Genomic DNA, 72089 nt, shown 5'->3' on the forward strand with positions numbered 1-72089 from the left:
GTCTATTTTCTCTAGGGTTAAAAAAACAAACAAACAAAAAAACGACATCTCATGCTTTTAGCTACTGTTGTTTGTCCTGTAGCTCAAGTAATAGAAGTCTGTGCTACGGGGCTCAAAGTTCAAACACTACTGTTGATGCACGAATCCTAGGAAGTAGAGTTACAGTTACATAATAGAATTTGGTTTTACCCTTTTCCCTCCAAAAAACCCTAGGAAATTACAAAAACACAATCCTGTTAGAAATGTTATTTAGATTTCAAATTCAAGCACTGGAAAATTAATAAACATTAAATGTATTACTGTTACTTTAACTCTGTCACTTGTGCATATGCAATGCCAGTCTTTAATTAGATTATCATGGTTTTTTCAAGGTACTCCTGCCTCATTACATGCACAGAATAGATCCACAAAGGGACTGCACAGGCAACTGTAAAAATGGTATTCCTAACTCTCCAGTGTTTAGCCTTGCTCTGTGCAAATTCCAAAGCTGGTCTCTCTCATCAAAAGAAGTTGCTCCAATAAAAGAGATCACCTCACCCATCTTGTCTCTCTTCTTTTAACAGCTTTTTTGCTATGTGATAAATATATATACACATTAGAATGTCCCCAGTGTCTCCTTCTCCTTTCTATTCCCCTTTATTTTTCAGCTCTGGAAGGTTTTGAGGACTAAGAATAAAACAAAACAACGGAGAAGCAAGAAACTATTCTTAAGTCCAACAAAACTGAGAACTAGGGTCCTCCCATCATTGTTTTTCCTTCTCTGACCTTTGGCACACCTCAGATGTCGGGGGGGGGGAAGGAATGAAATATAAGAGGGCGCTGTGCCAAGAAAATTCTTGGGATTAAACAGCAGAGCACAGTACCCATCCCCCTCTGCTCCTCGAGTTGCCCCTTACTTCTTCCTCCCTCCTTTTGGTGATTGGCGTATTCTCAACCCAATCAGAACTCGAGATGGAGGCTGTCGGAGGGCTGCTGACCAATGAGGCAGTGAGGGGCGGGCATAGCTGAAAGGCGGACCTGGCAGCTGAAGCAGCGCCTAGCTCTCCGGCTGCGCGTCGGGGTCGAAGCTCAGCGCAGGGAGAGGGGAGCCGGGCGGCGTTAGCCCTTTATTAACGAACCGCTTCCACCGCAGGGGGTCGCCTAGCTACGAAATGGCCGGCAGGCGGAATCACGCCGAGGACCAGCTGAAGCAGTGGCAGGATCAGCGAGGCTTACAGGTACCCCAGGGGTTCCGTGCCTCGGGTCCCCGCGGCTCAGGGAGCTCCTTAAGCGGGCCAACGAGGGACCCGTGAGGCTGGGTCTTCGCTTTCCGAGGGGCCTCGCTCCGCGCCTGGCGCTGTCCCGTCCCGCCCCGCCCCGGGGCAGCCCAGAGCGTCCCCTGCCCCAGCCTGTGCGCTTTGCAGGCTAACGGTCACAGGGCGCGCGCCCGTGGCTGCGTGCTGAGGAGACGGGTGGGTGAGATGGTAGCTCCCACTGTGTGGCGGTGCGAGGGGAGCAGGCGGGGAGATGGTACCGACGGGGTTGGTCGGAGAGCGGAGACCGCGCAGGGAGGGGCTAGGCTTGGCTGATTCGGTGGCGAGTGCCTGCGGGACGGGTGCTCCCTTCGGGCTCGCTGGGCTGCAGCCATGGAGAGCTGGGCATGGGCGCGGGAGAGGATGATACTTTGCCCTTTAGCGGATCACTTCATTTCAGCGTCAGCAGGGCCTGGGTCTAGTTTACGCTTAAAAACTAGATTGAGCGAGACACGTTGCTTAGGCCTGTGGCAGTTTTGCACCCCCACCTGCTGTAATGTGGCTAGGTCGGCAGAAGAAGCTGTACTGCCAGAGAGATGGCTTAACTACATTGACTGAAATGTCTACCCGGGGGTGGTGCAGCACTGTACCTATGCTACTGTAGTGTAGACGTACCCCTCAGTCTCACAAGTCACCTGTAAGGAGGTATCTCCATTTTACAGATGACAAAACAGGTACAGAGCGGCTGAGCTGGGAGTAGAACCCCAGATTGCAGCCTCCTAGTCCCTTGCTCTCAATGGTAGTTTGTATTCCCTCTTGGATAGAAAGGGATTAGAGACCTGATTTTCCAAACTGCTAATACCCCCAAACTCCGATTGAAGTGCACTGTAGCTGCAGATACTTTATATTTCTGAAAAATCAGGACCTAACTTTATATAGTAAGACTTTATTTTGTCTGGCCTTAGACGTATCGGTTTATATCTCAGTTTAAGCGAAAGTATGATTGAGAGTCATCTACAGGCAATAAAATAGATGTTACATCAGGTGGATGCAACAGGGAAGCTCTAGCATTTATCAGTCTTAAAAGTAGATTGTGGCCACACATTATATAGTGCTTTTAGTCCTATAAATGCATAGTATTAAAACATTTATGTAAGTCAATGAGTACTGCAATAGTTATGGTGGTTTTAGTCACTTACCCCCCACTCTTTAACCAAATCAAAATATAGGTTTCAGATTCCTCCTTGTTCTGTCTTTACAGAATGGGGATTGGAAGAAAGTGTTCAAATATATCCCAATACTGATGAGTATAAGCATTTTAATACTCATTTTTACAAAGTACTAATTTGAAAAGTAGCTTAGCTCCCACTTTGCTCAGTTGAGTTAATATGCAGTTGATCCAATGTTATAAAAAGATATTTCATAAAAACCAAAGGAGATCATTACAAATGAACACACTGGTTGGTATCACTAGTACACTTCACAAAAATGTGTATTTGTGTACTTTAATATTCACTGTTGAGCAGGTGGACGTCTCTGATAAAAGCAATATTTACATTTAGGGAAAAATTCATACTGATGAAAGAGTGGGCTACCACAAGGTGCCCTATGCCATTTAGTAAAAATGGGACCTTGGAATAGAAACTAAAGATGCTCTCAGAGTGTAGAATTTTAAAGTAAGCTTGTAGACAGCAACTAGTTACACTCAAAATATGTACCTTAAGTTTGCTATTAACCACAACCACACAGCAATCATAATCTAATCTAAAGGCTAAAGTCCTTATACTGTGAAAAGATTAATGTTCTATTAAACTAAACTTGCAGATTAAGGATTGGATTCAAGCTAATATTCCTCTCACTTTAATAAAAAATAAAAAAACAAAAACAAAGCTAAAACCTTCAAATTTCCCATAGATTTCAGAAACTCATGGGATGGTTGCGGGTTTGAGCGCCATTTGGTTGTCATTGAAAGTATTTTTTTAAGTGAGTGGGAATAGAAGTTTGAAAACAACATTAATCCTCGACTCTGTAGAATAATAATAATTGTAAAGAAGTTAGATTTGTTTTAGAAGTGATTATCCTATCCAATAGCACCCTTTGTTTCCTTACTAATGCACTTGAGAGTTAATATGAAAAGTCACATGCAACTCTTTCCAGTGTGCTCTGCCTCATTCAGAATGCTGATTGTTCTTCTCAAGTCTTATGATTTGCTTTTTGTAAAAGCCTTGGGGTCTGGTACTACACAGTATAAACTTTATGAACTTTAAAATGTAACTTTTGTTGCATAAAATGGCAGGATAACTCTGGATTCTCATGCCCAATGATGCAAGTTTCCTCAAGTATCAGGGAGTAGCCATGTTAGTCTGTATCCACAAAAACCACGAGGAGTCTGGTGGCACCTTAAAGGCTAACAGATAAGCTTTCATGGGTAAAAGGCCACTTCTTCAGATGTTTTCAAGTTTCCTCAGTAACAGTAAGAATTGAACTTACTCTTTTTAGTAGTGATGCTCTCTATTTACAGGTGGTTCTTTGAAATTGTCACTGTGTTGCCTGTTTTGAGATGTGGCATTTATCTTTGGATTTTTCTAGAAAAAAACCTCTGCTTTTTGGGTGCTGCACAAGCCTCTCTTCCCAGCAATGTGCATGAGGTAGCTGAGGTTACATAAACTGAGCCTCGTTTCCCTTTCCAGTCAGGTTTGAGGAGAGGAGCCTTAGAGTGCCCAGGTTCTGACTTCTTGTCTATTTTTGCTTGAGCATTTTTAAATAGTTGAATATGCTTAGGATTTTTAGTGCTCACAGACAACATGATAGCAGTGTTCTACAAGAACAAACATGGCTGTGTCCACTCATCTTTTCTGACGGAGGCCTTCAATCCAGCAAAGAGAATATTCTCATGTTAAATAGCAAGTGAAGTAGCAGACCACACAGGTATGTGTCCAAGAGCTGCCATAGAAACTTCCATGCTATCTTGCTTGGGAGCCAAGGATGACTATCTTAGAAGCAGCTGGAGTAGCAAATGATGAGGCACAAGTAAGGACTCCCCATTTCCTTCCATTTACATGGATTTGATCAAGGAGCACCAGTTTTCCCGTGGCGCTCACTCCCAAATGTGTGTGCTCAGGAGAGATGAGAATCAGGAACACCTAAAGTGGAAGAAGCCCAAAGAGCTTTTGGAACTCTAGTTTAACATCCCTTCGTGTCGCACTTTTCTGAGTTATCTATTTATTCTAACCTTCTTGCAAGCCCTCTGCTTCCAGCCTACTCTCCCTGAGTATTTTTCCTCACTTACTTGCTTCTATTATCTCATCCCCGCCTCACATAATCCTGGCCCCCATAATCCATAAATGGCCTACAATAAAAAAATCCCTGTGGAATTAACACATAAGCAACATGCTCAAAATGCTGGTTGGTATGTTATATTCCTTTCTCACTCTTTTGCCTGTTTGTTTAGATTGTAAGCTCTTTGGGGCAGAGAACCTTATCTTGCTATGTGTTTTGTACACTGTGTGGCAAAATGGGCTCTAATCCTAAATGGGGCCTGTAGGTTTATTGCAATACAAACTAATACCCTCTGCCATGTGGTTGTTTTGAAGGAATGAGAATATATTCTGATTGTTCAAAATATATGAAAGTTTAATGTTGCAGAATTTTCACAGCTGCTACTATAGATAATTAAATTCAGAGCTGATGGACTCTTCAGGGATGGGGTCACACCCACCCAGCGAGATACTGTGGGTTTTACTTGTACATGTTGTCTGCCTGGTAATTAGATAAAATGTGGTAGGGTTTGGATGACGAGGCATTTGTCATGCTGTCTGGAGTGCATCACAACTGTGAGTGCCAGTCTCAGATCAGACTGTCAGAAAACAGGGCAGACACCTCAGACTGGTGGTATATTCTATAATTGGATTTCACCAAGCCAGTAAGTAACAAATGTGAACTCTTTCATCACTATACCAGTCTTACTATGGAGTCACACACAGTCCCTTAGGCTCTCCAGCCTATCTTGCCACCCAGATAAACTTGATTTAGAGAGAACTGCCCCCCCCCCCAATCAATCCATATCCAGTTGCCCCCAGTCTCAAGGGACTAGCCACTTACCTCAGATCAATTGGTACTCCAGACCTTTCACCAAAGACAAGACTGGCAGTCAGTTCTATAGTATACTAACTATAGGTGTATTAGCTAAGAAAAAGAAATGTTAGAGGTTAAAGCAGATAAAATATATTAATAAGTGGGTCATAGTTTGTAAATCAAATGATGGCAGTGATATAATAATCTGTCAGTTTTCCAAAGAAGTCTTTTCAGGGTATCCAGATGGTCTTTGGGGATCTCCGCTTTGCATCTGCTAGGCTTCCCTGTAGGAGTCCAAACTGTCAGAGATGATGGATCATTTCTGGAATCCATATTTCTAGCCCCTTTACACAAAAAGCAAGCTGACTGTGTCTTTACCCGCACAAGCTTTTCCTTTGATGATAGAGGAATGCATTTTGAATTTTTGACCTCCAATCATTATACACAATGATCACTTGCTTTTAAGATACTACTACTCTTCATTTGCATTCCCCAAGGTTTCATTCCTGTTTGATGGATAGTTACAATTCTCAGTGTAAATGTTTTCTGTTACATTATAACAGGAATAGATAAGTGAGAATAATACAAGTAACATTCCACTAGTTTTCATGAAGTTTAAACATCTGAACACAACTTACACATTTATCCCTCACTTTGATCTATGCTAATACACAAGCGAATTGACCTAAATACATTCTGTGATGCTGGTCATGGTAGAAGACTACTATTGCCTTGGTTAATTTGTTTTGTAAAGTCAAAGTATTGTGTCTTTAAAATGTATGTCAAGGGAATTCAGAATTTTGGATAGATACTCTTTTACTTGGAGTTTTTAGATAAATATATTTAGCCTCTCACCCCACAGACTCTGAACACTTGGATGCTCTTCAGAGTTTGGATTATTTACATTATTCCAGTAACTGACAAGTCTGATTGTACCTCTTCAGCTGCAAGTAGGCTGAAGACATCAAAGATCTGTGGACCTTGCTACTAAAAGTAATGACCCGTTCAGGGAAGCATGGATAAATGCTCCTGTTGTACAGAACACGTCCCACTTAAAATTAAAGAACAAACCCCACCCTCTGATCTATGGAATGAATAATGAAAAACTTGTTTCTGTGCATGCACAAGTAGTCTGTTTTTCAAGATAAACTAGGCGTTTAAAATCTTAGTCATGTGGGGCCAACTTTCAGAACTTAACGATTCTAAAGCTAAATGCCATTTTATCAGACGAGAAGCACAATCTCTTACAGCAGCAAACAAATGCCTTTAAATAAGTAATAAAGGCCCTTCAAACAGCATGTAGTGTATCAAACATAACTTCTTAAGGTTAATCCATGTAGAGTTAATTTATGAGTGTGTCGCTCTAAAATATGCCCCAAAATTCTGTCAAGAAAATATTCAGACTGCCCGACTCTTTCATACATGAAATGACTGTATTTGTGGGATGAGGAAGGATTAAATAACTCATTGAAGTCAATGAAGCTGTGAGAGTAGAAAAGTCACTCAGTTTAAAAAGTTGCAGCAGATGCTGTAAGCATTAATACAGTTTAGAGTGATCTGCAGAGTGAGGAAAAACATTCATATGCAGTTATACAAAAAGCGCATGTCCTCAAAGTAGTGGATTTGTGGTTGGTGGTGTTGTGTACAGGGAGAGTCAATTGGCTGGTGTTGTGTACAGGGAGAGTCAATTAAGGATTTCAAGATGGTTCTGATATTGCTGTCTCTCTTCTGCCTGGCTTCCTACATAATCATTGTAGTGCAGAAGCCGAATCTTTAGACACTTCCACTTCTCTCAGGCTGCCTAAACTAGTAAAATAAGCTTGATTGCTTTTGCTACAGCAGTCATGATCACACTTCCTAGCAATGGGTGTTTAACTTAATTGACTGTCCACTCCAGTGGACCAGCCATATCACTTTGAGGGCACAGAGAGGCTGTTGGACACTGTCAGACACTGCTTACATTGTCAATGCTGATGGCATTTCAGTGCCTGACTTTCAGAAGTGCGTTCTGAACTACTTGTTCAGTATTGAGGCTAGAAGAGGGGAAGAGTAGACTTAACTATTAGGAGGGTTATCATTCCAATATAGTACAAATGTATTTTTGGCTTCTAGAGTGAGGCATGAGAGCTTTGCTGAAATTTTACTTCAGAGTTGCTTGCTGAGTTCCTGGATTTTGAAGACTTGGAAAAATCTATTAAGATTATTAACATTCTTCAAAACAAAGCATATTAGGAGAGCAAGAAGGGTGCAGAACGTTTACCATTACTCCTAGTGTTACAAGTATTTTAGTGATTAAATTCTTAAATGTAAGTTTGAAAACCAAACCACTTGCTTATTTTGCAAGTTCCAATGTAAAAAAAGTGATGTTTAAAAAAGTTACACTAGTTATTTCTAAGGGCTGGTCTACACTGGGGGGGGGGATCGATCCAAGATACGCAACTTCAGCTACGCAAATAGCGTAGCTGAAGTCGAAGTATCTTGGATCGAATTACTTGGGGTCCAGACAGCGCGTGATCGATGGCCGCGGCTCCCCCGTCGACTGCGCTACCGCCGCACGCTCTGGTGGAGTTCCGGAGTCGACGGTGAGCGTGTTCGGGAATTGATATATCGCGACTTAACGAGACGCGATATATTGATCCTGGATAAATCTATTGCTACCCGCCGATACGGCGGGTAGTGAAGACGTATCCTAAGTCCAGTGACATTAAACTCTTGAAAGTTAGCATGTCTTATCTGCTTCTAAATGCTTGTTCTTTTAGTTATTGAAGTACAAAAGCTATATTCAATAAGTAGTATGCCTTGTAGTATTTTTCCAGCTTTACACAACTATCAGTGTAACTTTAATGTTAACTCAGGGTTTTGTTTTTTACATTTAAAATTATTCATACTCCCACAGTAACGGTTATGATGAAATAATCAGCCTTGATGCAGGAAGCAGTTTTTCCTGTAGCTTCAGGAGTCCTACTATTCCACAAGTCTATATGATTAGAGTTATTTTCACTGAGTTCTATTTGATTAACCACTTAAAAAGGTATGGAAGTTTATTTTAGTTTTTCCATTGTAGTAACTTGATTTCTTAAAAATCATTTTTGCATTTAGAAACCAGATGCCTTGACCACTGGAGCTGGGATCCCAGTAGGCGATAAACTTAACGTCATGACAATAGGGCCACGGGGCCCTCTTCTTGTTCAGGATGTTGTTTTCACTGATGAGATGGCTCATTTTGACAGAGAGAGGATTCCTGAGAGAGTTGTGCATGCCAAAGGAGCAGGTGGGTTTAAAAGGCATGTGTTCCTTAGCTGCATAAAAGTCTGCTAGAGAATGCCAGTGAATTAATATTGCAATCAAGATTGTGTAATGAGGCAAAAAAGGCATGATGTATGAAATTAATATTAGGCCAAATCCTGTTATCAGGAGTGTGTGCTTGTGAACTCCACCCAGAGAAAACAAAGAAAAGTGTTGTCCCCATCTCCCCCCACATTTGACAGAGAGAGAAATAACTGGGGAGACAAAGTAGCTTACCTCGTAAGAAAAGCCCTGCAGGGACCTGCAAAACACTTCGGTGTTGTATTTTCTCTTTTCAGAGGACTTAAGAATCTGACACCAATTCGGTGTCTATACTTCTTTATTTAAAGTAAGAGGAGTAGAGGCATTTGTTTTACAATTGCTCAAAATTCTGTTCTGGAATAAAGCCTTAATTACCAGATCTAGTGTTTACCTAGGGAATGATTAGATGTCAGTACTTGTATAGTTTACTAAGCAGATAAATGCCAGTTCAATTACAGATTTGTGGGGGGGTGTTTTAGTTTTTTTTGTTTTTTTTAAATAGGTTGTCCTAAAGGGTAACTTCATATCTGAATAAACTTTTACTAGCAACAGTAAAAATGTTCTTATTCACTTCTGTACTCCTTTTTAGAGGAACTATTTCTCTCTCTATCATCTGTGCTTTAATAAGACTTTTATATTTAAAATGAGTAATCAAGTTGCTTCATATAAAAGGGGAGAGACTAGCAAAAACTGTAGTTAGACTCTTCCATAGCTTGTTTTTGATCAAGGTTTCATGGTCAGAATAACATTGATTACTTATTTCTAGTGTCAATTTGAGAATTTGGATTATGTTTTCAATTTACATGATGTAACATGCTGTTTTTGTTAGTCTCATATGGGTTTATGGCATTAACATGAAGGATTAGTGGATTTTCAAGGTTCATAAAAATAAGTAGCTAGTTTTAGTGAACTACATAGAAAGTTTCATTAAGTAAAACTCAACTTTCAGTGCATGCAAATGAAAACATATAAAGGAGTACTCACATATGTCTAAGATCTCTTTCCCCCAACAACACCTGTCCAGGAGTGATGCTTGTGTCTCAAGCTGAGGTTTATTCACCCCCAAGTTAACTCTCATAAAATTAACTCTTGTTAACTTGTTTTGCTAATTGGAAATCAGAAATGATGCCCCTCTTCCCCACATCCCTTCTCCCTCAAACCAATAGGTAAGAGTTTGTTAATAACACTGCCAACACTCTGTATGTTAATGACAATAAGCATATTGACCTAGATCTTCATAGGTATTTAGACTCCTAACTTCCATTGATTTCAATACCTTTTGAGGTTCTGATTCACTGTGGTTATCTGTTCATTCAGCACAAATATAGTCATAAGTATGTATACACTTTCCTCACATGGCTGTCTGAATCCTTATAGCATAGCTAGCAGCTATGATCCTACCACCTACAACTGCAAATTATTAGCTGGTGGGCATTAGTAATTAGCTCCCTCTAATTTATAATCCCTAATTTTGTGGTAAAAGCCACAGTATTTGCACTATTAGAATATGAGAGAAATTATACAGCAGCAGAAAAGGAGGAGAAAAGTCATCGACCCTAAAGAAAAAAACTCGCATAGACCCAAATTCCCATGAAGCCAGGTCAATTATGAGTGTATAATTAAAAGTTTGACAGAAAATTCCCTCTGCAGATTTTTTTCCCTTCATGCTAACTGTTACCCTTTATCATTGCTTCATAGGTAATATGAAGTTACCACATTTGTTTAGTTAAGTGGTATTACAGAAACTGTAGAAAGCTACAGGCTGTGCTTCTTCATAAAATAAGACTTTGCCTTTCCCATGTCAGGAATTTTGCTCTTGAGTAGAGGATTTTACCAGTCAAATTACAGTTAAGAATTTTAGAGAGGGGAAAATAAAACTTACTGTGTGGGATCTCCCACTTCCTAAATGAGATGATTTCATGTTTTTGCCTTTACATGAGTTCTTTGGTGGAACGGATGTCCTCATAGGTAGGTACTCTTACTTATCTGCTGATAACTTAGCAACAACTTCCATCAGCTTTTTCTCCTCCATTTCCTATCAGACTCTTCTGAGGTGTCTCAAGTTATCAAGGCTGCGGAACACTAAACAAATACCTTAGTTACCTGTCTTTATTATCTGAGATCGTGTACAACCTGCAACTATAAAAACATATCCAGTGTACTGTATATACATAAATGGGGAAATACCTTTAAAATACCACTCACATTGAATACTAAGTCAAACTTAGCCTTCTAGGCTATGATTTATTTTATGCTAAGGAAGTCTTGATAGCCATGTGATGCTCTGTGGTTCTGGGATGGATGGCCCACAGAAACCTCTGTTGTTCACAGCAGCATGCCAGCCTAGGTGTATTTGTACTGGGCACTGATGTTCTCTACTGAAATGCTGTATATTAAGATTTGTGAAGTTTGGCGTGCTCCATATCTCTGCTTGCATCCTAGGATCAGGAACCTCAGTTTCCTGCATAAGAGAATATTGAGCAATCTAATTGGAAGATGTAGTGTCAGAGCCCAGGAAACACAGATACAGCGAACAACAAGTTCATTTCATAATATTGAAAGAGGGGAAAGCTACAAAAGAAAGAGTATCTAGAGGCAGAGAGGGGTAGAGTAAAGAAGTCTACAGAGTGGTGGCTTGAGGTGGAAGAGAATGTTATGAGTTTTCTCCAACTGCCATCATTATTTCTCCACAGTTGCCCTTCTCCAACATCTAGTACTTTGGTTGTGCCCCCGATATTAGCCAAAGTCATCTGGCCTCTTTGTTGTTCACAGTTTTTCATCCAATCATGTATAAAAGTAATTTTGTTTTGTTTTTTTCAGGAGCATTTGGCTATTTTGAAGTGACTCATGATATCAGCAAATATTGTAAGGCGAAGGTATTTGAGCACATTGGAAAAAGAACACCAATAGCCATTCGATTCTCCACTGTCGGTAAGGTGGTGTCATTAGTATGTGTGGCCTCTTTTATAACACATGTATAGAATTGCTAGTGTAATACATTGTGGAACTGTGTAAAATTTCATGTACTTTTGACCACTTCACCTGCCCTCTGCCAACTTACTCCTCTCCCCTAGATTTATTCTAAAATCTTGAGTAGTGTTAAGCAGCTGCCATTTCGTGTAACATCAGTCTACCGTAGACGTTTTTCCTCCCAAGTGTAAGAGGAAGTATGGTATTTTCAGGAGGCTTTGGTTCTATTCCTTGCTCTGCCATAGGCTTTCTTTATGAATGTGGGCAGGCCATGATTAATGCCCTTCTGTCTTGGTCCTCCATTAGAATAATTATCGTTATTTTTCATTCTTACCTGGCAGCAATGTTGTGAGGATAAATTCATTAATGTAAATATTATTGGAATGAGGACCATTTAAAAAAAAAAAAAAAAAAAGCTTCCTGTAAAATAAAATAAAATTATCCTTTCCCAAATCCTAAGAGGGATAAGTTACAGCTTTTTACAAATGACTTCAAAGGCCAATATCTTGCACATTATATGTGAAAATGTGATTTTTTTTATGTCATTAGAAAGTAGGAGGTTCTAAAATTACCATAACTATTCATATTTTGCAATACTTTTATAGTTACTTACAACTTTTTGGATCTTTTGTGATAGTTCTAAAATCTTGAAGATGGTGAAATCATGAGGATTCTTGAGTCTTCTGGAACAATGCAAAGAGTTTATAGATCTTAGTAACCCTGGGGATTTCCTTGTGTGGTTCAAAGCTCTGGCAGCCGAGCAACATTTATTTGTGCTTAGGATCTGGAGAGGCAATTGGAGTTTCTGACAGAACAGAGCATGTACTAAAGTAGGCTGCTGAGCTTTTTCAGCGCTGCTTACATGGGTTTTCTCCTGTCTGTATAGCAATCATAGGGCTTGTTTATCTGTGGACACTCAGGAAATTTATGACGATTTAACTAGTGGTGTGAAGGTAAGGCGTATGAGTTAAAGCGTATTAAATTGCTGTGTAGATATACTTTTTCAGAAGTAAAGTGGGTTAATTAGGAATTCTGGTGTAAAAACTTCTAATAGGTCAGGTTGGTATAACTTACTCAGTTGCACAAGAGTTGTTCATGGATCTGCAGATGCATTGCTCACTTTATGTCTACAATTTAGGCCCAAATGTGTTACAAGCATTCAGGTGCCTGAAATAGCGGGGCAAATATACTAAAATTCTCCAGTGTGGATAAGGTTTAAAAAGAACGCCCCCCCCCCATCTTGACACTTTTACATATATGCATTTCTTCTAGCTGGAGAGTCTGGTTCAGCTGACACAGTTCGCGACCCTCGAGGCTTTGCAATGAAATTCTACACAGAAGAGGGTATCTGGGATCTTGTAGGCAACAACACTCCCATCTTTTTTATCCGTGATGCCATGCTGGTGAGTGAGAACATGCGTGTAGGTGGTTTCAGCAGATGATAAGGAAGTCCAAGGATTTGTACATGTAGTGAAGAAAGGGTACAGAGAAGCATAAAATACAGATTGGCACTGAAAACTTTTTACCCTGATTGTTCAGTATAGATTTGAAATTTTTTGACTGAAAATGATGTTACTTTGAGAAATAATTATGCTTATTCTCATTTAAAGAAACAATCTGTATAACTTCAGAATGGCTAGTAAATAGGTTTAGTATTTAATACGTTTGTATTTTTATCTTTTGTGTGATCAATATCACTAGTATATGAGTCAAAATGGATAAGATATTTTCCAGCTGTCATTTGAATTTGGATCATTTTTAAAAATTTTTCACTTTTAAAAAGTTCCTGTAACCTGTTTAAATGTTGAAACAGAAATTTAGACCTTGCTCATTACTCATTATCCATTTTTATGTTATTTGGTAAGGGGATAGTCTTTTAAATATGTAAAGTAGTTACATTGACATTGACATTAAAACTGGAGTATCTTTCATAAAATGCAGGCCTATTTTGAATGAGAGGGCAGGATTATTATCTCTTTCAAATTCAGTTAAGATTTGGAGATAGTTGCCTAATATATCACTATAGTTCACTCGGTCAGGGCCAAATTTGGCAGTCTTTAATTGTGCAAAACTCCCATTGAGTTCAACGGAAGTCTTGCTTAATTTAGAACCATAGAATTTGGTCCAGTATAAGTTTTGTCCCTTTCTGTCTTAAGTGCTTTTTTGTATGTGCCAGTGTGCATCCCAATATAGGGTTGCATGCACCTCATGCATGTGAGACTAGGGGTATGTCTACACTACGGGATTAATCCGAATTTACAGAATTCGAATTTTGGAAACAGATTGTATAAAGTTGAATGTATGCGGCCACACTAAGCACATTAATTCGGCGGTGTGCGTCCATGTACCGGGGCTAGCGTCGATTTCCGGAGCGTTGCACTGTGGGTAGTTATCCCATAGTTCCCGCCCATTGGAATTCTGGGTTGAGATCCCAGTGCCTGATGGGGCAAAAAACATTGTCGCAGGTGGTTCTGGGTACAGCCTCACCCCTCCCTCCATGAAAGCAACGGCAGACAACCATTTCACGCCTTTTTTCCTGGGTGAACACTGCAGACTCCATACCACGGCAAGCATGGAGCCCGCTCAGCTCAAGACAGCAGTCATGAACATTGTAAACACCTCGCGCGTTCTCGTGCAGTTTATGCTGAACCAGGACCAGAAAAACGAGGAGAGGAGGAGGCGGCGACGGCAGCTCAGCGACAAGAGTGATGAGGACATGGACACAGAATTCTCTCAAACCACAGGCCCCGGTGCTTTGGAGATCATGTTAATGGGGCAGGTTCTATCCGTGGAACGCCGATTCTGGGCCCGGGAAACAAGCACAGACTGGTGGGACCGCATAGTGTTGCAGGTGTGGGACGATTCCCAGTGGCTGCGAAACTTTCACATGCGTAAGGGCACTTTCTTGGAACTTTGTGACTTGCTTTCCCCTGCCCTGAAGCGCCAGAATACCAAGATGAGAGCAGCCCTCACAGTTGAGAAGCGAGTGGCGATAGCCTTGTGGAAGCTTGCAACGCCAGACAGCTACCGGTCAGTTGGGAATCAATTTGGAGTGGGCAAATCTACTGTGGGGGCTGCTGTGATGCAAGTAGCCAAAGCAATCACTGAGCTGCTGCTACGAAAGGTAGTGACTCTGGGAAATGTGCAGGTCATAGTGGATGGCTTTGCTGCAATGGGATTCCCTAACTGTGGTGGGGCAATAGATGGAACCCATATCCCTATCTTGGCACCGGAGCACCAGGGTACCCAGTACATAAACCACAAGGGGTACTTTTCAATGGTGCTGCAAGCACTTGTGGATCACAAGGGACATTTCACCAACATCAACGTGGGCTGGCCGGGAAGGGCTCATGACGCTCGCGTCTTCAGGAACACTAATCTGTTTAAACGGCTGCAGCAAAGGACTTACTTCCCGGACCAGAAAATAACCGTTGGGGATGTTGAAATGCCAATAGTTATTCTTGGGGACCCAGCCTATCCCTTAATGCCATGGCTCATGAAGCCATACACAGGCAGCCTGGACAGGAGTCAGGAACTGTTCAACTACAGGCTGAGCAAGTGCAGAATGGTGGTAGAATGTGCATTTGGCCGTTTAAAAGGTTGCTGGCGATCGTTACTGACTCACTCAGACCTCAGCCAAACCAATATCCCCATTGTTATTGCTGCTTGCTGTGTGCTCCACAATCTCTGTGAAAGTAAGGGGGAGACCTTTATGGTGGGGTGGGAGGCTGAGGCAAATCGCCTGGCTGCTGATTACGCACAGCCAGACACCAGGGTGATTAAAAGAGCACACCAGGAAGCGCTGCGCATCAGAGAAGCTTTGAAAACCAGTTTCATGACTGGTCAGGCTACAGTGTGAAATTTCTGTTTGTTTCTCCTTCATGAAAACCCGCCCCCCTTATTGACTCATTCTCTGTAAGCAACCCACTCTCCCCCTTCCCCCAGCTTGCTTTCAAAGGAAATAAAGTCACTATCGTTTGAAAATCATTTATTCTTTATTAATTGATTATAAAAAGAGGGAGAGAACTCGGGTGGGGTTTGGGAGGAGGATTGGCGGGAAGGAAAAGGCCACTAAAAAAAGGTTTAAAAAAAATGACAGCCTTTTGCTTGGGCTGTCCACTGGGGTGGAATGGGAGGGTGTACGGAGCCTCCCCCTCCCCCCGTCCCGCGTTCTTACACGTCTGGGTGAGGAGGCTATGGGGAGGGGGGGGTTATACAGGGGCTGTAGTGGCACTCTGTTATCCTGCTGCCATTCCTGAAGCTCCACCAGACGCTGGAGCATGTCTGTTTGCTCACGCAGCAGCCCCAGCATTGCATCCTGCCTCCTCTGATCTTCCTGCTGCCACCTCTCATCTCGAGCGTCCCTCCTGTCCTCACGTTGGTCCCTCCTGTCCTCACGTTCACTGGCATCTTTCCTATACTTTGAAACCGTGTCCTTCCACTCATTCAGATGAGCTCTTTTGCTGCGGGTGGATTCCATGATTTCCACGAACATCTCGTCTCGCGTCTTCTTTTTCCGACGTCTTATCTGAGATAGCCTTCGGGATGGAGGAGGGAGGCTTGAAAAATTTGCAGCTGCTGGAGGGAGGGGAAAAAAGGAGAGAATTTTTTAAAAAGATACATTTTACAGAACAATGCTTATACTCTTTCACGGTGACCAACACTATTCACATTACATAGCACATGTGATTTCTGTGCAAGGTCGCATTTTGCCTCTTAATATTGAGTGCCTGTGGCTTTGCTGCTAGAGATCACAGACGCAGGTCCAGGCAACAGAATTCGGCTTGCATGCGGCCATGGTAAGCCATTGTCTTTCGGCTTCTGCGCCCTCCTTTCCCACATACCAAGCAAAGCCCGTTGAGTGCCGCGGTTTTCCTGTTAACCTTCAGCAGCAGAAAACAAACTAACCCCCCCCCCCATCCAATTCTCTGGATGATCGCTTTATCCCTCCCCCCACCGTGTGGCTGGTATCAGGGAAGATCCCTGCTAGCCAAACGCGAAAAGCTCAGGGCCAATTCTCCCCCCACCCCCACTCCCCCCACCCCTGCTCGGCTAACTGCAGGGAAGGATTTCTTTTCAGCCACAGGCAAACAGCCCAGTAGGAACAGCCACCTCTGTCCCCTTAATTAAATTCCCGTATTTCAACCAGGTTACCATGAGCGATACCACTCTCCTGAGGATTACACAGCGAGATAAAGAACGGATTTGCTTGAATGCCAGCAAACACCGGGACCATACGCTGCCAGGCTTTGTCATGCAGTGATATCAGATTATTTGCTACTAGCATGGCGTGGTCAAGTGTCCTACCATGGAGGACGGAATAAGGCTGCACTGCCCAGAAACCTTGTGGCAAGGCTTTTGGAGTACCTCCAGGAGAGCTTCATGGAGATGTCCCTGGAGGATTTCCGCTCCATCCCCAGACACGTTAACAGACTTTTCCAGTAGCTGTACTGGCCGCGAATGCATCCCAAGTCCTCAGGGCAAAGTAATAATTAAAAAACGCTTGCGTTTAAAACAAGTTTTATATTTTAAAAGGTAAACTCACCTGAGGTCCCTTCCATGGGGTCATGGTCTTGGATACTGGGTTGGGAGGGTATTCAGTCAGGCTGAGAAAAAGATCCTGGCTGTTGGGGAGAACGGAGTGCTGTGTGCTCTCCGCAAGCTCATCCTCCTCCTCTTCCCCGTCCGCAGAATCCTCAGGTGTAGCTGATGAGATTACCCCCGCCTCAGAATCCACGGTCAGAGGTGGGGTAGTGGTGGCGGCCCCCCCTAGAACTGCATGCAGCTCGGTGTAGAAGCGGCATGTCCGCGGCTCTGACCTGGAGCGACCGTTTGCCTCCTTTGTGTTTTGATAGGCTTGTCCGAGCTCCTTGACTTTCACGCGGCACTGATCTGAGTCCCTATTGTGGCCTCTCTCCATCAAGCCCTTGGAGATTTTTTTTTAAAAGTTTTGGCATTTCGTCTTTTCGAACGAAGTTCTGTTAGCACTGAATCCTCTCCCCATGTAGCGATCAGATCCAGTACCTCCCGTATGGTCCATGTTGGTGCTCTTTTTCGATTATCGGCCTGCATGGTTACCTGTGCTGATGAGCTATCTGTGGTCACCTGTGCTCTCCACGCTGGGCAAACAGGAAATAAAATTCAAATGTTCGCGGGGGTTTTCCTGTCTACCTGGCCAGTGCATCCGAGTTCAGATGGCTGTCCAGAGCGGTCACAATGGTGCACTGTGGGATAGCTCCCGGAGGCCAATACCATCGAATTGCGGCCACACTAACACTAATTCGAAATGACAATATCGATTTTGGCGCTACTCCGCTCGTCGGAGTGGAGTACAGAAATCGATTTTAAGAGCCCTTTATTTCAAAATAAATGGCTTTGTTGTGTGGACGGGTGCAGGGTTAATTCGATTTAACGCTGCTAAATCCGAATAAGTCATAGTGTAGACCAGGCCTAGGGGACATGTATTTGCCCTGTGTCTCCTTATGTGCCCATATAAAGGCATAAAAAGACCTGATGACCAACCCCCTGGTTCTTTGCTCAGGCTAAACTCCTTAATATTCTGAAAAATCTTCGTAATTATGGATGATCTTCTGTTTTGACTTGTTTGGTCAGACACCCCTCTCTGTGCTCCCGCCCTATACAGTATTTCTGTAATGGCAGACTCGAAACCTGCAGGCTTCAAGTCCTGTCTATACTGCGATGGGATAATTATCTTTAAGGACAGGCATAATAGGTGCCTCTTCCATCTAGGAAAATCTCATATTCTGAGAAGATGCTTGGTATACTTATCCTGCTCCTCAAGGACTTTTAAGTTGTGAAGCTGTATCACCACCTTCTAGAGCAGTCCATGAAGGTCTCATCAGATCCAGAGGAAAGGAGCTCCAAAATCCTCCTTATAAAAGACAATCCTGCATCATCTAGCATCCCATTGAACAGACAAGTGACTCTTAAGAATACTATCGAGACATCAGCACCAAAGAGAGACCTGGTGACATCATTGGCACCAGGACCAAAGCAAACACCTACACTTCAGGCATAGAAGTTGTGCACTGAAAGGAGTCTCCTGCCTTGGTGATTGGAGCAACCGAAGAAGGTCAGTGTCCTCCAACAAGGACTAGTAAAGCAAAACATTTCTTGATAAGTTCTCGAAACCCACAGCATCCAGGGCTGGGGAGAAGACTGCAATGCAGCAGATTACCAGCATTGACCCTAGTGACAAAGGTGCTCCCAGTGGCATTGACCCCAGCCTTGGGGGAGGAGGCTTGGGTTGAACCAGGTCCATCCCGGTGCCAAGATATCCACTGCCACAGGTACCAAAAGCATCTTATTCATTAGTGCCACTCCCCGAGGAGGTCTACTTACTCCTTACCATCGCTGGGGCATGCTTTTCCCGGTCATCATACAGGAAACCATCTCTTTTGAAGTCTGCAGGTGTGTCATCACCAAGAGATCTGTGGACTTCTACAGACCCCAACCACCAGCAGCACCCAAGATTGGAATTGGTCCAGTCACCTGTACCCATATGGGATGCCACCATGGGCCTATTTGGGTCCTGGGTCTACTTTCACAGGCACTGAGAAATCTGTATCCACCATCAAGGGAGAGGTTTGCTCCAGCAGCTTCCCTGGCTGGATTGCCAACACTGAAATATCAAGAGGAATGGCATCCAGGGGCACAAAATCAACACCCTGTCTTGCCTCCTAGGGATATTTCCACATCATTGCCAGATGAAGTGATATGCCTGGCACTGGTACTGGAAGACTTCAGAGTTATCCAGAAGCTTCTTGTGTGGATTGCTGAGACTCTAGAGAGCGAGACTTCAGTCATCTCAGAAAAGCCCCACAAGCTATTCAACATCCTATCAGCTTCTGGTCCTTGCAGAATCATCCTCCCCATTAATGAGAGATTACTAGACCCAGTGAAATCTCTGTGGCAGATGCCGGCCGTTATATCACCACCAGCAAAACATGTTGAGAAGAAACAGAGGGGTAGCCGTGTTAGTCTGAATCTGTAAAAAGCAACAGAGGGTCCTGTGGCACCTTTAAGACTAACAGAAGTATTGGAGCATAAGCTTTCGTGGGTAAGAACCTCACTTCTTCAGATGCAAGTAATGGAAATTTCCAGAGGCAGGTATAAATCAGTATGGAGATAACGACTTTGGCTCAATCAGGGAGGGTGAGGTGCTCTGCTAGCAGTTGAGGTGTGAACACCAAGGGTGGAGAAACTGCTTCTGTAGTTGGATAGCCATTCACAGTCTTTGTTTAATCCTGATCTGATGGTGTCAAATTTGCAAATGAACTCGAGCTCAGCAGTTTCTCTTTGGAGTCTGGTCCTGAAGTTTTTTTTGCTGTAAGATGGCTACTTTTACATCTGCTATTGTGTGGCCAGGGAGGTTGAAGTGTTCTCCTACAGGTTTTTGTATATTGCCATTCCTGATATCTGACTTGTGTCCATTTATCCTCTTGCATAGTGACTGTCCAGTTTGGCCAATGTACATAGCAGAGGGGCATTGCTGGCACATGATGGCATATATAACATTGGTGGACGTGCAGGTGAATGAGCCGGTGATGTTGTAGCTGATCTGGTTAGGTCCTGTGATGGTGTTGCTGGTGTAGATATGTGGGCAGAGTTGGCATCGAGGTTTGTTGCATGGGTTGGTTCCTGAGTTAGAGTTGTTATGGTGCAGTGCGTGGTTGCTGGTGAGAATATGCTTAAGGTTGGCGGGTTGTCTGTGGGCGAAGACTGGCCTGCCTCCCAAGGTCTGTGAAAGTGAGGGATCATTGTCCAGGATGGGTTGTAGATCACTGATGTGTTGGAGAGGTTTAAGCTGAGGACTGTAGGTGATGGCCAGTGGAGTTCTGTTGGTTTCTTTTTTGGGCCTGTCTTGTAGCAGGAGGCTTCTGGGTACACGTCTGGCTCTGTTGGTTTGTTTCTTTATTTCCTTGTGTGGGTATCGTAGTTTTGAGACTGCTTGCTGAAGATCTTGTAGGTGTTGGTCTCTGTCTGAGGGGTTGGAGCAGATGCGGTTGTACCTCAGCGCTTGGCTGTAGACAATGTATCGTGTGGTGTGTCCGGGGTGGAAGCTGGAGGCATGAAGGTAGGCGTAGCGGTCGGTGGGTTTTCGGTATAGGGTGGTGGTAACGTGGCCATCGCTTATTTGTACTGTGGTGTCTAGGAAGTGGACCTCCTGTGTAGATTGGTCCAGGCTGAGGTTGATGGTGGGGTGGAAGCTGTCGAAATCATGGTGGAATGTTGAGAAGAGGTACCAGGTACCCTCTGTGGGGTTTGAGTACTTCTACACCAGAACACAGGCTCCTTTGACTTTTCAATTATAGTTGAAATAACTAAAGTCAAACAAGAGTATGCTGAAGGACAAAGACTCCAAATGCTTAAACCTGTCTAGGTGGAAATCCTACTCATCAGCATTGCTACAGCTGCGAGTGGCTTATGTCCGGCCCTGCTGGCTAAGTATGACTTTCTTACATGGGACAGACAGGGTGACATGCTTCCTTGCCAAGCTCCCTCGTGACAACGTAGAGGAACTCAAAGGCACAGTAAAATAATGGCTTTAACTGGCATCTGTTTTAGCCTGCAATCAAACTTGAAATGTCTGTTGGAAACCTGCCTGGTTCCCTGCCAGCTTCCCTGCCAAGCTGCTTGAGAAACTGAGCTTCCACAGTCCATGGCTCCAGAGCAGTTCAACCCTCTGGACTGCCCCAGGGTTTCCAGGGTCTGTGACTCCAGGAAAACCTTGCTATGCCAGGGTTTCCAGGCTCCCTGCCATGGAGCTGTGATGTTGAAAACCTTGGAAACCCTAGCTCTAGCTGGGGTTTCCTCGGGAGGGCACCTGGAACTTGAACTGGGGCTGTCAGGGCTTCCCGGTTCCCTACTGCAGAGCTGAGAGCCAGGTAGTCCTGGGATCGGCTCCCAGGGTTTGCAGCTCTAGGGCAGCCCCACAGTACAGACTTTTCCAGGCTAAGGACCCTAGAACTTCCAGACTCCTTGACCAGCTGGCTCATCATGCTGCTGATTCTTGTTCATATAAATATTTCATCAGTTCAGGCTTGAGGGCGAAATTAACATAATCGTTTTGCTGGTAGTATCTGGACAAAGCTGAAAACTCCTCAATGCTCTGTTTTCCTTTTGTTACAGCTTCTCCCACCTCTAACTCTGACCTGTCACTCCTAATACCATCTTGAAGTGCTGATGATTTCATACTTGCCCCACAGTAGCTTAAAATGTACTTTAAGTCAAGAGCCATATACCATTTATTGTGGCTGAAATCGACTCTATATATCAAGCTACTATGTGATCTGTTTTCTTGAAATGCTAGTAGTATGTAAAGGGACCCTGAGCATAATAGTAGAGGACTTTGTCAGTTCTTGCAATATCTTCAAACTTTTAATTCCAGTAAATTCATCTTAATTTTGTTTGTTTGTTTGAAATTAGTTTCCATCCTTTATACATAGCCAAAAGAGGAACCCTCAGACTCATCTGAAGGATCCAGACATGGTATGGGACTTCTGGAGCCTTCGCCCTGAATCTCTGCACCAGGTGGGAGCTTATTGTGTTTTGAACTCAACTTATTCTTCCATGAACAGGGAACTCGTATATTAAGTCATGGTTTTTTTTTTTTTTTTTTACATTTCAGTTTCTTGGACAGTCTGGAAATTTGTAATATCTTTTTGGGCCAATAAGGCTATATAATAATCTTAAATTATTAACAGTTAACTGAAATACAGTGAAACTCAAATTATATACTTTTAGCCACCTGTTAAACTGTAACTACTAGGTTTTGGGTCTTCTTAAATTTTTCTGTAAAGTTAACTAATGATTAAAATGATTATCTAGTGTCCCTATTTTTCTTGGCTGTATTTTACTCAGACCAACACAAAAGTAAAGATTTTAAGACCATCAGTATGTTAATATTGAATTAAAGCAGCTGAACCATTCTGAAACAGCAAAGACTTGCTATTTAGTCAACCAAGTATAAGAAAATTAACATTTAAAAAATTTAAAAATATTTCTGGGAAGATAATGCTGATATACTTTTAAATCTGTATAAAGCTGTAATTTTTTCCTGTCTAAATGTTTAGGGGTTGATATCAGCACACATCATAAATTTTAATTCTTCTGAAACAATGATGGTCAGAAAACAGTATATAAAGAGTGTGGTATACATTTGGAATGTTAGTGTAAAAGTAAACATTTCTAAAAGGTTGAAAAGCTCAGTAACTTTGAAAGTGCTTGATATTAAAGGGTTTTGTGCAACCCCAAATTCAAGAACAAACAGCATTTTCTGTGGCTATTGAATGCTATGCATGGAATTACTCTGCCTTGAAGGGTTTTGCTAAAACTGGTTTGTTCAGGATTTTAACTTTTTTTTTTTTTTTTTTTTTTAATTTTTTTTTAAGTTCAAAATATGGTGCTTGCTGGAAAAGTTGTCACAGTTAGCTCTAAAACTATAGTAGCTAACTTATTCCTCTGGGAAAAAAATCATGGTAATCTCACACATTAGGTTGGTGCCCATCTTTCACTTCCTCGTTAAATATTTCATATAGACTTAACTTTATTGCATGTTCAGCATCTTCAATGATCCAGTTATTAGAGCTGTTGTGATTATGTTTCAGAAGTTTTCAAACAAGAAATTAGTCAAACAGGTCTTGGCACATGAACAGTCATTATAGTCTTCAGTATAAGACCATTTCCATTTATACCTTTGATTAGAGGAGCCTGTGTGCTGTTTATGGATTAATGACTTTATATTGGATCAGTTTACTAATTACTAGAATTGCCTATCCCTTTTATTCAGGTATCTTTCTTGTTCAGTGATCGTGGTATTCCAGATGGACACCGTCATATGAATGGATATGGATCCCATACCTTTAAACTGATTAATGCTCATGGCAAAGCCGTTTACTGCAAGTTTCATGCTAAGGTATTGGTTTTAAGTTTACCTACTTGGAAATACTTTGTGCTAAATACGAATCCACCATTATAAATTGGAAGTACGATAGGGCAAAATGTTTTGCAATAGTTGGTTCTGCAAATTTTTATGCAAGTCTTGGCAATATTATATAATCTTGCAGGTCTCATTCAGGAAAGCTCTTTACAGGCATTAGAGTAATAGTCGAATTTAAGAGCTCTATAAAAGGTTTTTCCATATGCTTTACTGTCTGTTATTACAAGAATCTTTTCGATCTATCATTAAACATATATAAAGGGCCAGGTTGTCCCTGCTTTGATTTCCACTCTGCTTTCCATATGCTGTGATTAGCAGAGATTCTTCTTCAAAGGCCTTGGTATGTTACCAGTTATGGTATTCAAGGTGGTTACACGGTGAGCTTCCAGAACCTTCTGGAAAACCATGCTGGTTGTGTCTGCTGCAGCTCCCTCTTATGACACCGTAGGCTTTGGGTCTGAGGTTGTATAAGGGAGGAACAATCCTGAACTTCTTTCTTGCTGCCATTCATTGCAGATGTAGGAATCCTACCTATGCCCATGCCCAACCCTATCACACTTTATTTTCCTTAAAGTTCTTTATATACATTTATTTAAGTACTAAGAATAATTTCTAGTATAGTAAGGATTTGGGGGGGGGGGCGGGTTGTGTGTATTTCAGAAACTTTTATGGCATCTTAGTCTATTTTGTGCATGTGATGCACTTGGTTCCTTGGTTCATACAGCCTAGGGTATAGTCCAGAGAGCGATTCAGTAGATGCACTTCTTATTCAGGATTTTTCTGGAGTCCAGTGCTTACTCCCTTTTTGCTTAGGGGAATCACATCTCCTGATGAGTGTTAAGTGTGTTGGGCTTTCACATCTGAAGTCCATAAAATCAGTCAAGCAAGGCTCCAGGTCTTCCTAATGCTGACATTTCAGCAGGCAAAATCTGCAGAAACGTCTGAGATCCATGGTCTGGGTTACATGCAAGGTCTGGACTGGCTGTCATTAGCACCTAAAGTTTTCCACCTCAGGATTCCCCTGAGCCAATTTGAATTCTTACCATCACTTGCCAGAGATAAGACTAAGTCTAATGTGGTTGTAGCTCCAGTTGGAGTCAAGCCAAAGACCTCAAGTTCAAGGGCTCTGGTTTTGGTAGCTCTTTGAAACCAAAGCCCTCAGATCCCTGTCCCCAGGCTAGAAGGGAGTTTTAGGGCCTAGCCTGTCCAAGATGGTGCTGAAATGTCCTTAGGCTCTTAAGCTAATTAAGGCTCCAGAAACTATTGCTGTTGCATTGATTCCCAGTATAAAACCAAAAGAGGTTCCCTGAGAACTTGCTTTTTCTACTGCTAGTGTAGGCCTTTGAATCCTTGGGCCCTTCCTAGCTTTGTTGAGGCAACTCTGAGCCTTTATTCTTCACTCCAAAACACAACGAAATGAGAATGCAGTTTCTAAGCACTGAAAAATATTCCAGAAATAAAAAGCACCATTCTCAAGAACATACTTTGAATCAGTCTTTCAACACCAGAGACTGCTTCCCTCTTGCCCTCTGTTCACCCCCAAAACACCCTTTACAGGGGAGGGTGGATTTGTGTAGAACAGCTCTAGCTGGGTAGGAAGCCCTCTTTTTCAGAGGATATACCCTAGGGGACGTTTTTGTTCCATTCATGCCCCTTCTATGCCTCTTGAGTGGCATAAAGGGGAATACAGAATCTGACCTCTAGGCTTTCTTCTGGCAACTAGCAGAAGTTACTAGATCGCAGGCCCTGGTTCTCATGGGAGACTTTAATCACGCTGATATCTGCTGGGAGAGCAATACAGCGGTGCACAGACAATCCAGGAAGTTTTTGGAAAGTGTAGGGGACAATTTCCTGGTGCAAGTGCTGGAGGAACCAACTAGGGGCAGAGCTCTTCTAGACCTGCTGCTCACAAACCAGGAAGAATTAGTAGGGGAAGCAAAAGTGCTGGGAGGCAGTGACCATGAGATGGTCGAGTTCAGGATCCTGGCACAAGGAAGAAAGGAGAGCAGCAGAATATGGACCCTGGACTTCAGAAAAGCAGACTTTGACTCCCTCAGGGAACTGATGGGCAGGATCCCCTGGGAGAATAACATGAGGGGGAAAGGAGTCCAGGAGAGCTGGCTGTATTTTAAAGAATCCTTATTGAGGTTGCAGGAAAAAACCATCCCAATGTGTAGAAAGAGCAGTAAACATGGCAGGCGACCAGCTTGGCTTAACAGTGAAATCCTTGCTGACCTTAAACGCAAAAAAGAAGCTTACAAAAAGTGGAAGATTGGACAAATGACCAGGGAGGAGTATAAAAATATTGCTCAGGCATGCAGGATTGAAATCAGGAAGGCCAAATCACACTTGGAGTTGCAGCTAGCAAGAGATGTTAAGAGTAACAAGAAGGGTTTCTTCAGGTATGTTAGCAACAAGAAGAATGTCAAGGAAAGTGTGGGCCCCTTACTGAATGAGGGAGGCAACCTAGTAACAGAGGATGTGGAAAAAGGTAATGTACTCAATGATTTTTTTGCCTCTGTCTTCACGAACCAGGTCAGCTCCCAGACTGCTGCACTGGGCAGCACAGTAGGGGGAGAAGGTGACCAGCCCTCTGTGGAGAAAGAAGTGGTTCGGGACTATTTAGAAAAACTGGACGTGCACAAGTCCATGGGGCCGGATGCGCTGCATCCGAGGGTGCTAAAGGAGTTGGCAGATGTGATTGCAGAGCCATTGGCCATTATCTTTGAAAACTCCTGGCTATCGGGGGAGGTCCCGGCTGACTGGAAAAAGGCTAATGTAGTGCCCATCTTTAAAAAAGGGAAGAGGGAGGATCCGGGGAACTACAGGCCAGTCAGCCTCACCTCAGTCCCTGGAAAAATCATGGAGCAGGTCCTCAAGGAATCAATTCTGAAGCACTTAGAGGAAAGTGATCAGGAACAGTCAGCATGGATTCACCAAGGGCAAGTCATGCCTGACTAACCTAATTGCCTTCTATGAGGAGATAACTGGATCTGTGGATGAGGGGAAAGCAGTGGATGTGTTATTCCTTGACTTTAGCAAAGCTTTTGATAGTCTCCCACAGTATTCTTGCCAGCAAGTTAAAGTAGTATGGGCTGGATGAATGGACTATAAGGTGGATAGAAAGCTGGCTAGATTGTCGGGCTCAACGGGTAGTGATCAACGGCTCCATGTCTAGTTGGCAGCCGGTTTCAAGTGGAGTGCCCCAGGGGTCGATCCTGGGGCCGGTTTTGTTCAATATCTTCATTAATGATCTGGAGGATGGCGTGGACTGCACTCTCAGCAAGTTTGCAGATGACACTAAACTGGGAGGAGTGGTAGATACGCTAGAGGGTAGGGACAGGATACAGAGGGACCTAGACAAATTAGAGGATTGGGCCAAAAGAAATCTGATGAGGTTCAACAAGGACAAGTGCAGAGTCCTGCACTTAGGACGGAAGAATCCCATGCACTGTTACAGACTAGGGACCGAATGGCTAGGAAGCAGTTCTGCACAAAAGGACCTAAGGGTCACAGTGGACGAGAAGCTGGATATGAGTCAACAGTGTGCCCTTGTTGCTAAGAAGGCTAACGGCATTCTGGGCTGTATAAGTAGGGGCATTGCCAGCAGATCGAGGGACGTGATCGTTCCCCTTTATTCGACATTGGTCAGGCCTCATCTGGAGTACTGTGTCCAGTTTTGGGCCCCACACTACAAGAAGGATGTGGGGAAATTGGAAAGAGTCCAGCGGAGGGCAACAAAAATGATTAGGGGTCTGGAGCACATGACTTATGAGGAGAGGCTGAGGGAACTGGGATTGTTTAGTCTGCAGAAGAGAAGAATGAGGAGGGATTTGATCGCTGCTTTCAACTACCTGAAAGGGGGTTCCAAAGAGGATGGATCTAGACTGTTCTCAGTGGTACCTGATGACAGAACAAGGAGTAATGGTCTCAAGTTGCAGTTGGGGAAGTTTTAGGTTGGATATTAGGAAAAACTTTTTCACTAGGAGGGTGGTGAAGCACTGGAATGGGTTACCTAGGGAGGTAGTGGAATCTCCTTCCTTAGAGGTTTTTAAGGTCAGGCTTGACAAAGCCCTGGCTGGGATGATTTAGTTGGGAATTGGTCCTGCTTTGAGCAGGGGGTTGGACTAGATGACCACCTGAGGTCCCTTCCAACCCTGATATTCTATGATTCTACCAAACAAAGAGTACATTAAACAGTTACCTAATTTTATTATTTTAAAAATATTCTGTTATCTTGCTGAGCTCAAATTAATAAAGAGGACAATGTTCAGATTGTACTGTGGAGTGGCATTTAATTTACCTGCTGAAATTCAGATGTAAAGTGGAATATGCAAACAGTCTAATAGTTCTTCAGTTTGCTCTTTTTATTCCTGTGGTATTTCATAGCCAGTTTTGTTTAATTACAAATGGTAATGAGTGTCACTTCTTCATTTAATTACTATTAGACTGATCAGGGCATCAAAAACCTTTCTGTCGAAGAAGCAGGAAGATTGGCTTCCACTGATCCTGACTATGGATTGCGTGACCTTTACAATGCCATTGCCAATGGAAACTGTCCATCCTGGACTTTCTACATTCAGGTTATGACATTTGAAGAAGCAGAGAAGTTCCCATTTAATCCTTTTGATATAACTAAGGTAACTAACTATGGTGTGTGTGTGTGTGTGTATGTATGTATGTGCGCGTGTATACAAAAAATATTAAAGTTACAAAGTCAAGCAGTCAGATAGGAAATGCCAGTATTAAGCTGTTTGTGCAAATTTAATTCTCCCCTTTCACGTATGCATTATGTCCTAACATCACATCATAAGAGTGTGGCAGAGCCAACAATAGACCTTCCTTTCCTGGGTCCCAGTCTAATGTCTTGAACACAAAAAAAATCCTTTTTTTTTTTTTTAACTACTTCCCTCTTCATTCACTATTCATTATGTGCTCTGAATGAGGATGGAATCTTAAAGTCAAATAATGTGATCATGTGAATAAAGAACATATCATAATGCATACACACAATGGGGCCAAAACAGGGCCATGTGGCAACCTTAATTCTGGAATTGTCTAATATTTGAGTGCTTGACTTTGCAACCTTAACATGTAATTTCCTAGGTGTTTTCAGTTTTTTTTCATAAAGAGAAAAATTCCATCCTGTGGAACTATTTCTGTCCCTCCTTCCACCCCCGCTCCAAGAAAAAAAAAAAGAGGGGGGGAAATGGGGTAATGAGCAGGATTTGAGCCTAGGATTTCTAGATCCATACCACAGACCTCTATTACCATTGGAGATGGAGTAACTGGTAGCAGGAAAAGACTATTAAACAGCATAGGGTGATGTGACACAGTTTGCCAGTGGATTATGCAACTAGGTAGGTAATAGATATTTGGAGTTGGGAATCTTGGTTTCTGGTATTGGCTCTGCAGGGCTGTGATCTAGTAGATAGATTGGGAAGGTTCTTTTTGAAAGGCTGTATTGCTGTTTGGATCAGGCTTGGCTATGCAATGTTAGAAACCTGAGTTCTTTCCCCAGCTCTGATAGAAACTACCTTGAACAGCCTCTCAGTTACCCTATCATGTAAAATAGTGGCATGAAGCCTTCATCAATAATGATGACTTTGCAGAATGAAGCATTAACACCAGTCAGTGGAAGAGGAGTTGAGACTGGAACTTATGGTCTCTTCCTTGCTCAGCACAACTTCCCTGAGGACAAAAGGATGGGATGACTGCTGCTTCTGGGGCCCAACTCAAGCATAAGCTCTGTACCTACCACACAGGAAGCTGTGTAGGGGCCTGGGAGCATGCTTCTTATAGATGGACCATGTTCTATGATTGTATCAGCAAGCTTCTGACAAGCTCTTCTGAGCATGTTCAGATGGCAGGGTGTTTTTTTCAGAGCCTCATAACTTAGCTAAATTTGGGTGGATTTTCCTGGGGAACAGTAAAATGTACCTCTCTGATATCCGGTCTAATCCTCTGCCAATCATCAAGTTCTTGCTTCAAAGCATGGTAATGGCTAGAGTGCTTAAAAAAGAACTGTAGGGGAAAATGTTAACATTGGCAAGCCCTGCATGCTTTTATTTAATGTTCCTCTTGAAAGTTGTTTATCTATATCTATATCTATATCTATATATCTATAATTTGAGCAAAAATAGTTTATTTTTTTTAATAAATCAGCCTGGGACAGCATGGAAAATTTCCACCTGAATTGTTACTATTTGGCAAATTTATAAACTGCTGAAAGCAAAAGCTTATAATGGAAAGTACTACTATATTTCCCCTCCCCCCCCCCCCCCGCCCAATATCATTCATTATCAAGATTAAATCCTAGGCACAATGACTGCATTAGGTAGTTGAATCTGTTTTCTTGCTGTGTTTTATAACATGTAGTAATCGCAGTGTATGTATTATGTTTTCTAGGTTTGGCCTCAAAAATGCTATCCTCTAATTCCTGTGGGAAAACTTGTCTTGAACAGGAACCCTGTCAATTATTTTGCAGAGGTAGAACAAATAGCCTTTGATCCAAGCAACATGCCACCAGGCATTGAACCTAGCCCTGATAAAATGTTACAGGTAAACAGAGCAGCTCAGTATATTACTCTGACACAGAGTCATGCTGAGCTTTTCATTTTCCTCTAATCATCTTATTCACCTCTTAACTCCTTCTCTCTCTTTAGTCAGGCTTTTTAATTAAATGTTGAACAACCAAGTCAATATGTCTCAAACATTTGGAAATAAGTAATTTAATTACAGTATTAGTGTGTAGCCTAGAATGGCTACAGTCTACAGCCACTTACATTGATATCAGTGGTGTATAACTGCACTTCAAGTGGTATAAAATACACCTGCATTTATTACCAGTCGCAAAATCAGAGGCCATTTCTCAAAAACAAGCCCCCAAATTTTTAGAATTAATTGAAGTCCATTTTAAGTAGCTGCTGATAGTACTTCTAGTAATGTGTGTGTGCATATATTTATGCTTTTTCAAGTATAAATATTTTTAATTAATTTATGAATAATTTAAAAGGTCTCTGATTTCTGAGCACAGGTTTTTTTGTACACTTCTCTAACCTGGTTTGCGAGTCAACTTTTTTCTCCCAAACCATAATTCTAGGAGGCTTCTACTTTCCGCAGATACTTCATTCAATACACACACTTACTCCTAGAACTATAGGGATTCTAAGACTCCCCTGTTTCCATGATTTAATGGAAGGAAACTAGTTTAATCAATTACAAAATTGACTTAAACAGACTTAAAGGTGGCAATTTTGCAACAGAAAAGCTTCAAAAACAGACTCCAACGAGAAACTGCTAAAATTGAATTAATATGCAAATTAGACACCATCAAGTTAGGCTTGAATAGAGACTGGGAATAACTTAGCCATTACACACATTGAATCTATTTCCCCATGTTAAGTATTCTCACACCTCTTGTCAAACTGTCTGTAATGGGCTATCTTGATTATCACTACAAAAGTTTTTTCTCTTAATTAATTAGCCTCTTAGAGTTGGTAGGACAACTCCCACCTTTTCATGTTCTCTGTATGTGTATCTATATCTCCTTACTACATGTTCCATTCTATGCATCCAATGAAATGGGTTGTAGCCCACGAAAGCTTATGCTCAAATAAATTTATTAGTCTCTAAGGTGCCACAAGTACTCCTGTTCTTTTTACAAAATTGATGTGATTAGTTAAACAATAAGAGATTAAAGGCTTTAACTGACTAGTAAGTTTTTGAGCTAGGTGCAGTCCATAGTAAATAGTGCACGTGATTGTTGTGGAGCTAATATCAAGTTTTCTCATCTTCAGATTAGACATTCTTTTGATCACTCCTTCTGTCAGCCCCTTCCTGGTTTGGTTTACAGTGGGGATTTTAATTTCTGTTTCCCTAAAGTAATAAACAATTTTTTTCTGGTATTACGTAAGGAGTCACTTATGCTTATGCCACATTACCTACTCCAAAGCCTCTTTTAAAAAATAAAGTCACTGCAATATTGTCATGGAAATATGAAAGAAAAATAAGGGGGATGGAGGTTATGAGAGACACAAACAGAATTTCAGAAAGAATCCTGGAAAGTTCAGGACAGCTTGTCATTTTGAATTTTTATCTATGAGGATTAAGGATTATGAAATGATTTTCCATGTTGCAAAATGTGCATTTCATCACACAACTGCGTATTTCAGTGGTTAGTTTCAAAAGGTAGTCATGAAAAATATGCCCAGGGTCAAACTGATTGCCATATGTGGGGTTGGGAAGGAATTTTTCCCCCAAGTCAGGTTGGCAGTGACTGTGGGAGGTTTTGATTATCTTCTGTGGGATGGGATGCTAGTCACTTTCCAGGATTATCTGAGTATATCTCACTTAATTTCCCTGCCATTGTGGGGATTTTAGGCATTGGTACACCTCAGTCCTCCTATTCTCTGCCCGTGACACACAATAGTCTAGTCTCCTGTGATCTGTAATACTTTGGTCTACTTTAGGTTGTTGGGTTTAGCATGAGGGTGCTGCGTGGTGGCCTGTGATATACAGGAGTTCAGACTAGATCATCTAGTGGTCCCTTCTGGCCTTAAACTCTGACTAAAAATAAAAAAAGTTGAATATACAACATGTCATTGTGATTTTAGGGTCGTCTTTTCTCATATCCCGATACTCACCGACACCGTTTAGGACCCAACTACCTACAAATACCTGTGAATTGTCCCTACAGAACTCGTGTGGCCAACTATCAGAGAGATGGACCTATGTGTTTGTCTGACAACCAAGGTATCCTGAAAAATACTTTAGAATGTAATATATTTGCATTATGTGTATATAGGCATTAAAAATGATTTGTTTAATCTTGAAGATAGTTAATTTCAGAACAAAATCAGCCCATCACTTAGCAGGAGTAGTTGAAAACAAACTGCTCTGAGCAGTGAAATACTAAAATACTCTTTTCAGTGTCTTTCTAGCGATAAACAGACTGACCATATTCTGCTCCATTTAGACTGTTTCCTAAATAACGAGCTTTACCTTTTTTCTAATTAAAGTGTGGTAGAGGTATGCAGAAGCTGCTCCTTAATAAGGACTTTACTAAATTTTCAGAGTCGTGGATCCATAATATTTAAGTACATGACATTGTTAATATCTGATAAATTCGTATCACTTATGCACAGAGATGTAGGTATAGACCTCAGCGTTGATACAAAAATGGTTATAATTTATTCCTGTTACTTGCACCTTTATTGAATTCCAAAGAGATACTTACAATTGTTTTCATACATACAATGCTTGGAGCATCTAATAGCTTACATGCTTATATTTAGTTGCTTATTTAATTACAATAACTCCTCACTTAACGTTGTAGTTATGTTCCTGAAAAATGCGACTTTAAGCAAAACGGTGTTAAGCGAATCCAATTTCCCCATAAAAATTAATGTAAATGAGGGGGTTAGGTTCCAGGCAAATTTTTTTTCACCAGACAAGTCTCTATATTTATATCTACGCACACGCGCGCACGCACACACGCGCACACACACACACCACACACACACACACACACACACTATAAGTTTTAAACAAACAATTTAATACTGATGCACAGTGATGACGATTGTGAAGCTTGGTTGAGGTGGAGGAGTCAGAGGGTGGGATATTTCCCTTACTGCTAAATGATGAACTACCAATTGGCTGAGCTCTCAAGGGTTAACTCTCCCACTCTACAGCCCTGGTGTGTCCCCCCCTGCTCTATGGAAGATGGGGTAAGCAGAGTGCAGAAGCAGGGGGGAGGGGGACACCCTGGCATTAGCCCCCCTCTTTCTCCCCTCCCTCCCACACAGCAAGCAGGAGTCTTAGGGAGCAGCTCCAAGGCAGAGGGCAGGAGCAGCAGAGGGCAGTGGGGGGAGGGACAGCTGAACTACAGGCAGCTGCTGCACAGGGAACTTAGGGGAGTGGGGAGCTGATGGGGGGACTGCCGGTCCACCCTGGTTCCAAGCCCCCACCAGCTAGCTGCAACAGGCTGCTCTTCCTGCAAGCAGTAGACAAAGCAGGCCGCTGCCAAAAGACGTTAGAAGGGAGCATTGCACAACTTTAAACGAGCATGTTCCCTAATTTATCAGCAATGTAACAACGAAACAACGTTAACCGGGACGACTTTAAGTGAGGAGTTACTGTATATGAAATGTTCAAGCTAAAAAAATTCCTTTCTATCAATGTGAAAGGCCCGTGTGTCAGAGTGACACATCCCTAAAACTTCCAGTTGTGTTTACACAGTTGCTGGAATGCAAATGTATACCTTTTTTGTGTTAATATTCTATTTTTTGAAAGATGTACATCAGTGTTAGTGATTTTTGCCTTGTAAGAATATTTGATAGGAGTCTTTAATTGCAAGTTGTAAATGTACTACAAATGGCTGGTTGTAAATCTAGGAACCATGCGGTCAAAAAGGCAAACAAACCAACAAATACGCCTTATCAAAGAGTAGGACACATCCCTCATGTATAAGATACCAGTTTGTTATAGATATGATCTTTATCTCAAGACAACAGATGTTATAAGATGTTTGTTTGAAAAAGAGTACTAATTGTGTAAAAGAATGTGAGGATGTTCTTATTCAGAAAATTCCAAAAAGTAATAATGCTTAGGATGTGTTATCAGAACTATAAACCAAGGGGGAAAAGTGGGTCTCTTATTCCTCCTCTTTGCAAAGAAAAACCTTAGTTTAAACCCACACACAGAATTCTAGAAATATCCTTCTTGAAGTTGATTTCCTATGTAAACACTGAAGTTTTCATGGTTTAAATTTTGAAGGAGAATATTTGATTGGGAAATATTTTACAGAAGATATTAGTTACTTCCATCCTTTCCATGTTTAAGGTGAAAGAAAACCTTTGCTTCTCAAATTCTTAAAATGGCATAAAATTGTTTTTGAGATATTTGCAGTTTTGCATCTAAATGCAAGCCATCATATAACTACCTGATTTCATGGTTGAGTGAATAGTGAGATATTTTATGTACAAATATAACAAGATAATTTGATGCTATAACTGGTTACTAATGGTTACTAAGAAGCCATTTTAATATAAAATATTGATAACGAATTCTCCAGTTAATATCTGGCATTGCTTAAGCAACTAGTTACCAAACTCAAAGACAAGAACCTTCTCTCCAAGAATGGTAAGAAAAAAAGACAATACCATCTGTGATGACCATTTAATTTCAAAGACACTCTTAAGTAGGGATGTAAATACCATTTAAAAAGTTAACCGTTTAAACAAAATATTTTTTAGTAGTTTAAACTGCTAACTGATTAAAGGGCTGGTTGGCATGCGGCTGGGGCCGATCCGGCCGGTGCGGGGGTAAACAGTTAAGGCGGGTTAACCGGTAAAACTAATGCTTAACCGGTTAACATTTTACATCCCTACTCTTAAGAACTGTTTAATTTTACAAAAATTACTTTCGGAGCTCAGAGGAAATAGTGTTTGGACTCATTTGAAAGCGAATTTCAACTTCTTGTAAGCCCTGGTGGAGTTCAAAGGATTGGTCTCAAAAAATGTACTGAATAAAAAGTTAAAATTCTATCCTTAAAGATGTTCTGCTAATTTACCACCACGAAGACGAATGCAAAATAACCATAAAGTTGAAGAATTACAATCCTGCTGCATATTCAGTAGCATACGGCATATTCATAAGCTGAAGATATACACTGAGATCAGACAAAGTTGTTAAGGCACTGAACTATGACAGACTGATATCTGAAGCAACCAAGCCCCTGAAAGAGAGGTTTCTTCCCTCTACAGAAAGATAATGGAAAGAGAAGAGAGGTATAAATAAACCTCTCTGAACTGAGGGAGTAAAAGCAGCACTCAGTTCAGCACAGTTCGCCTCTTTACAAGCAAACAGCAGCAGCAACAAGATAGCTGAGAAGGCAAAGAAGCCACAACACAGCATCAAGGAGAAACAGCCTCCCAATGCAGCACTGCTTCTGCCACATATCACCTAGACTTCAGCATCATTGGTGAGACGGAGTTAACAAAAGCAGTGCCAAAGGATTTGCTTTAAAATTTTTCTGTAATAATTTTAGTGGGATAGTGAAATGGTATTGTAATTTAAGGTATTAACAGCTTCTCCTGTTAAATGGAAGAATATTTAGACTATATATTGCTAGAAAGGAAACATGAGCTTATCTTGGTAAACTGCAAGAAATAATGGGATTTAATTTGAATGTAAGATTCTTAATTTTCATTCATTTTCCTGCAACAAGACTCTACTTTGACTGGCTTCATTTAATTAACCAAGTCAAATACTTGGATTTCATAGGACCTTAGTTAAGATTACTTAACTCTGCCCATTTATAAACTATTTAGGTTGTCCGTGATAAACCAAACAGGATTCATCAACCCTTAAACAAAATTCCTTTGTTCATGGTTATCCATGAGACAATAAGGCTATGTCTGCACTACGGCCCTTACAGCAGCAGAGCTGTACCACTGCAGCTGCACCGCTGTAAGGTCTCCTGTGTAGCCGCTCTATGCCAATGGGAGAGCTCTCTCCCGTTAGCATAATTAAATGACCCCCAATGAGTGATGGAAGCTATGTCAGCGGGAGAGCGTCTCCCATAGACAGCACTGTCCACACCAGCACTTTTGTCGGTAGTCATTATTAATAGATTTTTTGTTTCTTTAATTGTGATGTTCCCTAACGAATGATGAACCCCATTTGACTAAAATTGTGGGAGTAGCATCCCTGAATTGGCATTGAGAGAGAATGAAGATATGGCCTGCCATTTCTTGTTTTGCTAGACTGTAAATTTAAGATATTTAAGTAATTTTTGGAATAAAGTTAGTTGGTGCTCAACAATTTAAAACACCCTTTTTATCTCCCACAGGCCTTGATCCTACAAGATGCTGACCATTCTGGCCCCTGATCCAGCAAAGCAGTCAAACACATGATTAACTGTTAGATATGTGAGTGGTCCCGTTGAAGTCAGCGGTATATAAAGTAAATGGGACTACTCATAGTCTTGAAGCTAAGCATGTGTTCAAGTGTTTTGCGATTGTGGTCAGAGCACTCAGCATCTTGCGTAATTGAGCCATTAAAAATATGGGATGGGAGACTGTATGTGCAGGTGACCGAGCCTCCTTTTTGCACAGAACAGGTTCCCTCCACACAGGGAGTGGGGTTTAGATCCTACCTTAATTTTTAATACCAGAAATTTTTAAGAAAACTCAGGAAATGAGAAATAGGTAGATTCAAATTCAGATATTAGAGCTGGTTGGAAAATTTTGTTGAAAGTTTCCCTTCAAAAAACATCATTTGGACAAAACTGTGGGGTGGTTTTTTTTTGTTTTTTTATATAAAGAAATTTCCCACAAAAACAAATTTTCCAAAATAGAAATTTTTGTCTGCGAACGTCATTTCAGAAAAATGGAAATATTGTTTCAAAACTAACTTTTTTTATATTTTTAGGTGCATTATTTCATGACACCTGTACTAATAGTGCTTAATGTGATTGACATTTGAAATACTCTTTTATTTTTTCAGAATTTCCATTTCACAGGACATTTTTCTTTTGTTCCAATTTAGAACAAAAACAAATGTTCAAAATTCCAAGTTTCAACCAGCTATATCAGATATGCGTTTGAGTCTGCAGGACATTGTAACTGCTGAGCTATATCTCTTGAAGAGTGTGAGGCAAAGTGTTGGCAGTTGTTTTACAAAGAAAGCGAAGGAAATATAGACATAGGGTAAAAGGGTTATCTGAATCAATTTGAATATATTCCTTCAAGTGTGCTTTATAATTTCACTGTCTCCTAATCTAAACTAAAAGGACTGATATTTTGATTTTTTCTCTTAAAGGTGGTGCCCCAAATTATTATCCAAACAGTTTTACTGGTCCTGAAGATCAGCCCAATTTGAAGGAGAGCCACATGTCTGTCGCATGCTGTGATGTGCAGCGCTTCAATAGTGCAAATGAGGATAATGTGTCTCAGGTAAACTATGTGAAAAGGACTTATTATATTGTCTGTCGTGGAACTTGATTGTGTTATCTGGATGTGGGTTTTTCCTTGAACCATCTAGCCTAAACTTAAGTACAGTTCTGAGGAGGCCTTGAAAGATCTTTGCCAATTCATTTCAAGTAGGGCTGCAAATTAATTGCAGTTAACTCACGCGATTAACTAAAAAAAAAATTAATCGTGATTAATCACATTGTTAAACAATAATAGAATACTAACTGAAATTTATAAATATTTTGGATGTTTTTCTACATTTTCAAATATATGGATTTCAATTACAACACAGAATACAAAGTGTACAGTGCTCACTTTATATTATTTTTTAATTTGTATTTTTCAATTCACCTCATACAAGTACTATAGTGTGATCTCTATTGTGAAAGTGCAACTTACAAATATATGGCAGAATGCTAGTAACACACAGAGCAGGAGACATACTGTTCTTCCCCATGGAATTCAGTCACAAATTTAATTAACGCATTATTTTTTTAATGAGTGTCATCAGCATGGAAGCATGTCCTCTGGAATGGTGGCTGAACCATGAATATTTAGCATATCTAGCATGCAAATACCTTGCAGTGCTAGCTACAAAGGGGACATTGTAAATAAGAAGTGGGCAGCATTATAATTCCGTATATGTAAACAAACTTGTTTGTCTTAGCGACTGGCTGAATAAAAAGTGGGACTGAGTGGACTTGTAGGCTCTAAAGTTTTACATTGTTTTTGAGTGCAGTTGTGTAACAAAAAAAAATCTACATTTGTAAGTTGCACTTTCACGATAAAGAGATCACATTACAGTACTTGTATGAGGTGAATTGAAAATTATTTTTTTTTACAGTGCAAATACTTGTAATAAATATAAAGTCAGTACTGTACACTGTGTAATTGAAATCACTATATTTGAAAATATAGAAACCTCCATAAATTTATAATTTCAATTGGTATTCAATTATTGTTTAACAGTGCAATTAAAACTGCGACTAATTGAGATAAATTTTTTAAATCTCGCAATTAATCAAGATTAATTTTTTGATAGTTTGACAGCCCTAATTTCAAGGACTGCTTTGAGTTTGACTGCCCAGTGAACAAGCTGTGGTTCCTCTCAAATTCTTCTTCCACAGCACTTTGTTCAACTCACCAGACATGACATGTTCAAATTTTCATGTACATGCCTTTGAGACTGAAGCATGCAAAATTGCACCTGCAAAAGTGAGATCACCTGTTCTATTGCAGTGTGATACCAAGAGAATATGAAGTCCAATATTTTACCAGGAACATATTTCATCACTTTTTTCTCTAGGTATCTTGGTAACACTACCCCTACTCTTAAGTAGCACGCTTTCCTTAGAATACTGTCATTTCAGTGAACCTTTAAAAAATCAGAGGGGTAGCCGTGTTAGTCTGAATCTGTAAAAAGCAACAGAGGGTCCTGTGGCACCTTTAAGACTAACAGAAGTATTGGGAGCATAAGCAAGACTTGCATCTGAAGAAGTGAGGTTCTTACCCACGAAAGCTTATGCTCCCAATACTTCTGTTAGTCTTAAAGGTGCCACAGGACCCTCTGTTGCTTTAAAAAATGTTTCTTTACACTGTGTAATGCAAATAGTAAATTTTTCGGGCCAACCTGAACACTAATACCCAGATGCAAAATTTAGCCCTGATTTTTTCCAAGCTTCATGTAATTAGTTGCTGCAGATATCTAAACTATAACACAATGTGATACAAATGTTAATCAGTTCCAACAGAACTGGATTACATTGATATATAAGATAATTAAAGTAATTAGACAAACAGCAGTGAACACAGAATTTGACATACCACTAGAAACACTGTTGCCAGTACATTTGCAAATCTCATTCATACATTTTTTTTATACAGATAGTGTCATAAAGGAGAAATATGTAATTGAAAGATACAGTTGTAACAGTTACTTCCTGAAATAGTCCAATATTAATTTCAGAAACTGGAAGAGTAATTAAAAATTGATTTGTAAAAATTGACTTGTCTTGCAAAGCAGATGTAAAATTTCAAAATTTAATTTTGCTAAACTGTCCAGCAGAATAGTGTTAATGGTTCTAGGAAGTAGAATGGCTGCATCTTTAATCTAATGTTGATTTGGAAGTGCTACTTTCATCAGCAGCATGTCATTCTCTTTGCCTCTTTCTTATTCCTTCCCTCATCTAAAAACTTAGAGTTGTACATCATGGCGGGAAGCAGTTTGAATGTGCTGGGAAAATACCAACCAGTATTTCATGCTTTCTTGTAATAGTTTAAAGACCTGAGCTTTAACAGTTTTACTATTATTAATGATAGCTTTTGATAGTCAATTTAAAAACTGGCCTTGCCTTAAATAAACTAAACTACAGAATTTGATCCTAAGGTGAGAGTGTTCTATACCAAAGTGCTGAAAGAAGATGAACGCCAAAGACTGTGTGAGAACATTGCTAGCCATCTTAAAGACGCTCAACATTTCATCCAGAAGAAAGCTGTAAGTACAGTAAAAGCTTTATCTGTCATGTTGGGGGGAATAGAGAGTGCCAATTCATCAAAAATTCCGGTTAACTAAGTTATACTTATCTATGGAGGGAGGGAGTTTGGGTGCAGGAGGGGGCTTAGGATTGGGGCACAGGAAGGGGTGCGGGGCGCAGGCTCTGGGAGGGAGTTTTGTTGCAGGAGGGGACTTGAGGTAGGGACATGGGAGGGGTTTCGGTGTGCTGGATCTGGGCGGCGCTCACCTGGGGAAGTTCCCCACAACTGCAACATATCCTTCTGCTCCTAGGCAGAGGAGCTGCCAGGCGGCTGTGCGCGCTGCCTCTGCTTGCAGGCGCTGCCCCCGCAGCTCCCATTGGCTGCAGTTCCCAGCTGATGGGAGCTGTGGAGGCAGCGCTCAGGGCGGGGACAGCACACGGAGCCCCAGTGGCTATTCCTCTGCCTACAAGCAGCAGGGACTATCGCCACTTTGGGGGAGCCTCACAGAGCCAGGTAGGGAGCCTGCTGGCCCCACGCCAACCAGACTTTTAATGGATACCAGAAATGCTGGTTTTAGAGCTTTCTGGTTAGTAAAGTGCCAGATGATACAACTTTTACTGTAGCATCTTACTGTGTTAGCTTAAGTCTAGCTTCTGCTGGTGTGTTACAGTATTGCAGTTGATCAACAAATTTTGCAAATATAACAGTTTGGAGATGAAAAGAGAAAGTCAGAAATCGTATTTTCTGGAGAATGGAGAATAAGATGTTGATCTGTTCTTTATTTTATGCGAAGAATGATCAGTAGAGTATAAATAATTTAACAAATTTTGTACATAATTAACAAGGAGAATGCTAAAGCTGGCAGCATGATGAGCTGACACTTTCAACACACAAATGGGGAAGTGTAGTGATTTGTGCTTCCTGTATTGTGGGGTGGGCTAACAGACTGCATAAGTGCTTTGCACTGGGTGTTTAAAATACGGATATCTTACTCAAAACAAAACAAAAACAAAAACCAACCACCCTCTTTTGATCAAGGCCATAAAGGTTTTATTTGGAGGATGAAAAGTTCCCCAAAATTTAACTGTACTGAAATATCCAGGAGAATAGCATTAATGGTGCTAGGAAGAAGAATGGCTTCATCATCCCCAATGGAAAACACCTGTGCAATGTTTGTTTAATTTGCAGTAAATCAGGATGTTGTCCTAGGTGACTTAATACCTATGATTCACTCCTTGCTACCTGGTCTATTGATATGAACTGGTGCTTGATTTGGGGAATTGTTGATAATTCTTATTAGATATTGCATGTTGATTGCAGGCTTTGGAATTGGCAAGAACCAAGCATGAATGTGAAACTGAGAAATGAAATTGTCTGTTCGTGCCCTGACTTTCCTTACTATTTCAGGTGAAAAACTTCACTGATGTTCATCCTGAGTATGGTGCCCGTATTCAAGCTCTGCTGGACAAATACAATGCTGAAGCTGGCAAACAGGTATGTTAGTTATGGTTTCTTTCTAGTTAACAAGGCTTTGATTGACTGAATACCTTAACTTGTTTCATGAATCTCTACCTTGATGGAATATAATAGAGGTTTTTTTTTTTTTAAAACTTGGAGATAATTCATTGTTTTGATAGTCATACAATGAGATAATTGCCATTAATTGCAATGCTAATTGGTCCAATTAGTTGGTGCATTACAAGGACTGAATTTAGTGGTTTTATATTTCAGAAGGTGTTCATGCATGTACTTGATACTCTGGTTAGCTTAGCACATGATAACCTTACCTGCTAAAATTGCATAAAGGAAAAGGGATAAAATGGCAATTACTAAACAAAATGTTTCACTTGTGCTGTTTACTAAATGAGCACTGGTTAATTTATTTAAAATGTTGATTTGACTGCATTCAAATTTAAGAAACTTCTTTTAATAGAATTTGCCCTAAATGTTTTTTTCATAGCCTAATTAATTTCATGTTGCTTTTAGGATGTGATTAGAACGTATACACAATCTACACGTCGCGTGTCTGCAAAGGAACGATCTAACCTGTAAACTGTATGCTACATACAGTTGGTCCATCCATGGATTTTACATCCCCCTAACTGGAGAATAAGCTGTCAAAGACATTAACAAATGTAGCAGATGTCCGCACAAGATATAAATGCCTTTCAGGCTTGATGCAGTAATAAAGTGTCTATTCTTATGTCTGCAATCGAAAGTGATTGACTAATAATTTAGTACCTTCTAACACTAGTGCTCTAGGCTGGTAATGATTTTATGTAGATCTCTTTTTAAGGCTAAAAGTTATTTTTGTTTAGTTTTGGAAATTAAACTCAATACTTAAATGAAAAGATTGTTTCAATTGGGTTTTTGAGGTAAGGACCCTAACTTCTGGCTAAACTACTGAAAACAACTTATATAAATACTGTGATTATCAATATAGGTGAACTAATAGGGTGTTCAAGTTGATAGAACTTCACTTGATTTTGTCAAAAATAAATTGCCCAGTATGTGTAATGTGAGCATTATAGTTTAAAAAAAAAAAAGTAAAGGAACCCATATACATACAGTAACTTTCTTTCTTAGCTCTAGTTTCCTGCAGTACAATGTATCTGAAAGTAGTTAATTCATATCCAGGTGGAATAACAACTGAAGGCTAAAGTTGGTTTTGCTTACTTATGAAAATATCAGGTTGGGTATATTTTATGCAGGGGAGGTAGTGATGAAAATAGTAATTTTGTTTCTAATCATTTACAGCTTAGATTTTACAATAAAATTGCTTGCAGTTAACCAAATGTGGCTTTTTTTTTTTTAAGGCTATAAGTAGTTGAACTGCAGATAATGGTTACTAAACATACCACCTACCAACTACTTACTTTTGAATAAATGTTAGTTGTCCAAGAGACTAAGGAAACAGTTTTCAGAATCCAGCACAGTTTTTTACCCTTGCCAGATATAAGCTCTGATAATTTATTTAAGTTTATGTAAATCTCTCTTATGGGTTCAGTTGGATATATTACGTTCCTGCCCTAATCCTGTAGAGCTGCTGTGTACTATTCGAGCTAGAACTGGCTACATTTCAGTGGTGAATGAAAAGATCGCTATAAATAAGGCCCAATTCTGTTTTCATTTAAGTCAGTTGGAATTTTATTACTGACCGCAGTGGGCCCAGGACCATGCCCAAAGCTTGTATCTCAGCTAAATTCTACAAGAGCCTTTGGAATCTTTCAGGATGAAAGGTGTTTCATATTGGTATGCAAAATGTAATCTGGACTTTTAGCAGTTTCCTGTAGAAATGAAATAAGAAATTAATGGAGATATCCCATCTCCTAGAACTGGAAGGGACCTTGAAAGGTCATCGAGTCCAGCCCCCTGCCTTCACTAGCAGGACCAAGTACTGATTTTGCCCCAGATCCCCAAGTGGCCCCCTCAAGGATTGAACTCACAACCCTGGGTTTAGCAGGCCAATGCTCAAACCACTGAGCTATCCCTCCCCCCATAACATAGTGGCATTATCTTCAAACCTTTTTGACTATATTTTAAGTAATCTGATCCTGTTAAATATGGACTATGTAGAAATTGTTACATTTTAAAACAACACTGAGGGCAACGGTTAAACCAAGAATCATGGAGATGCTCAATGAAGCTTCCACTGTCAGCTGGTCTTCCTGGCTCTTTTCCTTGCTTCCTTAGTGAATGGCCACCATGTGCACATAGTGATCCAGATACCAGTTCCACAATACCATAACTTCAGAATGCATTGTAGTGTGTAATTTCCTTCTTGGCCATTGGTGTTGCCTAGTAGCACTTGAATCACATGACCCATGAGTGACAGTGGGAAGAATTTTAGAGCCCAACAATTGGCTTTGCTCTGGATATGTTGCAAAGTCCACATATTCTGATGTCTTGGTACTGTGGCTCCTCAGCCTAGAATTAAAGCATTAACTACAACAGTTATGTAGAAGTTGATTACAAACAGCCCAGTACTAATGATCACTGTTTGAAAAACAAAACACCCAAGCTGTGCACAAGAAGCTGATATGTTTCAAGATTGCAAGGGTTGATGGTGAAAGATTATTTTTTTTCAAAACTATTAAAGCCCTTTCATATCTTCCTTACCAAGACTTGTTCAACTTTCATTGTAAAGTAAACAAGTATCTGCAAGCATGTCCAGACATCCCTTTTATTCTATCTTAGATGCCTAAAGTTAACATGACATGTTACTACATTTTAATTTGGGCTTTACTCAACATTATAAAATATGTGAAAATTCCCCATAGAAAGAAAAATCAATGAGGGTTTGGATCCTACTCTTAAGTACACAAGCACCCATTGATACACATTGTGTCTGGAAACTATAGGGCAGACAGTTCAGAAACTGCTCAGGTATCAGTTCATTGGCAAAATGCTAGTGTGCTCATTATCACATCTGAGACTTGAACTAGAGCACTTCTGATTTTGTAGGCAGCAGTGAATTAGCAGGAACTCTGCTAGGCAGAGCTTGCAAGGACCTGAGTTTTTCTTGGCTAAAAGCCACTCTGTAGATCTTACACATACACTGTAATAGCAGTGACTGAGGTAAATGGGAGTTGTAGGTATTAAGCATTTCTGACTGTCAGGCCTTTAGTGTCTCAGGCTGGATACACAAACAGAGGAACCCAAAACTAATGGAAGTTTCAGAAATTTTTTTCCATTGACTTTTTCAAAATTACACAGTGGCAGAGCTGTGAATAGAACCCAGGAGTTCTGATTATCATTCCCTGATCTAACTATTACTCCACACTGTGGCTGCAAACTAACTACAGTTTATTTCAGGGGGGAAAAAATGTACTTAGCAGTAGGGAAATCCCTCTCTCATTTAGATCAATAGAAGTTTTGCCATTGATGAAAACAGGAGCTGGAAGAAACGCTCAATCTTTCTTTAATAGACACAGTATTCTGCTTGCACCTTTCTCTGACTGTCACTGATTGAATTCATACAGCTCACTGTTTTACATAAATTGATGATTTTCCAAAAGTATTAAGATAGGGATAATGTAATAAAGTTTCACCAGAACCACTTGTTCAAGTTCACTCTTGAGATTAAATTTGTAATTTCATAGTTGATCTGTTTTTAAGGGAGTGAGGCGAAGTGGAGTCTCTGGTTCTAGGTTATATTATTTAACATTTATATTGCAATAATATATCAAAAGAAAAGACTTAATCCATTATTAAGAGTTTATTATTGAATTTTAGTAGTTTAAATATCATAGCCCTGGCTTTAGCATTTTCCTACCATTTTTAGCATATTCACTGCACTATCTCCATAATAAATGGAGGAAGGTTTGGTTCTAACCTGAGGTGGCCTGTAGGAGCACTTGCTGAAGAAAAGAAATACTTTTACCTTCTAAACCCTCTCTAATGTCTGGAACATGAGAATTATTGTTCTTGACATGTTTTTGAGATTCCCTCAGTTTTTCCTCATACTTTTTCAATTTTATTTCAGGGAAGACTCACTTTTAATCTCTTTTGTTTCAATAACAGCTCATTTTCTAAGAAAAACCTGGATTCAGTATCCTACAGATACCATGTTACCTCTCAAAAGGTTTATTCTAATGACCATTCTTCCATTACTATTTTGTAGTTACACAACTACTCATTTCATTCTTTGCCTGTTTACTCTTCCTATAATCTGCTTTTCTATTTATCTGGCAGTTATTTACTCTCTCAATCATTATTTTCTGCTCCATGTACAAACAAAACTCTATGCTCCTTTTGTGCACAGAAAAGTAACCTACATAAATAGTACATAGATAGGGATAGCGACCCTGGCTTGGGAAGGGCATAGTAGAAGGGAGTCTGTTGCACGCTGGTTGCATAGGAGGGAAAGCTTGCAATTAAATCTCCACAGGAAATCAAAGTTTCTAGTCGTGCATCCAGACAACTCACTTGTCTCCTATCTTGACCAGAATGAACAACTAAGGCAATGTCTGTAGTACTAGAGAGAGAGAGCCTGGAGCATGGGGTCTGTGCAAGGTTTGAGGCTTGAACCAAAGTCAGCAAAAGCCATGCTGTGAGCAAAAGTCAGGCCCAATCATAAAGTAAATGCTTGCTTACAGGTTCACTGTCGGGTACATGAACTTGGCAAAAACACTGAGCATTGCAAAAACACAAGCACTCCTAAGAAGTACTAGGCACAGGGTATTCGTGTATACATTCGAGAAGGTTAGTACAGGTACCCCCCACATAAACACAATCGTAGGAGAAAGTTCAGGAACACACCGACCCCCAAGTAAAACAAGCATTGGAGAACAGGACAGGATGATAGATGAAAATGTTTTGTTTGAACCAGCAGGTACAAGGTGTAGTGTTGGTAACTAACCACATCAGGAGTGTAATACATAACTTGTTTGTATCAATGCATAAAAGAGAAATCATAGGAAGGGTACCTTGGTCCAGCCTAGGAGGAAGCAGAAAGTCACACTACTGACTGAGTTGAGTCCATTGTTATGGGCATACATGTATTAGTATACCTGTAGAGGTTATTAGGCACTGGTACTGTGCTTCGTCAGCAATAAGCCTGGCCGAGTGCCTTCGCCATCAAACCGAGTCTGGTCCTTCTGAGCAGAACTACTGAGGTCTGCTGAGCTGGCTATCTTCACAGCCGGTGCAGTATATGGAGAAAGCGCGTGCACGCCAACTGACATCACTGCCCAAAACAAAACCCATGGCAGCAAGTCTGAGAGCCCAGGTCTAGAGTCTTAGGCTTGTGAGGCTCATACTACAGCACTAAAAATAGCAATGTAGATAATCCTGCCTGGGCTCTGAATCCCAGCCCTCTTGCCAGGTTTCAGAGCCCAAACCCCAGCCCGAATGGGAACCTCTATGCTGCTGTTTTCAGCACCACAGCGCAAGCCCAAGTCTGTAGAGACTTGATGCCTCAGAGTTTTTTATTACTCTCCCCCGCTGCAGCGTAGACATACCCCAAGAAGTCCAGGAAGAATAGTGGCTACAACAAACAAACTTTGGCATCGTGCTAGAGCGTAGGGGTAGAGTTCACAATGGGACTTAAGCCACAAAACTCAACATTTAGGCACCTATGGCCTTCACAAAAACCACACTCAGCTGCTGCATAACCCCGTAAGTGCCTAAAGTCTATAGATACATAATTTTCTGCCATTAAAGTCCCCATGGCTCCTAAAGTTCAGTGGCAGGCATGCACACAACTGCCTATGCCCCAGCAGGATTCACAAACAATCCAGGGGACATGTTCTGAGCACATCTAAACCCACACAAAACAACCAGAGGAGGTGGTGTCCTTCTGGAACCTTTAGTGCAGCGGTTAGAGCATTCACTCAGGAAATGAGAATGCTGGGTTCAGTATCCTCTGCCTGATGTGGAGGAAAGGTTTGAATTTGGGTCTGTCTTTTTGAAGCTCTTCCACTTTTTACAAATAATTAAATATTCAGTAGAGCAGGAGGACTGGCACCTTGGTCTCCCTCCTCCCAGCAGAATATCCCTACCACTGGGCTGTAATCATGGTCATGCTGTCTAGCCTAATGAACAGAGGACAAAGCCACTAATCAGCTTGAAGTGCTACTGTGAGCTAGTGGGAGTCTCTGTGAGGATGTGGAGTTCAACCCATCTGGTGGGCTGGTCCCTACTCTCTGCCAATAAGGCTTGCACAGTGCCTGTTGCTGTCCTGTGCCAAGGATGGCACCAATCCTGCTGTGAGATAATTTTCCTCCATAAACCCCACTCCCAAATCTTTCGGCCAAACATCCCCAGTACATAGCAGACCCCAGTGTTCTAATGGGTGGGTGTGATGTTCCCCTCTGGTGTTATCTGGACTGGTGATCTGCTAGGTCACTCCAATCCTTGACTCTGGGAGCCAGCCTTACCCTGCTCTGCTGTGAGAACACCGACTCCTGGGCTGTTCACGCACAGCCTCTGGCATGTAAGACGCTCCTTGGATTGTGCAATTGAATGACACTAGCCAATATCTCCGGGCCCAGACACAACCCTAGGAACCTCCGTCTTGCAGTGCCCAGTTATGCCCACTGGACGCTGCAAGCTTATATGAGTTCGTCAATTTAACAAAGAAATTGATATGCACCAGGCTTGTTATCCCAAGCTGAGTTTCTGTCATGCTTCAGTCCAAACTCACTGCTTCAGATAGAATAAACAAACATTAACTATAAAGATAGATTTTAAGTGATTATAAGTCAAAGCATAAAAAGTCAGATTTGGTCAAATGAAATAAAAGCAAAATGCATTCTAAGCTGATCTTAACACTTTCAATGCCCTTACAAACTTAAATGCTTCTCACCACAGGCTGGCTGGTTGCTCTTCAGCAAGGCTCTCTCCTTTGATCAGCGCTTCAGTCGCTTGATGTGGTGTCTGTAGATGTAGGTGGAAGAGAGAGAGAGAGAGTATGGCAAATGTCTCTCCCTTTTATCATCTCCTTTCTTCCCTCTTGGCTTTGCCCCCACCACTTCAGAGTCAGGTGAGCATTACCTCATCACAGTTCCAAACTGACCAAAGGAAGAAGGGTGACTCCCTCGAGAGTCTAACACAGGGGTCGGCAACGTTCGGCACGTGGCTCGCCAGGGTAAGCACCCTGGCGGGCCGGGCCAGTTTTATTTACCTGCTGACGCGGCAGGTTCGGCCGATCGCGGCCCCCACTGGCCGTCCCGGGCCAATGGGGGTGGCGGGAAGCTGCGGCCAGCACATCGCTCGCCTGTGCCGCTTCTCGCCGCCCCCATTGGCCCGGGACGGCGAACCGCGGCCAGTGGGGGCCGCGATCGGCCGAACCTGCCGCGTCAGCAGGTAAATAAAACTGGCCTGGCCCGCCAGGGTGCTTACCCTGGTGAGCCGCGTGCCGAACGTTGCCGACCCCTGGTCTAACAGATTCTTTTGTTGCCGCATAGGCCAGCGTCCTTTGTTCCTGTGAAGCTGGGCTAGGTTTGTCCCATACCTGCCCTGAGGAGGTGCGAATTGCCTCTCTGCTCTTGAAGAGTTTTTGCCTGGGCTTATTTTAAGCCATGAGGATACATTTTCAGCCTCATAACTATATACATGAAATTATAACCTATAACATTACTGTAACAATTACTATAACATCACTATAACAACCATGCTCAGAGCATCATGAGCCTTCCGAAGACACCCACCATGACAAACTTTGCATTGGATACCACACAGTCATTCTATAAAGATGAACATGGGGGTGTAGGGTCTTCCCCTGAGGTACAGAGCACCACAGTGGGCATGTTAGTGGCGGGAGAAGAGTTGGTCGGTGATATGGTATCTTCCACTTCATGCATAAGTGATAGGAAGCCAATATGTGACTTGCAACTACAGCTTTCAGTCTTCAAGGACCCAAAAGCCTTAACAAGAGCAGTGGACACACACATACGCTGCATACTCCAGTGCCCTGTTACACAGTAAAACTCATAAGAATGCATTCATTTGACCTATGTACCTTCACCCTGCAGTTTTCGTAAGGTAAGCGTAATCTCTAGTCTAAAGGCTGAAGTCCTCCTGGACTACAATTTTCGTTTACTGCAGAGAATCACCAATTTAAGGAGCCAAAATTGCAGATTCGTGGCTCAACCTAACAATATGCTGCAACCCTTAACTCATTCGGATCAGTAAAAGCTGGGGGTGCACTGCCCCATCCTTTTGTATAGAAATCTAAAAATCTTAAACATTGTCAAATTGATTTTTTAATTGACTGATTTCAAAGACATTCCAGTATACAAGCTCCTTTGAAATAGCATCTTCCAATTTATTTATTTACTTACGTATTTTAATTTAAGAGGTTTTTTGTTCCCTTGTGTAAGTATGTATATGAATAAAGGCCTTTTCATCCAGAGAAAAGACTGACTACATGATGGTCATGGTGAAATTGACAGCACACACTGTCAAATGCACAAAGTAAACACCTTCCCCCACAAAGTACACTTTGGTCTAGGTGAAGGTGCTCTGGGCCCAAAGCCCAGGTATTATGGGTCTGATCTCACCTCTTCTACTGAGTGCTTTTAATATTTCTGTACACTTCATCGTTATCTCTATCCCAGAAGCAACTCTCATCCCCCTATTTTCCAAAGAAGGTAACTAAGAGGCTGCACAAGGTCACTTCAGATAGAGCTGGAAATAGACCCTGGTCTTTAATGTGGCAGATTGAAATATGAACTACAATGCTTTTCAGAGTGACTGCCAAATCTATGGCTATTGCACTCTGCTCCCTGACTGAGGAGCAGAATCCAGACACCCTTCTAACCAACATTCTCAAAATAGCTGTGTAACTCACTGGCAAAGTGTGTGTCATGTCCCCTTCTAGTGGCAGACCCACATAGGACATAAGACAGCCGCCTTCTATCAATTGCTTCTTTAGCTCAAGCAGAAGATTGACTTTGGTTTTTTGATTAACTTTTCATATATATAGTTTGAAAAAAACCACCAACCATTTTGCTTAGGCTCATTTGGCAGTTCAAAGATAAGAAGCACCTTTCAGCAACAACTGTTTATCATTTCTAAGTCTCATGGTACAGAACACTTGAATGATAACTTGTTGGCTCTGTTATTGCATGTTGATTCTCTCTATTGAAGTCCAAAAGTTTATGTAATTGGAATAAGCAACAAAGAGTCTTGTGGCACCTTAAAGACTAACAGATGTATTGGAGCATAAGCTTTCGTGGGTGCGTCTGATGAAGTGGGCATTCACCCACCAAAGCTTATGCTCCAATACATCTGTTAGTCTTTAAGGTGCTACAGGACTCTTTGTTGCTTTTTACAGATCCAGACTATCACGGCTACCCCTCTGTAATTGGAATGTGTCTTGTAGTGATCTTCCTATTTCAGATAGGAATCAGTCTTGAATGTTAGCAGAGATTAGCTTTGATTCTGGAAGCAATTTTTCCTATAGCTTCAAGAACTATTCTGTATATTCAGGGTAACTTTCACTGTACTATATTGCTTAGCTAATCGTCATCATATAGGAGTTACATTGTTACTTCCACTGGTGCAACTCTTGGTTTTTTGTTTTAAAGTAGAAGCTGGTAGCCTTGACCCTGGGGCTGGGAACTCAGTAGGAGATAAGCTTAACATCATGACAGTAGGGCCATGGGGCCCTTTTCTTATTTAAGATGTAGTTTTCATTGATGATATGGTTCACTTGGACCAAGAGAGGATTCCCAAGAGAGTTGTGCATGCCAAAGGAACTTGTGGGTTTCAAAGGAAGGATATTTATATTTATAAAAAGCAGCTCAGCAAAGCCAAAGAATCAAGAGCAATCAAGTCTGTGTAATAAGCAATGAGGCAACATTGTAAAAAATGATAGTAAAGGGTAAGAAGAATGAGAAATATACAATGTAAGACCCAACCCATTTGTAATAGCAACATTTAGGGGAACCTGTAGCAACATGGCTAAGTCTGTACAGTGCGCGTGATTTGGCAGTGTTGTAAAGCTGAGTTAAAGCCTTGAGCTTTATCCCAGTTACAACACAGATCTCAGCTACATGACAAGTTTCAACCATATTGTAACTGGGTAACATAATGTGTGTGTGTGTGAAATGTAGATAGGCCCTTAGGATGTATGTTGAAAATTATTTTGCTGAAACTCTGCACTGATACCCATGCAGTTAGTTTTCTAGTACAAAACAACAACAATAATAAAAATACTACTACACATTGGAGATCATAGAAGACTCTAGTGGCAATTGGCTCAAGGAGGCCTGCTACACAATAAAGGAGACTATTTGTCAATCCATAAATTACAGCATGATCCATTTCACTAGTTGGTACAACTTCACTCTGTACCTTGAGAGAAAGAAATTAATAGACATAGCTTGACCTGTGAAATTGTACATAAGCATTCATTAGATCAGCTAACACACAGTATCTTGGTACTTAGTTAATATCCATCTGACTTTGGTTATGATAACCCTTTACATTATTATAAAAGGTGTGGCATTGGTCATTTTAGATCATCCCTGGAATCTAATGACATATAAACGTGATTTTGGGTTCTCCTTTTCAGGAGCCTTTGGCAATTTTGAAATGGTTCATATCAGCAAATAGTGTAATCTAAAGGTATTCGAGTACATTGGAAAAAGAACCCCAATTGCTATTTGATATACCACTGTTGGTAAGGCTGTGTAATTAGCGTGGGAGTAGCTGAGGGCATTTTAGCTAGAGATAGATATTTATGTGATAAATTGCTAAGTTATAATATACATTTATCATGCACCCATTGACTGCCATACCTGCCTTCTGCCCACTCCTTTCCCCTGGCTTTATTCTAATATTTCAAAACTCAGTTTAAGCAGATTTATATATATATAAAACAAATCAGCCTTTCAGATAAATGTGTCAGGGCTATGTCATGGGATTGAAAGCTTTTCCAAAAGAACATTTTTTTCTCTGCAGATTGATTCAGCATTAGCCTTAGGAGCTGCTTGTGCCTTTTTTCATACACAGGCAACTTAGGTCCACCTTATCTTTATTTTCTACAAATTCCCTGAGTGGCAATGACAGGGCTATCCATTCAGGGATTACAATATTTTACCTACCAATTCTCTGAGTTTGCTAAAGTCCAGGGGCGGCTCTATGTTTTTTGCCGCCCCAATCATGGCAGTCAGGCGGCCTTCGGCGGCATGACAGATTCGGCGGTGTGTCTGCGGGTGATCTGCTGGTCCCGCGCCTTTTGCGTGCCCGCCACCAAAGCCATGGGACCAGCGGACCTCCCACAGACACGCCGCCGAATCTGTAGGGTGCCTGACTGCTGCCCTCACAGCAACCGCCAGGCCGCTCCCCACGGCTTGCCGCCCCATGCACGCGCTTGCTGCGCTGGTGCCTGGAGCCACCCCTGCTAAAGTCTTCCTTCTTGTTGTCCACTGTCTTTATTCACTGTCTTTATTCTGCTGTTTTCCCTCCTACCATTCCTTACCATTTCATGATCACTTTCACCCAAGCTGCCTTCCACCTTCAAGTTCTCAGCTAGTTCCTCCCTGTTTGTCATAAACAAATCCAGAATAGCCTCTCCCCTAGTCACTTTTAATTTCGTAGTGTAGACATACCCTTAAATATTTTGCTGGATTAAGAAGGGAGAGCTCGCCATCTTGTAGAAGCCCACTGATAGAACCAACCAGGCATATTAGAGGGCTATGGCTCCCTTCCCTCTCCTGCAGGCTTACCATCCTTTCAAACATAGGTTGGAGGTGTCATGAGAAGCATGTTTGTGGGGAAGTGGGTAAAGAGTAAGGGGATATAAAACAGTATTTATTTCCCTCTGACACTTTTTGCATTTCTCTCTTAGTCCCAACCTCTCATCATCCAATCTAGCTCTTTCCCAGCCATTCCCCTCCCATCCAGCTGGCTCACCAATTCACCCATATCCCCATTCACCAATTGGCTCCATTCAACCCTGCACTCATTTCTGCCAATCCAACCCATCCCACCCTTTGCTCAGATCCTCCCTAACACTGCAGTTCTCGCCAACTCAGTAACAATCTCCCCCAACCCATTTTCCCAGACTGAGAACCCCTCCTCTTGCTTTTTTAAATTTTCCACAGCTAGAAGGCAAACATTCAGCTCTGAACCCTCTCCCACCTGAGAACCCCAGCTCAGACCACCTCATATTCCTCCCTCCCAAGAAAAACTCCCCAACTCTCTCTAGCTCAGAAAATCCATCTGCTGGTTCAGAATCCTTCCCCCTTCTACCTGACATCCCTTCCAGGCTCAGGATCCCCCACAGCTCAGAAAGCTCTTCCTCTCACCCAAAGTGAGAAAAAAATTTACCTATTGCTGGGCCTGGTATTCCCAGAGCAGGGCAATAGGGAGAAACTTTTACTGCAGGCAGTTAACAAACATGCAGAAACCACCACAGTTTGTCTCTAGGGGGCTAATTTGAATTAACTCATTGAAATCTGCTGTGCTCTGCTCCTTCCTCCACTGCCTGCAGTCTATAGCTGAAGAAAGGACTTCTGGTTTGCTAAAGTCTGCCTTCTTGTAGTCAACTGTCTTTATTCTGTTGTTTTCCCTCCTACCATTCCTTAGGATCATAAGCTCTACCATTTCATGATCACTTTCAGCCAAACTGCCTTCCACCTTCAAGTTCTCAACTAGTTCCTCCCTGTTTGTCAGAAACAAATCCAGAATAGCCTCTCCCTTAGTGAGAGCTAAAAGTTCCCCAGGTAGAAACTCCTCAAACTAGTGCAAGCTCCAACCCCTCCTATTGGTAGCAAATAGTAATGCACCCTGAAGTGCCTCAATACACAGTCTTCACAGTGTCTGCAACATGGCTTTCAGATGTGGCATTATTGATGGTCTTAGACATTGACTTACTTAACTTCAATGGGCCTAAGCCAATTTACACAAAATGGAGGGCTCTGTCCCATATAATCCCACCTCCCTTACCCCTGTGCTTTGATTGTTGAGACATGGCTGTCATGACAGCTTCCATGTTGGCTTCAAGTACTTATCAACACCCTCTCCTCTAGATCTTTTGTTTGTTTGTTTTTTGGGGGGGAGGCACTTATAGCTGTTTCCCCTGCTTTACTTTCTGCATATATATAGAAACACAGCTGATTCCAGCAAATCCCTTCCTTCCTGTTCCCCGTGGCTGCTGTCCCTCTAACAAGAAGTTACAATACAAAAGGGTGTAGCTTACATTTTCTTACTGGGTGTATGCATGTAATGGGGTATGGAGACATATATTTAGAGATTACAAAATGAAAAGAAGCCCTAGAAATGTCATGAATGAAAATGCAAATGTAAATATCTTTAAAAGCATCAGCCAATATTTTTGTCGAATTGTAGTATAGATTGGTTTTTTTCATTTAAAGGGCTGGGTTTCTGTTATGCTGCTCAGAATGCATTTATTTCCCTATCAATATTCAGATTTTCAAAGTGGCATATATAAGATAGTTCCTAAAAGTTTGCTGTTCTGATTTGTATGATACTTTCTAGCCAATTTTGCTTTATTATAAATTTTAACTAGCATCACATCTTTGTTATATTGCTTTCAGACTGATGAGGACATTCTTTGTGTCAAAGAAGCAGGAATATCAGTCCTTTATAATCCTTATTACACAGTGTGTGACCTTTACAATGTCATCGCCAATGAAAACTATCCATCTTGGAGTTTCTACTTCAGGTCATGATATCTGAGACAGCAGAAAAATTTCTGTTTAATCCCTTTGATTTAACAAAGGTAACGCTGACACAAATGTATATAGCATATTGCATTTTAACACAATTCTTCAAATAACTGTAGCTGTTTCATTACAAGCAATAGAGCCTTACTCTAATAATATAATTTCTCTTAACATTCTATATGTATATTTCTTTATCATTCTGCAAAGATGCCATTTTTAGAATGTAATTTTTGTTACCATGATAAAGCTTACTTCCAAAATGTAGCCAGGCATAATTGTTTTTTTTTAGGTAGTTGAGTCTTTTTATACTTTTCTTGCTGGGTCACATAACATACAGTAATTGCAATTTATGTTATGTTTTCTAGGTTTAACCTCACAAAGATTATTCTCTAATTCCTATGGGCAAACCCATCTTAAACAGGAATGCTGTCGATTATTTTGCTAAGGTAGAACAGCTGGCCTTTGACCAAGCATCATGCCATCAGGTATTGAACCTCTCTCTGATAAAATACCATAGGTAAGTCTGGGGACTCTTCCTATTGCTCAGACACAGATCCATATCAGTCTGCCTTATTTTATATATAAAGCTGGCTGTTCATATCACTCTGGTCTTGCTCATCACTCCTTCATGGCCTTTCTCTTTACAGAACTGTATAGACCACTGTAGAGGCAGATCCTCTACTGGGGTAAATAATTACAGATGCATTTTATGACACTCTCACTATCACATACCTCATTTCATCCACAGATCAATTATTAGATGTTGTAGAGCCCAACCCTTCACTATGATGTTAGTGGCAAAGCTTTAATTGATGGCATGTGTGCAAAATCAAATGCCATTCTTCCTAATTGGGCCCCAAATCTTTTAGGACTCTAAATAGATCCAGTAAAAGTTATTTTAAGACACTACCAGACTTACTAACAATAATGTGCATGGGGTAATATTTATATAGTAGGCTATTTCAGATAGAAATATGAGATTCTTTCAATCATTCGTAAATGGATTATATATGCTCTCACCTATGAGTACAGCTTCACATTCTTGTACTAAGTACACAAGTATGACTTCCTTTCTCCTAAACCATCATTCTGAACTTCTTCTACTTTTTGCTGATACTTCCATTTTATAACTTACACCAATCAGTCTGTACTCCACATCCTTAAAACTATAATTACAGGATTTTGAGACTCATATTGCTCTCTAAGTTTCAGTGGTAGAAAATTGGTCCAATTAAGTACAGAGCTGTGATATGCTCTGTTGAAACATATCGCAGGGAAGGTTTTAAGTGACAGTGAGTTTTGAGATTAGCTCAGTCTATAGTGTATAGTTCAGATGACCATTGCATAGTGTACAAAAAGTCTTTTCATTTTAAAACCAAGATTTTTTTATATCTTTTTCTTTATTGATAGATCCTTGATTTGTTAACTTCTTCACGTCAACTTCAGTCCCACAAGGAAGCAAACTCAGTTTCTTGTACTGTGCAAGATGCATTTGGTGCTACTGTGTCCACTCCAAAAACCCCTTTACAAATATAGGCTAAAATGTTTAACCTAAAGTTCAGCCCCATAATACTTAATTAGGTATTGAAATAAAAGGGATCAGAAGTGCTGGACACCCACAAATACTGTTAAACTCAGTGGAAGTTGTTTTTGTTTAAGAGCCTAAATATGGATTTAGGAGCCTAACTTTAAGCACCCTCATATGAAAACATCAATGTGGAAATGTGAATTAAAAAAAGGATATATGTATTGTAAAGACTGAGAACATGAAGTTCAGGCTATATGGGCATTTTGTATCTGTTTGTATGACTGTTTGTGTCTATGTGGGGATTAAAGAATATTAAATACCATGGTGGAAATGGTGCACTTTTTCACACAACTGTGTTTAGTCTGGTGACTGACTTAAAGGGTAACCATTTAGAAATATAAGCTATAGGAAAATACAAAAACGTTGAATATACATAATGTCAGTGTTGCCTTTTTCTCATATCCTAATGCTCACTGACACCTACTACCAACTGCCTGCAAATACCTGTGAATTGTCCCTACAGAACTCATAGCCATCTAACAGAGATGGACCTATGACCGTGTCTGACCCAAAGTATCCCTGATAATGCTTTGTAATATAATGCTAATGCCTATGCACATAATGCAAATGCAAGGATTTCTTTTCTATACTTGCAGATCAATTTAATTAACTGCAGAATAAAATCAGGCCAGGATTAACCAATATTCTACTCCATTTACCTTTTCTTGTAAATAATGACCTTTTGTATTTTTTCTAATATAAAAGTCATATGAAATAGCTGCAGTTTAATAAGGATGTTTACTAAGAATTCTAAGTTATGGAACTAAAATGAACAGCCCCACCCATGCTCCACCCCCAGCCCTGCTTGGCTTCTTCCCCTGAGGCCCCCCGCCCACCACTCATGCCTCTTTGTCCCCTCCTCCAGATCCCTCTGTCCTCCTCTCATGTCCCTTTGCCCCCTCCCCTGAGGCCACGCCTGCCCACCGCTAGCACCTTTTCGCCCCCTTTCCTGAGGTGCCCCCCCACCCACCGGCCAGCCAGCGGGGCCATGGCCTGGGTGCCCTTTCGGTGGTGGCATGCTCCAAAGGCAGTGGGCTGGTTGTTTGGGGAGGCTTCTGGCCTCTTATACCCGCCACCCATGGGGATAGGATCTGGCCTTTTGTTTTTAAATACTTGAAAAATGTAAAAAACTCTAAGACATAGGTAGATTAAAATTCAGAAAGATTTAGGATTTGAGGCTGCCATACATACATAGATACATACTGTAAGAATAGATTCAAACTGGTGAGCTGTTCCTATGAAAGACCAACTACTGTTGGTGAGAGAGACAAGCTTTTGAACTACAAAGAGAGCTCTTCTTCAGGCCTGGGAAAAGTACTAAGCATGTCACTTGAGAGAGGGGCCCAAGCACAGGTTGTGTGCACAGCCTATTACAGTGCCCTTTATTTAAAATCAAAGCTTCTTTAGCATTCATTATTAATATTGCACTTCATTTAACTTTTGACCAAACAAAGTTAACCAGGCCCAAACTCACATCTGGCCCATGTTGCCAACAGTGTCACACTTTCAAACCCATAATGGTCAATTGCTTTTGAAGTTAAGCAAAATTAATTCACCCATCTGTAGTTTATCTCCCCCTCCCCCCCAGTTTTGTAAAACTGCCGTGTTATGATTTCCCATGAATTCTGCAAGGAACATCTGTCCTATGGCAGTGTGATATTAAGAGTATAAAAACGCCATTATTTTACCTTGAACATATTTCCATATATTTCCACATTTGATTACTTTCCTCCAGGTATTTTTGTTAATACTATCCCCTACTATTCAGTCCTTCAGTTGGTAGATAATTTCTGTATCTGTGGCTTGCCTTAGCACACTATCATTCCACTGGAACTTTACATACTTCTTTTGGAGTTAGTAGAGCAGGTATATTGTAGAGTCAACTCCTGGCCTGAGGCCGTTGGCATGTAAGTGTGATTTGATTAACTGCTTCAGACATGTAAACTATACAGCATTTTATTCACATAATGTCCATCAATTTCAGTCATATCAGACTAAATGTTAAACTGGTGCAGCATCACTAAAGCAGCAATGATCTTGTATCCCTAGATTACAAAAGTGTCCATTACTTGTGTCTTTGTTTGGGGGCAACTGCACCTGTATTCCCCCTCTGTGGTCCGTCGAGGATACCCACTGTTGGCTCCTGGCTCCTCACCTCTCCTGGGCAGAGAGATCCAGGTCTCTCTCTCCCTCCTGACAAGGAGTTTTTCCAGGCTGCACAGTTCCCTGACCACACTGCAGTGTAATTTGTAATGAAAGAGGTGACAGCACTCAAGCAAGAGGTGCTGGCAACATAACGCTCCAGGGAGGTTCCTCTGGCAGCTGAATGACCTGTGAGTGGAAGCGGAGCATTGTACCACTGCTGCTTGTATCTCTTACGCACATGGAAGAACTTGTTTAAGAAAACAAGTTCTTTTTACTTTCATAACTGACGCAGCAAGCCCAGAGGTGCCAGGGCTATGAACTGCCAAGCCAGAGGTGCCAGGGCTCAGCCTGGGCAAGCCCTGGCACAAATTAAGCACTGCTACACTGTGATATTCCCTAAACAGGCTAGCGTCTGCACTTTGCTTTTTCTTTGAAGGCTATGAATAGCAGTAATTGCCAGCAGTAATAAATTACCACACAATCCTTTATAAGCAAGCACATTTATTTTGAAGTTGAGAACATTGTGACGTTGTGCAGTCTATATGGTTTTATAAAAACATGATAATAAGTGAATATAATGTAACTGGGATAGTTTTATAAAAATTTGACAATAAGTGAATATAATGCAACTGGGATATGCTTCGTGCAAAAGGTCTCTTGTAAGGTATCATTACAAAGTGCATAATCTCCTGAGTATGATCATCTAATTTGTATAAATGTACCACTCTTGTATCTAAAACTAGAAATATAAAATGTAACTCTGAGGGCCTATTGTAATTATGTAAAGTGTGGGCCATTAATGATGGTTTGGAATCTTGACTCCCATTGTCTGCAGATGGCTGTTTACCTGTGAGTCTCCCTGTATATGTGTGTGCTGGCAAGTGAGTAATGAAGTCTTGCAGTGACATGTGATCATGTCACCTGAACTGGAATCCATCTTTAACCTGGTGCTTTTCCAGTGAGGGGGGGTGGAAACCCAGAGAGACAAAGGGTTCCCGCCTTATGCAAAAGATATATAAAGGGGTGGAACAGAAGAGAGAGGGAGAGGAGCCATCATGGAGAAGCCCCTAGCTAACACCTAAGCTGGAACAAGAGCTGTACCAGGGGAAAGAATTGTGCCCAGGCCTGGAAGGTGTCCAGTCTGAGAAAAACTTACTGAAGCATCTCTGAGGGTGAGATTATCTGTATTTAGTTTGATTAGGCATAGATTTGCGCATTTTATTTTATTTTGCTTGTGACTTACTTTGTTCTGTCTGTTACTACTTTGAACCACTTAAATCCTACTGTCTGTATTTAATAAAATCACTTTTTATTTAGTAATTTACTCAGAGTATATATTAATACCTGGGGGAGCAAACAGCTGTGCATATCTCTCTATCAGTGTTATAGAGGGCGAACAATTTATGAGTTTGCCCTGCATAAGCTTTATGCAGGGTAAAACGGATTTATCTGGGTTTAGACCCCATTGGGAGTTGGGCATCTGAGTGCTAAAGACAAGCACACTCCTGTGAGCTGTTTTGGGGTAAACTTGCAGTTTTGGGACAAGTGATTCAGACCCTGAGTCTGTGTTGGAGCCAGACAGGAGTGGCTGGCTCAGCAAGACAGGGTGCTGGAGCCCTAAGCTGGCAGGGAAAACAGAAGCAGGGGTAGTCTTGGCACATCGGGTGGCAGCTCCCAAGGGGGTTTCTGTGATCCAACCCGTCACAAACATATTAAAAACAATAATCTTAACACACATGCTACTAAGCTTACAAGGGTATGTCTACACTACAGGATTAATCCGAATTTAGATAATTCGAATTTGTGAAACAGGTTGTATAAATTCGATTGTGCGCGGCCACACTAAGCACCTTAATTCGGTTTTTAACCACATTAATTCGGTGGTGTGCGGCCACACTACCCCATTAACTTAAACACAGTAATTCGGTGGTGTGCGGCCACACTAACCCTAATTCGAATTAACAAAATCGATTTAGGCGTTACTCCGCTCGTCGAGGTGGAGTACAGAAATCGATTTTAAGTGCCCTTTAATTCGAATTAACTGGCTCTGTAGTGTGGACGGGTGAAGGGTTAATTCGGATTAACGCAGCTAAATTCGAATTAAAGTCCTAGTGTAGACCAGGCCCAAGTGATAAACCCCTCCCCCCCCATCTCCAACAAGGACTGTGGTAGGAGTCAGTCCTTCGAATCCCACAACGGGTTTTCCTGTGGTTACAAATTCATAACAATAATAGTTCAGAATAAGCACGCCCATGAGTAGCTCAGGTGATCAGTAGACAGAGGCCCACTCCTCAGGATGTAGCTTCAAAAAGCTAGGCTTTTGGATAACCATGGGTGGGGAGTTTGTCTTTACCTCCCCCTAGGTATTTTCCCAGGAAGTCCACTTCACATGTATTGTCTGAAAATAAGTCTTTGTCTACCATCTTGTTCAATATAATCCTTTGATCATCCAGGCTCATAATACACAATTTTTGCATTCAATGTTTTTTTTTCTTAGATACGACAGGAACTTTCCATATCTGTCACAACTTGCAGCACTGTCTGGATAATTTGACATAATGCAATGAACACAGAATTGCTGAAATAATTCCGTCGGGGTAGAAATGAACAGTGTAGCCAATATTTTAGCAAATAGTCTTATTTGCAAACTAAGTAGCTTGTCTTTTTTTAAACACTGTTCCAAAAGAGAAAACAATACTAAGCTTTTCAGATGTAAATGTATCAGTTACCTCCTGAAAGTCTATTAGTTTTAGAAACTGAGAGTTGTTGGAAATTGATTTGCATAAAATCACTCATTTTGTAAAGCTGACATGAAATTTCACTTTACCAAACAATTCAGGAGAATAGTGTTAATGGTGCTAGAAAGCAGAATGGCTGCATCTTTGAGCTAATGTTGATTTGGAAGAGTTGCTTTCACCAGCAGCCTGGCTTTTCTGATCCCTTCCCACATGTCAAAGCTTTGCAGAGTTGTATATCACCTGGGAAGCAGTTTGAATGTGCTGGAAAAAATACCAACCAGTATTTTATGCTTCCCTGTAATTTTTTAAACAACAAGCTCTAGCAATTTAACTACTACTACTGAGGAGATGCTAATAGACTCAGACTAAAAACTGGACTTAACAAGTAAGGTAAGTCCCATTTTTGTTACCATTTTAATAATAAGATACATGTGTTTTATACCAAGGTAGCATTTGTTTTCTTTCACCAAAGACTGTGTGAGACAACTGCTAGCCATTTTCATTCAGCAGATGTAAATGGCATCTTACTCTGTTAGCTTAAGGCTAGCCTCTGCTGGTGTATTACAGTATTGCAGGCAATCAACAGTTTTTGCACAAATAGTGAAGGTCAAAAATTGTATTTTTGGAGAACAAGGTGATGCTCTGTTTCTTTATTTTTATACAGAGTGTGATCAGCACAATGGAAAGAAAATCATGATGTGATTATTCTACAGGTTTAACCACCTGTGTATAAAGAAGAATTCCACATTGGTCTAATGTCATGCTAACACGTGCGACAGGCCCTAGCTCAGAAATGTAGCAGAGGACTTGTGCTTCCTGGGTTGTGGCATACCATAGTTACAGATGTAAAACACTTAGTTTTTTTTTTGTATGTGGATGGAAATAGTCTTATGATGCATTCACTAATGCATTAGCATCAACTACTGTGACCTGTCGAAGGCCTCAGATGTGGCTTTTTTTTTTCTTCACGGCACTCTTTTAAGTCCTCGTTATGAAGGAACTGTGTGGGGATTGTGCTTCATCTGCACGCTATTGACCAATCTTCTACAGTGCTGCTGCTTCACCACAGAGGACAGCATGAATGTGTGGGCACAGAATCTGTGCCTATAGGAGTCCACTGGCCAAAATCTCTCATGGATGGGGGTACAGAGATTCTGGATGCTACTGTATCTCTGAGGCTCCAGTATTCAGTACTAATAGTAGTAATGGCTCTGTCCTTTGCCTGCTTCCTCTTCTTCCATGGAAAACACATTTGGGGAGCCTGTTTAATTTTCTAGGGCTCAGGATATCAGCCTAGGTGATTTAATAGAAACTGGAGATTGAGAATCAGTACTTCGTCAGGGGAAGTGTTGATCACACTTCTGATTTAGTAGAAACAGCGGATTGATTGCAGGCCTTGTAGTGGAGATGAGAACTAAGAGAATCTGAAATGGAGAAATGAAATTCTTGTCCTGCTTTGCCTTGCCATTTCAGGTGAAAAACTTCACTGATATTCTTCCTGATTTTGGAGCCTGTATTCAAGCTCTGTTGGACAAATACATTTTTGTCTGCTTCAGCATTGCATGTTAGGGATGGTTTCTTTCTGGTTAACCAGGCTTTGGCTGAATATCTTAGCTTGTTTTAGAACTATCCATCTTAGCAGAATTTAATTTTAAGATCCATTAAAAAAAAAAAGAGCCCAGGTCATGGTTTGGATAGTCATACGAGAGAATGTCACGAACTGCAGGACGCAGTGCAAATTAGATTGTTCATTATAAGGACTTAATTTTAGCACTTTTATATTCCAGATGATTCATAGATTCTAGGACTGGAAGGGACCTCGAGAGGTCATCGAGTCCAGTTCCCCTGCCCGCATGGCAGGACCAAATACTGTCTAGACCATCCCTGATAGACATTTATCTAACCTACTCTTAAATATGTTCATGCCTATCCTAAGTTGTAGTTTGCTTAGCACATGATAACCTTACGTCCTAAAATTCCATAAAGGAAGGGGACAAGATTGCAGCTATCAAATAAAATGTTTCATTTGTGCTGTGCTCTAAATGAGCACTGCTTATTTTCTTTCAAGTATCATTGACTTGATTGCACTCAAGTTTAAGAAACTTTAATAGAATTTGTATTAATTGTTCTTTTTACATAACTTAATTTGGGAACAATTTCACTTTTTTTTTTTTTAAGGATGTGATTAGAACACACACACACGCAAACTACATCTCACATGTCCACAAAGGAAAGTTCTACTTTGTAAACTGTGACCAAGATTAGTGCATGGATTTTACATTCACCCAACTGGAGATTAAGCCATCCAAGGCATTACCGAATGTGGCACGTCTGCAGGCTTGATGTGGTAATACAAAATTATGCTTACATTTGCTATAGAAGGTGATAGAATCTAATAACCTAGTGCAACAGGCTATTCATAATGAATCTATTTGGGCAATCTCAATTTAGGGCCCAAATTATTTTTGTTTACTTTTGTAAATTCAATTCAGTGCATTTAATTATCATAAGAATTTGTTTTAATTCCTCTTTATTCATTGGTCTGATTCTGCAGATGAAATTACTAAAAGAATCTTCTGTATTATTATAATTCTCTATGTAATTAAATATCAATCAGTATTGTCAAAAATAAATATTAGCCAATGTGTGCAGTTTTAAAACAAAAGTAAATTGTGAGGTACAAAGGAAGGAAATACCTATGCAATAACCTGCTGCTTAAAACGTTATGGTTTAACACTAGTTTTCACAGTAATGTATTTGAAAGTAATTAAAATGATTCCTTCTGGAAATGAATGTACAATATATGTACGTTAGTACAAAATTCCTTGCATTTTTAGTTGTGTAGTCTGTGGGCCTGATTCTGATTTTGGTCACATTGGTATAATGCCACCGGATTCAATGGAGTTATTCCCAATATACCTCTGTGGTTCAAAGTTGCCTTGGGTGTGTCTGAAAACTGTGAATAATAAAGAATGTACCAGTCATGAGTTGTTTGAAGAGCTGTAGCTCTGTCAGACACATTTGAGGTGAGAGCACTACTAGCAATATTAACTTGCAGCTCTCTAAGGGGCAGAACCTCAGCAGCTGTAAATTTTTATAGTCCCATTGATGTCAGTGGAGATATGACAATTTATATTAGCTGAGGCTCTTTAAGACTCTCTCTTCAAATTTCTAGCAGGCAGTTTCTCCTCTGTCCAAACAGCCATTCCCCTTATAAAATGTTTTACAATGTGTGTTCAGCATACCAGTTAACTGTATCATCTTAATGTGTGTCTAAAATGGCAGTACGTTCCTGACTCACTGATGAATCAATTCTGTATGATTAAAAAAAAATCTAATTCACTTGAAATTTTAGAAACTATTTGAGGGTAGACAAGCTTTACAGTGTTTTACTCGCTCATACGTTTGTTCAGCAAGTGAGGTAATTTCATGAAGCAGCACTCCTGTACAGTAGCAATACTGTGGTACTGCTATTGAACGTGAACATAGACTTACCACCCCCAATGGAGCAACAGTCCTGACCACTGTATATGCCTATATGTGGTGCACGGAGAGCCAACCCCAGTGAATATGGAGCTTGAGTAAACATTATTAAGGTAAATCTTAGAACAGGGATAGTCAATAGGTGGACTGCGGGCCAAATCTCAACCAGCAAGCGCTTTTGAATGGACCCCGAAATCTTTTTATTTACTTATCATTGTTGTTATTTTGTTTATTATTTTCTCTAGAGTCTGAACCTTGACCAAGAAAATTTGGACCTTGACAAAAACATAATAGACTATCCCGTCTTAGAACATTGTTCTGTCTTTTACTTACATGTCTGTGCTATAGTGGAACGGCAAAGCATAGTGCCCTAATGGGCACCATAAATGGACTATTTCAAATGTCTGTCTCAGACTCTTGCTATATATGCTTGTAAGTATAATCTATGGTTGTAGTTCAGCCATAGTCTTCAAAACATAAATTGAATTGCAAAAGCAATTGAAGGGCACCTTGGTCTACAGCAGTATCTCGGGCATGGCTTGCCTAGGTTTGTTAAACAGTTGTTTCAATTGATAGAGGTTTATGGGCACTCTGTGCACCATTGACATGAGTTACCAAAAAAACAAACAAAAAAACCCCTAACAAAGCCACATATCGTACATATTAAATATTTCATTCATTGTTTACAAACTATAATAGTTGGAAAAGATACACAATCCAAAAATAGATATTTTACAGTAATTCACATTTTAAAAACACATTTACAGTAAAATTTCACATCTGTGCTTCTTACTCCATACTGCACTTCAGTGCTTCTTATCTTGCTGATTTTTCTTTGCTGGTGCTAGTCTAATGGAAATGAGGATCATACAGTACTTCTGAATAGATTCTGCCAGTGATGACTTAACAGTGCCCGACTAGAAAATGCCTGGGCTATTTATGCCACTTGTGAAGATGTAGAAAACTCTGCTTGTATTAGCACTGGCCAGGAAGCCTGATCATAATATTTTCATTATGTGAAATATTTGTAAAATTTAGATTGACTTTAAAAATGGTCAACCTTCAGCTGCATATTGTTTTTTGGTCCTAAAATGAGGGTTTTTTTAGAATCTAGGTTTAATGCCCTGGTCATGGCCATGATACACAATGATGATATTCTATTTCTGCCAAGTTGCTCTCACTTGCCAAGTGATGGGCAGCAGCAGTAACTGGCAGCACTCAAACTTTCTGATACCACTTTGATACCTATCTGTCTTTCTGACGGGCTTCTGCCTACTCAAAACCTACATAGCATTTAACCAAATAAAAACAAAAGCTACTTTGAATAGCTGCAACTACAGGAATCCATTCACAGAGATACACAATTTCTGGATGAAGCTGGGAAACGCAGTGAGAGGAATTTCTCGTGTGACCCTTGATCTTGCGTTCTGTAGCAGGGGTCAAGCCCAAGAAGCGCATCTCCAATGCCTGCTATAGTCAGCTGAAGCCATTCTGCATCCCCATTGACTTCCCAGGGTCCTGAGCACAGCACCAGCCTAAGTGTCATTGCAGCATTTAGCTTGCTGCTTACTTAATTGGCCAATCCTGACTAATAGGCCCCACTACCCAAGTCTTTATGAACAAAAAGAAACAATTGTTAAGAGTAAAATTATATTTTGAGTTTAAAAGAAATAGACTCGTATGAAGGAGAAAGTAATGATAACACACACTATTACATTCAGGTTCCACAGAGAAACACGCAGAAGAGCGACTCATTTGAAAACAAGAAAAGAACCTCATTTATACCCTCAAAGTGCCATCTGAGGTAGTACTAAGAGGGGATACCTGAGCCCTTGAGGTGGAAAGGGCAATATTTTTGTTAAAATATAGTACATCTATGAAGCTTTCAAAAATATCATTGAATTGTTCAGATACCACCTTCTACTCTAACAAATGTACTCATTGGTTGAAATTTGAGCAGTCAAGGGCATTTAGCTACACATTAACTTAAATGAAATGTGTGGCTCTATGCTGTAGACTGCTTTGAAGTTCTCAGCCATTCTCAGTAGAGATTGGGTGAATTCTTTATACAGTTTTCAACAAATATTCATTTGCATCTGTTCTAATGATGCTTGCTCCCTTTCAGGCTTGCTTTCCCCAAACACTGGAGTTTCACTTTCATGGAGGTTCGTAGAAAGAAAAGTTCAAACTCCCATGTGAGTGTTTGTGGAAAGTCAATTTTTAGTTCATAGATAAATAGTTGCACCAAAAGTGCTTGCAGTAAGAGTTATGCCAACCCAATCAAGGAACAGAATTAATACCATGTGATCAATCACAACTAACTAACATAACACAAATAAAAATAGTTATTCAGTACTTGCAGTGAACCGTTCATAGTATGTACAGTAAAACCTGCAAAATACATTTGCAGAAGTCAAATTAATAGCTAAGTGAGGAAATCAGATTAGTGCTTAAAACCCTGTTTTTCTTATGGATGACTGGCTTGATTGGACAGATTAATTCTGTGCATATATGTGTGTGTGTGGGGGGGGGAGGATGACTCTCAGCTGGCCAGATCTTCCACCACAAAGGGGTGTAGCAGACCTGAGAATAGGGCCCCTGGAACACATGCTGACCACAATGGTATTGTCTCTAGATGAACCAAAATACTGACTTTCTAGCCAAAGGAAGGAAAAAAAGACTGTGTTCTGCAAAATATTTAACAACCTTCTCTCTCTCTCTCTCTCTCTCACACCCCCCCCCCCACCAACTTCTTTTAAATGTCAGCAGGAAGCAGGAATTTCATACTGGGAGCTGATAGGCAATGACAAAAGATAGCCCTTCTTGGCACAGGAAGAGGTGCCACAGATAAAAACAATTCATCTTAACAAAACCTTGAGCTGCATCACAGGTGTTATTTTCATAAGAGCTAAGCACAAGCTAATGCTGGTCACAAAGTATATAGTGGGGAAGAGCCACCCCATTCATGTGCTGTCATGTGTTGCTCTGGCCAGTCTCTCAGAAACAGTTGTCAACTCCAGACTGCCGTAGAGGAGAGAAGCAGGAGAAAAAATCCTTCTCTCAAATGTCTGTTGCAGTCAGACACTTCATGTTGCAGAGTGCATAATCAGTCTGAGGCATGGGACAGTTAGTTCATAGCTTGTTCTCCTGCCACCCATGGGCGTTCTTTCCAAACTTGTACACTAGCCTTCTGTCTATGCGTTCCAAAATTCCAGTTTTATAATAATACCTGCAGTAACAAAACAGAAGTGGTATTTACTTTAAAGGAATTGTTCTCAAGTAGTACACGATAGGAACATAACAGACAGTCAATCTGATGTTTTCCATCAAACAGCAATCCTTTCTTTCTGTTAAAAGGATATTTTCACACCCCCAGATCAACTTGCATTATAGAGTTTAAAGCTTTCCCAGACTTCTTGAAGGGTGAAATTTGCTCCTTTTAAAACAAACATTGCATGTGTGTTTTTGCTTCTAAGATGACCACAATTCAGAATGAATTGCTAGGATTATTGCCAAAGCAGAAAGACAGGTAGTGTCACATTACAAGCCATGGGCCAAATTCTCAGCTCATGTAAGTCAGAATATCTCCATTGCCTTCCATGGAGTTATGCTGATTTATACCAGGTGAAAATCTGGCCCTGTAATCTTATCTGTAACCAAAAGAGCCATGATTCTGTCTCATGACCTTTGGATAATACACTAAAAATCTATGCAATCAATATAATTGTGTGAAATAGACTCATATAACACACCATTAGTAATGTGGTGGCATTTTCACCTACTAACGTACCGGAGAGCTCTGCTCAGCTTTTCATATGTCATTCTGTCATTTCGCTTTCTTTGTCCCCACATCTTTGCCAGGGCTTCTGACTTAACAACCCGAAAGATGCCTTGTTCTCTATCCTCCCAATCGAGAATGCCACAGTTTTCTTCTGGAGACAGGAGGAGGTCTCTTACAAATTCCCACAAGTGAGAACTCTGCAGGCCTTCAGCAGGAAAGGGACAGAAGATTAACAGACTTTCAGAGATGCAGTACTATAACAATAAAAATAATCACTACAGCAGGTTTGTCAGCCTGTGCCCAAGATCTTTAACCTCTTGTATCTGGCATCCATTTTGCTTACAAAATCAAGTGCATTGCTTATCTGTAAGTGGAATCAAATTACCTGCTGCAGGCTGGCCTTGAAAAGGAACTAATTTTAGAATCTGCCTTTTACTCCTGTAAAATTTTGACTTTTTGTCCTTCAAAAAGTTGGGATGAAGTTGCATCCTTGACAGGTTTAGCCTCCAGGAATCAGTACGGATTGCCACAGAATAGTAATGGGACACCCTAATAAAGGACAGCTGGATTTGGGGATTATTTTTAAAGCCCATTTTTAGATTAATTTCAAAAGGTTTGACATGAATTTAGTGCTGGTAAAAGGTTCTGGATTAACAACCGCAATCAAATTCCTCTTTATCCAGGAATATTTACAGCATTGGCAGCAGGTGAGCAAACTTCCCCACACAGGTAGATGTCTCTGTGGTGCTACAATTTAAGCCTGAGGCTTGCTTGAGCCCCAAATGCTCTGGAAGGGACAAGAACTTCCTAAGAAAGTGTACAAACCTTGTTACCGGGTGTGCATGCATGTGTCATGCTTAAGGAGATTCTGAGTAAGCAATGTCCCAGGAATCAGGCAAATGGTGAAGCTACAAGTACAAACCCAATATTACCAACCTCAAGCATTCAAAAATCTTCAGCCAGGCCTTCCAAAATCATGAGTGGCTTCAAAAAATCATGAGTTTTTTTTTAAATAATTCATTTGGGTTTGTTTATTTGCCTTCTGGATTTTGAGCCTCTAGGTTACACTCAGTTTTCATTTTCCAGCTTTTCTCCACAACTCTGAAGGCTAGAAGCTTACTTTTTTAATAAAATGAAAGCTGAGATTCTTCTGATTCCAATAAAGCACCCATGTAATGAGACTCATGCTACAATTGTGAGAGTTGGCAACACTGCACCAACCACCACTTTATGTTTAGCTCATCTGGGGCATCACTAAGTGATTCACCCCTTTGTGACAAGCATTTGAAACCACGGTTTTATATGTCTCGTAATCTTTCAAGCACAATTTCTGCATTTCAAATATATACTTACTTGTTCTCCCGTGGCTGTGACATTCTTGACTCTTTGAGCCCCCTGTTCTCAGGCATGCCTTATCATTGTCTGGAACAGAATTACAAAATAACGTGACACGTGAAGGAGGAGGAATTAGAGTCTGGTGATAATGTGGTCAAAAGGGCAATGTGTTCACCTAGTCAAATGTCATGCAACATTGAGTCAATCTGGGGATGTGATCTGTTGTTAAATTTAAAAAAAAAAAACCAGCTTTATCATAAAGATAAACCAAAGTGAATAATTAACTTGAAGTTGAACAATTTGACAGAGACAAACACCACAAAGAAAAAAAAAGAATGAAACCATTTTACATGTCATCTACAGTATGTCTGGATTATTTGGTTTTAGGGAATTTAGGGCTGTCTTCATCAACTGCATATACATCTGTGATGTGGAACCTGGGACTTTTCTGGCTCAGAACTCAGACTACACTATGGTTGACGGTTCACATGGCCAAAGTGCTACAGCAATAGATGAATGTGAGATTTGGCAACAACACTGCAGAGACGCAAGCCATATCACCCAATTTGAGAAAGGGGGCCTGTCATGATATTCCCGTGACATAAACAGAGCTGGTCAGAAGAGGGCACTGAAGGAGGGATCTCAAAGGCTGATTAACACCACTAGTTCTGCAACTTCTACAAATCAGCAGATCTGTCCTGCCTTGCACACAGATAGCAAGTTCTTCAAGGTGAGTATTGGGGCTCTCTCTGTAGCAATGGTACTAAAACAAAGAAAACCTGGAAAGCCCCTTCACTGAATGGAGTAGCAGAGAGCTACAAAATAATCAGGTGGGAAACTTTATGATGCCTGGGGTCAGAACTTTGCATTATTGTGCAACCCACTCTTCAATGTGTATTAGATGTCCCTTTCGAAAGGCTGATCCCCAGGAGTTTCTGAGTTTGCTGCAGCCTCTTGCGAGAGTACTTAGTCCTTTAGTTGAAGAAGAGACTCATTCTTTTAGTGCTGAAATTCTGGGATTCAGACCCTGCTGCCAGCCCAAATGACATTTACTAGAATTACATACGAGACAATGCCACATCACCATCACCACATGATGGCAGGACAATGCACCAGTGTGCTTCCCTACCCACTTCCTGGAGTGACATTTTGGCAGCTCTGGTCATTTGTTCAGTGCATTCTGTGCTGCCTTGAAACATGTGATCCTGTGTCAGAGGGTTTTCCAAACTGCCTATAGCCAGGCAGAACACGAGTCAGCCCAGTCATACCCAGGGACTCTGCAAGAGCTGAATGTGGTTCTAGAACAACAGGCTATCACTGCGCTACTGCCTCACCAGTCTTTCCCTACCCCCCACAAGAGTCTTTAATTTAAAGCATTCAAGTGGAGACAATTTTTGGAGTATTTTCTCACTTGTAAAAATCCCTTGAACTGCTGCCTGTTGCTAGTCATAGAACACGCCGCACCTTTCCTAGTGAATAGAGCTTTGCATGTACAAAACAAGGTTACTTACAATCTTTGATAGTTGGCTTGGTTTCTTCGGTGTCAGTAAAAAAGGAAATGCCTATGGGGAGGAAAACATGCAATCCAGTGTTCAATTCTCTAGTCACACACTGTGCAGAATGACTTGACATTGAATCTTAAGGCACAGCTAGACCCTTTCCCCACTATATTAGAATGCAGGGATATAAACTCACACTAGAGACTATAGAAACATACACATTGCAAAAGGAAGATGAGTTTCCTGTCTAGGAAAAGGCTGCTGCTAAAGATCAGCTTTCCCGCCCACTTCTCTGACCTTGTCACTCCCATCTTCAGATTCCTTCACTTGCTTCCTCTTACTTCCTGTATCAAGTTCAAGC

At 40.9% G+C, this 72089-nt stretch overlaps 2 protein-coding genes across 4 annotated transcripts in view; one reads left to right on the forward strand and one right to left on the reverse strand.

Moving 5' to 3' along the window:
- The first annotated feature begins 1030 nt into the window (after window positions 1–1030).
- On the forward strand, window positions 1031–42565 carry CAT (catalase). Its single transcript, XM_026651458.2, has 13 exons — window positions 1031–1217; window positions 8406–8577; window positions 11454–11564; window positions 12876–13006; window positions 22053–22157; window positions 23416–23541; window positions 28014–28205; window positions 29974–30126; window positions 32181–32319; window positions 37393–37526; window positions 39931–40038; window positions 41427–41513; window positions 42006–42565. The coding sequence occupies exons 1-13, from the start codon at window positions 1152–1154 to the stop codon at window positions 42069–42071; spliced, it is 1590 nt and encodes a 529-aa protein (XP_026507243.1). The 5' UTR covers window positions 1031–1151; the 3' UTR covers window positions 42072–42565.
- Window positions 42566–67921: 25356 nt separating this feature from the next.
- Window positions 67922–72089, reverse strand: part of ELF5 (E74 like ETS transcription factor 5) — a 16297-nt gene continuing 12129 nt past the window's right edge. For 2 of the 3 annotated variants that reach the window (XM_024213864.3, XM_024213863.3), the window contains 4 exons: window positions 71741–71791; window positions 70248–70316; window positions 68904–69099; window positions 67922–68342 (listed from right to left, as the gene is read on the reverse strand). In XM_024213864.3, the coding sequence (XP_024069632.2) occupies window positions 68246–68342; window positions 68904–69099; window positions 70248–70316; window positions 71741–71791 (413 nt within the window). In that variant the 3' untranslated portion in view covers window positions 67922–68245. The remainder of the gene's footprint in view (window positions 68343–68903; window positions 69100–70247; window positions 70317–71740; window positions 71792–72089) is intronic. The other variant, XM_024213865.3, reaches the window with a different exon arrangement.

Source organism: Terrapene carolina, unplaced genomic scaffold, assembly GCF_002925995.2.
Source record: "Terrapene carolina triunguis isolate 2854851 unplaced genomic scaffold, T_m_triunguis-2.0 Scaffold96, whole genome shotgun sequence".
NCBI classification, from domain to species: domain Eukaryota; kingdom Metazoa; phylum Chordata; order Testudines; family Emydidae; genus Terrapene; species Terrapene triunguis.

Excerpts from the sequence above, each read along its gene's own strand:
- CAT (XM_026651458.2), top strand. The coding sequence starts at position 1,152 with ATGGCCGGCAGGCGGAATCACGCCGAGGACCAGCTGAAGCAGTGGCAG. Across the intron at positions 37,527-39,930 it reads ATGAGGATAATGTGTCTCAG|GTGAGAGTGTTCTATACCAA; the intron begins GTAAACTATGTG and ends TTTGATCCTAAG. Across the intron at positions 41,514-42,005 it reads ATGCTGAAGCTGGCAAACAG|GATGTGATTAGAACGTATAC; the intron begins GTATGTTAGTTA and ends TGTTGCTTTTAG.